Genomic DNA, 72,089 nt, shown 5'->3' with positions numbered 1-72,089 from the left:
ATAGAACATCGTAGGTTAAAAATTTGCGACTTTTCCAATGTGTCTATTGACGCCATTTAAATATTTAAGCAGTTCAAATATTTTAACAGTCGAGTATATGTCAATATGTTCCAGAGATTTTCATCTTTTTCATCATTCAGTAACTGTATACCTCAAATGTATGAAGCCAAAAAAATGTCTTCACTGGGAACTCCAGAGCTGAAACATGAAGACTTCAGTTTAGCAGGGACTTAACTCTAATGCTAGTTTTGGTCAATTTTGCCCATATTAACTTTACAGAAACAGTTTAACTTAGTGTAAAACAGTTGTGCTACACGACGACATGTCTTCTTAACTACGGAATGATGCATTGAAATAGAGACTGTGCAATACATTCACAGAATTTTGGAAATTCTTTGACATATAAAATACCCTGTCATTTTGAAAATAAAAATTCTATATATAATGGTGTCGACCTGAAGTTGTATGACAAGTTTACTTTAACTTACAAAAAGTTTAACATAGTATAGACTTACAAACAAAAGGTCACCACACATTATTTGTGATGGACACAAAGACCTGAAAAAACAGGTCCTACCTATATTGTTTTATTCTTCCAACCCTTTATACTATTTTTTTCATATATTGTTTTTTTTTCTTTCCATAAAGTTGATTGACGTGTTCATCATACTCCGGGTTTAAAAGTATCTTTCGTTAGAAATATACAAGACATCGTTAATTTCCATGAAACTGCTTCATGACCAGCGGCAAATATTACAGTCATAATGCAAAAGATAGTAGTTACAAGTATGTGGTGCAAAACATTGCTCTAGTGAAATAACAATTCCAGTTAATAGATTCTTGTTTACCAAACCAATGATCGGTGTAGAACACGTCTGAAATAAACAATGACGGATTTATCGATTTGAAGTGTTTAATGCCACTTTTCATCAGTATTAACTATTGCATGCGAACAGTAATTTTTATTATTGGAAAATACAAAAAAATTGAGAGAGAAAACAAATATTTGTAGCATGAATCAAGTGAATAGTTCATTCATACATATATTTTGTCGCTGGGATGCTGTCTTATTGAGGAAAACTCACATCTCTTTTAACGTCAAACTTGCACATGTCTTTTGGTTATATTTGTCGCTAGGTTGCGGCTCATTGACGTTTGCACCACACTTGTTTTTGATGGACATTGACAATTTTCAAACATGCAGTTCAAGCTAGTGTTATTTCGTATCTGATAAAAGATGAAGAGAAGATAAAAGGACCTTATACAAAAAAGAAGAAATGGTCTTATTTAAAAAATGAAAAAAAATGACTTGTTTTGTCGCTCGTATTTCGGTTGTCTATAAATATAGTTCCTGTCATGTTTGTGAATGTAAACTATAAGTACTGTGTCTTTTAGGGGGACATCAATGGCTTAAAATGATTAGTTATACTATTTCTTTTATAGGGAAGATTACCCTCAATTTTAAACAGGAGTTTTTTTTTCAGATGGCATTGTGTATTTAAGTGTCAGATTTGTATGGATGGCAAATCTGTCTATTTAACAAATGGAATAGAACATCGTAGGTTAAAAATTTGCGACTTTTCCAATGTGTCTATTGACGCCATTTAAATATTTAAGCAGTTCAAATATCTTAACAGTCGAGTATATGTCAATATGTTCCAGAGATTTTCATCTTTTTCATCATTCAGTAACTGTATACCTCAAATGTATGAAGCCAAAAAAATGTCTTCACTGGGAACTCCAGAGCTGAAACATGAAGACTTCAGTTTAGCAGGGACTTAACTCTAATGCTAGTTTTGGTCAATTTTGCCCATATTAACTTTACAGAAACAGTAAGGGTGAAACAGTTGTGCTACACGACGACATGTCTTCTTAACTACGGAATGATGCATTGAAATAGAGACTGTGCGATACATTCACAGAATTTTGGAAATTCTTTGACATATAAAATACCCTGTCATTTTGAAAATAAAAATTCTATATATAATGGTGTCGACCTGAAGTTGTATGACAAGTTTACTTTAACTTACAAAAAGTTTAACATAGTATAGACTTATAAACAAAAGGTCACTACACATTATTTGTGATGGACACAAAGACCTGAAAAAACAGGTCCTACCTATATTGTTTTATTCTTCCAACCCTTTATACTATTTTTTTCATATATTGTTTTTTTTTTCTTTCCATAAAGTTGATTGACGTGTTCATCATACTCCGGGTTTAAAAGTATCTTTCGTTAGAAATATACAAGACATCGTTAATTTCCATGAAACTGCTTCATGACCAGCGGCAAATATTACAGTCATAATATCAAAAAGATAGTAGTAACAAGTATGTGGTGCAAAACATTGCTCTAGTGAAATAACAATTCCAGTTAATAGATTCTTGTTTACCAAACCAATGATCGGTGTAGAACACGTCTGAAATAAACAATGATGGATTTATCGATTTGAAGTGTTTAATGCCACTTTTCATCAGTATTAACTATTGCATGCGAACAGTAATTTTTATTATTGGAAAATACCAACAAATTGAGAGAGAAAACAAATATTTGTAGCATGAGTCAAGTGAATAGTTCATTCATACATATATTTTGTTGCTGGGATGCTGTCTTATTGAGGGAAACTCACATCTCTTTTAACGTCAAACTTGCACATGTCTTTTGGTTATATTTGTCGCTAGGTTGCGGCTCATTGACGTTTACACCACACTTGTTTTTGATGGACATTGACAATTTTCAAACATGCAGTTCAAGCTAGTGTTATTTCGTATCTGATAAAAGATGAAGAGAAGATAAAAGGACCTTATACAAAAAAGAAGAAATGGTCTTATTTAAAAAATGAAAAAAAATGACTTGTTTTGTCGCTCGTATTTCGGTTGTCTATAAATATAGTTCCTGTCATGTTTGTGAATGTAAACTATAAGTACTGTGTCTTTTAGGGGGACATCAATGGCTTAAAATGATTAGTTATACTATTTCTTTTATAGGGAAGATTACCCTCAATTTTAAACAGGAGTTTTTTTTCAGATGGCATTGTGTATTTAAGTGTCAGATTTGTATGGATGGCAAATCTGTCTATTTAACAAATGAAATAGAACATCGTAGGTTAAAAATTTGCGACTTTTCCAATGTGTCTATTGACGCCATTTAAATATTTAAGCAGTTCAAATATTTTAACAGTTGAGTATATATCAATATGTTCCAGAGATTTTCATCTTTTTCATCATTCAGTAACTGTATACCTCAAATGTATGAAGCCAAAAAAATGTCTTCACTGGGAACTCCAGAGCTGAAACATGAAGACTTCAGTTTAGCAGGGACTTAACTCTAATGCTAGTTTTGGTCAATTTTTCCCATATTAACTTTACAGAAACAGTTAGTGTAAAACAGTTGTGCTACACGACGGCTTGTCTTTTTAACTACGGAATGATGCATTGAAATAGAGACTGCGCGATACATTCACAGAATTTTGGAAATTCTTTGACATATAAAATACCCTGTCATTTTGAAAATAAAAATTCTATATATAATGGTGTCGACCTGAAGTTGTATGACAAGTTTACTTTAACTTACAAAAAGTTTAACATAGTATAAACTTACAAACAAAAGGTCACCACACATTATTTGTGATGGACACAAAGACCTGAAAAAACAGGTCCTACCTATATTGTTTTATTCTTCCAACCCTTTATACTATTTTTTTCATATATTGTTTTCTTTTTCTTTCCATAAAGTTGATTGACGTGTTCATCATACTCCGGGTTTAAAAGTATCTTTCGTTAGAAATATACAAGACATCGTTAATTTCCATGAAACTGCTTCATGACCAGCGGCAAATATTACAGTCATAATGCAAAAGATAGTAGTAACAAGTAAACGTCAAACTTGCACATGTCTTTTGGTTATATTTGTCGCTAGGTTGCGGCTCATTGACGTTTACACCACACTTGTTTTTGATGGACATTGTCAATTTTCAAACATGCAGTTCAAGCTAGTGTTATTTTGTATCTGATAAAAGATGAAGAGATGATAAAAGGACCTTATACAAAAAAAAAGAAATGGTCTTATTTAAAAAAATGAAAAAAAGAATGACTTGTTTTGTCGCTCGTATTTCGGTTGTCTATAAATATAGTTCCTGTCATGTTTATGAATGTAAACTATAAGTACTGTGTCTTTTAGGGGGACATCAATGGCTTAAAATGATTAGTTATACAATTTCTTTTATTATCATCATTTTTAAACATTGGTTTTTTTTTCCAGATGACATTGTGGATTTAAGTGTCAGATTTGTATGGATGGCAAATCTGTTTATTTAACAAATGAAATAGAACATCGTAGGTTAATCATTTGCGATATTTACAACGTATCTATTGACTCCATTTAAATATTTAAGCAGTTCAAATATGTTAACAGTCGAGTATATGTCAATATGCTCCAGAGATTTTCATCTTTTTCATCATTTAGTAACTGTATACCTCAGATGTATGAAGCCAAAAGAATGTCTTCACTGGGGACTCCAGAGCTGAAAATCAGTTTAACAGGGACTTAACTCTAATACTAGTTTTTGGTAATTTTTGCCCGTAGGGACTTTACAGAGGCAGTAAGTGTGAAACAATTGTGCTACACGACGACATGTCTTCTTAACTACAGAATGATGAATTGAAATAGAGACTGCGCGATACATTCACAAAATTTTGGAAATTCTTCGACATATAAAACACCCTTTCAATTTGAAAATAAAAATTCTATATATAATGGTGTCGACCTAAAGTTGTATGACGAGTTTACTTTATGTTAAAAAAGTTAAACTGAGTATAAACTTATAAATAAAAGGTCACCACACATTAATTGTGATGGACACAAAGACCTTAAAAAGCAGGCCCTACCTATATTGTGTTTTTCTTGCCACCCTTTATACTTCTTTTTCATGTACTGTTTTTTTCTTTACAGAAAGTTGATTGACGTGTTCATCATACTCCGGGTTTAAAAGTATCTTTCGTTAGAGGTATAGAAGAAATCATTAATTTCAATGAAACTGCTTCATGACCAGCGGCAAATATTACAGTCATAGTGCAAACCACATAGTAACAAGTGTGTGATGAAAAACATTGCTCTAGTGAAATAACAATTGCAGGTAATAGATTCTTGTTTACCACTGGTACGATTTTCTAGTGACCTGACACGATATATATTGGTTTAGTAAATTCCAGACAGCAAAGTAATACGATATGTATGTAGTCATTGAATGCAATATGGGGTGAGAGCAAAGCTAGAATTTCATATGGAATTAACTGATTTCATATTTATCGTGTCAGTTTTAGGAAATTAATACACTGTGAACATGGTGAAACAAATTGATCTTATTGTCTTTCTTAATATGTGATATTTTATACTAGGGGCGTAACAAAGTGATCATGTCTTCAATATTAAATATCATGTTACTTCCTTTGGTTTATAAAAAAAATAAATGCCAACAACAACAACTTGTTAGCTTTTATGTGTTTTCTGCATTTATTCAACAGCGGTACGGTATATTTGGAAACATGGTCGATCAACATTACATACCTAATTTGTTATCGTCCTGAATATGCATGCTACTTGACGTTATGTATTGAAAAATGGGTCCAATTAAATATGTCATACATTTGCACAAGTGAAAAAAGTAAATCTAATTAAAATCAAATCCTTGAATTGCTCCCGTTCTGGTATGATGCGCGACGGGAGCAGTTCAGAGATTTGATTTTAATTAGATTGAATAAATGTAAAATCTGTAAAAAAAAGATGTTTTTTAAAAATAGACAAGAGCATTGTTTTTAATAACCTTTCTAAATCTTTGGTGAGGCTTGAATTAGTAAATGTGTCTTTTTAGTTTTATATTAGAATTCTTTGATATTTCTCTAAGTTGAATTGGTTCTGGCATGAATCATTAAATTTACGTTTCAGGTTTGTACTGAGTGCTGCTGTCCGTTTAAAAAGATAAAAACAAAGATAGATCCAGCATTGTTAACTTTTTTCTTACAAACTATCGAAATTCTGGTGTTAGCATGCCAAAAATACCATGTTCCTGGCTTCTATAAACATGATAAATTTAAAATGTTTAAGTGACAATTATTTTTTGTAAGTTCCAAATTTAAAATTCAAAACAAATGAAAAAGATCGGAGATAAAAAAAAATGATTTAAAAAAACTATATTTATGATTTAAATTACCTGAAACTATAAAAAGCTATTATTAGTGCATGCGCATTAAATTGAAAAGTACACATTCAGGAAGTAATGATAACCTATTTTATATAGTGACCGTTCTGTAACAAGCGAATTGAAGTGAAATACAAGCCTATGGTAAGCTCTTCTTGTATTGTTTTGTTTTAACAGAACGTAAAGCGGAAAGTATACTATATATATACAATGTATATTTAATAAAACATGTCTAAATTTAAATTTAGATAAGAAATAGTGTACTCCATTTATCATGTGATCGTCTGTTCTTTTCCAACCCTAGGGTTCACTATGATCAAAAAGGCGTCTCCCATCCGGCAGTTCTACCAATACAAAGATAGTCATCCGTTTGACTACGCAGGATGTTTAAATTCACAGTCACTTAATTGCTTTTATAATTATGACGTTTAACGGCAGAAACTTCTTGAAACATGTGTAACTTTCTACAAATCAGCAGTAATCTGTATATCAATGGTCAGTTGCAAAAACAAAAGACATGTCCTTACCCAACGACTCATAATTGGCTGTCTGAATTATCGCCATTTTAAAGACGTACATAATGTCTATTCGTTCTTACTCGGAATAGTATTGCCATCGGATTCAGAGTAAACAGAAAGAAATTTCTTTGATATGATTATTAATCGTTGATCCAAACATCTTTGGAGAAGAATTTGGATGGATACATTTTATATTTTTGATTCACGACGGAAGGAATAGTGCTTACACACGTACAAGAAAAAGAGTGGGTACTCACACATATACATGAAAAAGAGTGGGTACTCACACATATACATGCATGAGAATCGACGCTTGCACTTATACACGAATGAGAGTTAGTAAACACATATGCATGAAAAAGAGTGGGTACTCACACATATACATGAATGAGATTTAGTTCTCACACATATACATGACAAAGAATGGGTACTCACACAAATACGTGCATGAGAATGGACGCTTGCACATATGCATGAATGAGAGTTAGTGCCCACATACATATGAATGAGAGTTAGTGCACACATACATATGAATGATGTGGTGCTCACACATCGAATGAATGAGAATTGGTGCTCTCACATATACATGAATAAGAATTAGTGATCAAACCAATCATGACTAAAAGTTGGTGATCACACATCTAATGAATTGGAATTGGTGCTCACTCATATGCTTAAATGATAATTGGTGCTCACACATTTATAATTAATGAGAATTGGTGCTCACACATATACATGAATGAGAGTTTGTGCTCACACATATACATGAATGAGAGTTTTCGCTCACACAAATGCATGAATGAGAATTGGTGCTCACACATATACTAAGAATTGCATTTTTATCTTGAAAAGGTACCATTTAATTGTTTCTCTGATGACTATTTCAAATTCAAATTTCAGGATGAAAGAAAAAAATCTTCACCACGAACAGAAAACATGTCGTCAGAACCGTCAGAACCGCAATCTAAACCAAGGGAGACATTCATGATGAAGATCAGTGATTTAGAAATATTTCTCAAATTTCATGCTGATACACATAACACAGTTTTGAATTTCCAGAATATTACTCCAGAAAACTTCGACTTAAAGAAACAAACGCAATGTGAAAAAATATTCTCAAACAAATTTCGGAATGCTCTACAAAAAGTTGCCGAAGAAAGTAAAATGAAAGATGAGCTTCATTCGTTTGTTACGAAAATCCGAAAGAAAATAAGAACACGTGACATGCATACTGTCAGTACAAAAAAATGGCGCCCATGGCTAAGGATACAAGAAGACGAAGCGACCGCCGAAAAAAAGATTAAAGATGACAATGCTTGCACAGACGACACCAGTGTTTTATTGTTGTACTCACGAACCTCTACATCAGATATTAATGATAAAAGTCGTCTTGAAGAAATGAACCGGTCTAAGGAAAAAATACCTAGATCTTCAGATACAGCGTCAGGTTTAAGCGACGACTCGCGTGTTTGGCTAACTGTTCCATTGAACGCTGTTCGCCAAAACAGATTAGACGTCTTAGATTTGTGCATTAATACAGGAATAGATATAGGAATATTTCGCGACATTCGTGGTTTATCACTTTTACACGAAGCCTTATTGGGTGCCACAGACAATGAGATGATAGAAAAGCTATTAACGCATATCAATAAGAGTTCTTTATCTGACAGCAATTTTCCTCCAATGAAAGTGCTTTTGTCCAATGAAAAGTTATCTTGTAAGCAAAAAATAGAACTAATGAGAAAACTCATTTCGTATGGTGTGCCACTGCTTTATGACAATTCTACTGAGGGAAGTGCCGTTCAAAATGTCATCTCTGCGATGAGTAGTGTTCGTGACGAGTCAATGATTGAAGACTGGAAATTATTGTTAGATGAAATTTTGTCACTCGGAGTTAGCATAAATAGTACAGACTGGTTTAAACACACGGCTCTGTTGGTTGCCATCAACAGCATTCCACCTCATGGGTTTGAAGACATGCATGATGAAGAAAATTCAGTTCAAAATTTGAAAGTAATACGAAAGCACAAAATGAAAATAGTCGAATATTTGCTAGAAAATGGAGCTAATCCTGATATAACCGATGCATCCGGTAGAACATGCCTACACAATGCGGCTCTGTCTCAGAACGTGGATGTGGTCGACTTGTTAATCAAACATGGCGCATGCGTTAATTCCTTAAATCATTTAGGAATGACTCCTATTTACTGTATGTGTACTCAGGGTGATTGGACTGAGGAGGAGGATGATGTCAATGACATACTGTTCCCTATTCTACGCTTACTGATAAAATCTGGTTGTGACGTCAACACCCAGGGAAAAGATCTGTCAAGCGTCCTTCATTTTTCAGCAGCAAAACTGAACTATGTCATTTGCAACTTTTTATTAGAATCGGGAGCCGATGTAGCAGTCTGTGATCATTTAAGGCGTACGCCATTACATCTTTCAGTTCGAAATAATGACACGTCTGTAATAGATTTACTTCTTCAATATAGCGCCAATTTAAATGCAAGGGACATCCATAATGATTCCCCGTTACACCACGCATGTTTGTTTGAAAACACATTAGCTGTTCAAGTCCTTCTAGACAAGGGTGCTGATGTATCAATAGTAGGGGATTTAGGGATCCAGCCTATTCATATTGCCGCTGAAAATGGTAACTTTTCCATGATTAAATTATTTATCGAGAGTAATGCAGATTTCAATGTCAAAGATAATGTTGGCGCTACTCCACTACATTATGCAGCGGCAGACGGAAATCCCGATTCTATTCCATGTCTGCTCGATAATGGAGCCGATAAAATGATCGCCGACAACATGGGGAGAAAGCCTCTTGATCTTGCAAAAAAAATGGGACAGTTCAAAGCATCATCCTTACTAGCTGAAAACGAGTCTGATGTTAAATTTGGTAGCTTCCCAGAAGGATTATTTCCGAACAGACCTCTTGTTAAAATGTCGGATGTAGACGAATATTTCAATAACCTTGTAAGTAAACTACAAGCTATACGAAATAGTGAACGAGACATAGGAGAAACTATTCTAAATACTCCAGGACTCGGCAAAGTCGATTTTGCTAAGGGAGAGAATGCAGACATTTTTAAGCTCATCCAACAATTTATAGACAAGGTACTAGTAAGAGTCGGTGAATTAGATCCATTATTTAAAGGTTGCTTGCTAAATGCGGGAAGTACATTAGAAGGCGTTAAGATAGGATATCCGGATGAATTCGATTTTTTAGTCCATCTTGAACATTTCAGTTCTATTGTAGAGAGAATTGAAACATCGTGAAGTCACCACTGCCAAAAGAGTATGATACGTTTTGTGAGTGTTCGAGTAATTATCTAAACGCGGGTTGTATCCTGAGGCGCTTCAACCACCTTCTAAGAATGGCTAAGTATGATGTTCTTCAAGAACATGTTGAACATATATATACTGGATATATGATTCTACGGGATAGTGAAACCGTCATGAGTACTCTTCCCATTCCACTCGGTAATCTTGTTGCTTTGTCCGTAACATGGAGAGGTAGAGAGTTTAAGTTTTTGGACATATCCATTGATGTCAATCCTGTAGTGTTCACAACAAATTGGCCACGTGATGTAGTTAATGGCTGTCCCTTGATGCAAAATCTCACAGACAAAGGAATGTACTTGATTCCTAAAATGTGTGAAGCAGTTTCTAGTTGGCCAGGAGAACTGAGTTCCGAAAGCACTGATTTATGGCGGTTTTCGTTTGCGCATATAGAGTCTGAAATTATTCAGTCACTTCCGCCGGAAGGTAGGGATTGTTATATGTTGTGTAAGACCTTCCGAATGGAACCTCTTTGCTGTAGTGTCGAACTTGAAAGAAAGGGTATAAATGACCCGGAGTCTGCATTCTTATCCCGTTTTAACCAAAATGTTTCTTCATCCGACGACAACCCGAATGTGGATGATGAAGACGATGATAATGAAGATGAAGATGACGATGACGATGATGATGATGATGACGACGATGATGATGGTGATGATCAAATGAAGCAAAATTTTGAAACCGCAATGAAAAATAATGAGCTGGATCTAAATGAAATGATGGACTATGAAGAAGAATTTGGGAAAGATGACATGACAGCAGAAAAGTTAGTTCCTTCATACTATATCAAGACAATTTTTCTGAAAGAGGTTGAACTCCTTTATAAGGAAAATAAGAAACTTTCGAAAAAAGATCTAAAAACAATGCCCAGGAAAGTGTATGACAAAATGCTAACTGCCATAGAAACTGAATATCTATCAACATTGTTTGTTCCAAAGCAGAATATTTACCACTCAGCAAAACATTATGAAAACGAAGATGGCGCTGTGGAATTGAGACATAAGTTCTGTGAAAACATAGTCAAACTCCTAGACAACCTTGATTTTAAGGCCTATTAAATATTGAACTTACATTGTGACAAACATAAATAGAATGAAGTTAAGGGAATAACTTTTAAAATGTTTTGGTCAAAATGTGTTTTAATGTTTCTGTGGCAGATTTGGATGAAAACATGAATGAAATAAAATTATACAGAGCATTTTATTTGGTATTACAACAAAACAAATGTTTATATACTTTGTAACTAGATTGCTGTTAATAATTTGTTGTCGAGGTAATATACTACATACATGACAGAGGGAGATATGCACCAAAAAGCAACAGAAATCTAAAGTCAAAGTTGAATATAGATGATTATGCTATGGTTTTTATGTCCTTTGTGGTACATGTATAAGAACTTCGGTTCGTATGCATTTTTGACTTTCATTTTATTTTTGGCTTTAACCCTTTATGAGGATAGTTAATCATTGTATCTATAGCCTCGTTAGTGGAGAATAAAACAGGTTAAATACAATTTCAAATGAAGATCATTAAGTTTATAAAAATCGTTGGTTTTATAGCTAACAAATCTATTCTTGGGGTAGAAAATCGGTAGTGTTTCGAAAAATTCGAAGTGTTTGGTATAAAAAATACATTTAGAATATCTTTGAGTTTAAGATCAACCATGGGTAATTGAGATCGATCAATTTTAGACATCGCATTTGAAAATTGTCCTCATGTCTTTAGAATGAACTTACAATTGTACTATCAAGTTAGGTGTCGTATGATTGACAAATACGAAAGAACGGTGAGAACTCTGGCAAGTAATTGTACGGGCAAATTCAATGAGCAAAACAATACCGTAAAGACTAGTAGGCTTTATAGGCTCTGACATTGCCTAATGAACTGATTTATACTGCATTATACGGAAACAGTTATTGCAGACATCTTCATAACCTGGATTCGACTACTTGCCTTGGGCATGGATTTAGATTACGATCGAGTTAAACATGTTTATGAGGTAACCTCCCAAATGTATTTGAATAGTAGTGTTGCACTTACGAACAAACAGAGACAGTTGGGAATGGCTAAACTAATTAATATTTAAAAAATATTAAAAGACGCAAAAGAGAGACAAAAGATAACGAATGAACACTAACAACGCCATGCCTAAACAAGAAAAGGCCTTTATAAGAGGGGCGAAAGATACCAGACTGAGGTACATTCAAACTAATAAAACGAAAATAAACTGACAAAGCTATGGCTAAAAAGGAAAAAAACGAACAATAGTACACAAAGAGAAACATAGAAAAATAAAGACTAAGCAACACTGGGTGATCTTAGGTACTCCGAAGGTACGCAAATCCTGCTCCACATGCGGAACCCGTCGTGTTGCTTATATTAGTACAAACCCAGTAAAGTATATATTTGACTATTCTTGAATATGCCTTTTTGTGTTTCCTTGATACATATGACACTTCTCTGTACCCATACATCCCGTCGTTGTTTTATTTTGTTGTTGTAGATATTTGTATTCCTGTTTTTCATTTTTGCTTATGTGATTTCCTTGCTTACCTTTTCGTAACACCTGAAATCACCGCCAGTTATTGGTAGAATTCTTGCTAAGGCTGAAGTTTTCTATGTTGAGTTTTATGTATACTATTGCTTGTCAATTGTTCTTATTCATCTTCTTTCGCCATGGCGTTGTCCGTTTATTTCTGACATATAAGTTTGAATGAGCCTCTGGTATCTTTCGCACCTGTTCTACAGGCAAACAAAAGATTTCAAACCTTATAAAAGAATACATTAGCAAAACTGGATGAATTTTAATTCTAGTTTGTGCCCTTCCAAAGAATTTAAAGGAATCATATGGTATTAAGTTGTAAACATATCCGAGATTAGCCAACATACAGGACAAATAAAAAACTATTTAAAAAGAGGAAATAACTAATATATATTATTCTCTTCATATATTATAGCATTTTAAATAACTCTTTTATATAAGTACTATAAATAACACTGAAACCTATGGCTCTTTAAATTAAAGAGCAAGGACAAAATAAAACAGATTCTAAAGTAGAGCAACATTTCAAAATCTCTTAATATACTTTTACCTTTTAAATTCCTTCTGATTAAATACTTTCAATAGTTCTACAAATTATAAGTCATTTACTTCAAAACACTATGCTTTAGATATAATTAACTTGAAGTAGACTTTGCTTAATATGAAATAAACTTTGTGCAACTTGAAGTACATAATGTGCATAACTTAAAGTAGAATATGTGTAACTTGAAGAAGACTATGTGTAACAATTGCAGTAGACGATGTGTAACTTGAAGTAGAGTATGCGTAACTTGCAGTAGACTATGTGCAACTTAAAGTAGACTATGTGCAACTCATAGACTGTATAACTTAAAATAGACTGTGAGTGAATTACCAAACATGACTCTACAAAGAACAATAGGTACTTCATGGAGTCTTATGATAGGTATGTATATAATCTATTTTCATGGGGCAACACTCCCCATTGACTCCCTTTGTAGACTAACAACTTGTCTAACTAAATCAGAAGTGTCACTTTGACTCACTAGGCGGTCAAATGTAAAAGGAACGCTTTCACATTGCTCCTAAAATGATACTGTATGTTGAAGTATTCAGTAAAGCAAGCTATCACTACGTTTGCAGTGGTAATTTTTCCCCACATATACTACACGGAAATGTATAAAAGAGGGACGAAAGATAGCAGAGATATAGTCAAACTCATAGATCGAAAATAAACTGACAACGCATTGGCTAAAATAACTAGAGGCTCTAAAGAGCCTGTGTCGCTCACCTTGGTCTATGTGATTATTAAACAAAGGAAGCAGATGGATTCATGACAATTGTGTTTTGGTGATGGTGATGTGTTTGTACATCTTACTTTACTAAACAGTCCTGCTGCTTACAAGTATCTCTATCTATTTAAAAAGAGGAAATAACTAATATATATTATGAATCATATATACGATCCGTACATTTATTGAACTTTGCCTAGTAGTTTCAGTGGAAAATATTAATAAAAATTTACAAATTTTATGAAAATTGTTAAAAATTGACTATAAAGGACAATAACTCCTTAGGGGGTCAATTGACCATTTCGGTGGTGTTGACTTATTTGTAAATCTTACTTTGCTTAACATTATTGCTGTTTACAGTTTATCTCTATCTAAAATGATATTCAAGATAATAACCAAAAACAGCAAAATTTGCTTAAAATTACCGATTCAGGGGCAGTAACCCAACAACGGGATTTCCGATTCAACTGAAAATTTCAGGGCAGATAGATCTCTTGACCTGATAAACAATTTCACTTCCTGTCAGATTTGCTCTAAATGCTTTGGTTTTTGAGTTATAAGCCAAAAACTGCATTTTACCCCTGTTCTATTTTTAGCTGTGGCGGCCATCTTGATTTGATGGCCGGGTCACCGGACACATTTTTAAAACTAAATACCCCAATGATGATTGTGGCCAATTTTGGATTAATTTGGCCTAGTAGTTTTAGAGGAGAAGATTTTTGTAAAAGATAACTAAGATTTACGAAAAATGATTAAAAATTGACTATAAAGGGCAATAACTCCTAAAGGGGTCAACTGACCATTTCAGTCACGTTGACTTATTTGTAAATCTTACTTTGCTGACCATTATTGCTGTTTACAGTTTATCTCTATTTATATTATTATTCAAGATAATAACCAAAAACAGCAAAATTTCCTTAAAATTACCAATTCAAAGGCAGCAACCCAATAATGGGTTGTCCGATTCATCTGAAAATTTCCGGGGCAGATAGATCTTGACCTGATAAACAATTTCACTCCCTGTCAGATTTGCTCTAAATGCTTTGGTTTTTTAAGTTATAAGCCAAAAACTGCATTTTACCCCTATGTCCTATTTTTTGCCATGGCTGCCATCTTGGTTGGTTGGCCGGGTCACCGGACACATTTTTTAAACTTGATACCCCAATGATGATTGTGACCAAGTTTGGTTTAATTTAGCCTAGTAGTTTCAGCGGAGAATATTTTTGTAAAAGTTAACGACGACGCCGGACGCAATGTGATGGGTAAGGTCAATTGGCCCTTTGGGCCAGGTGAGCTAAAAATACAAACAGACAAATAATAGTACAGAAGACACAACAAAGTAAACTAAAAACTAAGCAAGACGAAGCTCCCCAAAAACTGGGGGTGATCTCAGGTGCTCGGGAAGGGTAAGCAGATCCTGCTCCACATGTGGCACCCATGTATACCTTATATTTCAAGAATTAATACTGCTTCAATACTTGGTTCATGGTATTGAGACAGAAATTCTGATATTCAATTAAGAAAAAAAGACTTTTCTTATTGCCTTTTCTCTCAGGTTGAGTATTTAAATGACTAAATAACAACATTTCTTGTTTGACTGATCCAAAGACAGTACTTTTTACAATGCATCGACATTACATGTATAAAATATTTTTTGTCTTAGACATTCAGTGCTCCTTTAAGAGCAGGGAAACGGCAAACACCAATTTTCTTATTTTTTATTTGAACTGGTCTGAGATAGAACCCATCACTTCCTGCACTTGAGGGTGAGAAAACGTTATCCACTGTAGCAGTTAATATTTATTAAAAATAAAGTTGACTAAAATAGTCTTTTAAATCAACTCAATTATTTTCAAAGGTTTAATTCTTGTATACATGTATTTTCTGCACATATCTAAAATATATAAATAAAAACACATTTTAATTTACAAATTGAAAGCACCTTACAATAAATATCACAAATATCACCCATTTATACAATACTGAGGGCCACAATATGTGATGTGGCCAGTTATGGTCATGATGTAACTCTTAGCAATCTTTTACTCAAATGTACAACATCTGGACAACACAAAATCTTAAATATTTATAAAAATCAACAAACAATATCATAAGGCATAGTTTTTAACACAAGTTTTTGTGTAATTTACATTGTGGAGAAAAAAAGAGGAATAAAAATCATGATTTTTTTTTTCTTTAAATGCAAATCAGAATGAGTTCTTATATATAATAATAAGATACATGTTATGACAAACTACATGATATTGATGTGTGATATTCCTTCTTCTCTAAATCTTACCCACTTTATCCTTTTCCTAATACCAGTAAATAATTTTTATTTAATCAACATGTGATTTCTGTGATCTCACTTCCTCATTGGTCAAAATTTGATTATGACATCAGGTTTTCTTGCCTTTCTCTGAAATTGTGATGTCATGAAAACAAGAGTCTCTCAAGAGCCTGAATCGCTCACCTTAATTCTTTTGGTTAAATCTCTCATCAATGATTATTTTGGCTTTTCAATTTATTTAAATGTGTTTTGGATCGTCCTATTTTCTTCAAAAGCCAAAAAAAAATAATCATTTTCTCCTATGTTCTATTTTAGCCATAGGAGCTATGTTTCTTGACATACAAGGAAATAAAATATAAAATTTATACTAGATACTCTGAAACTCATTTAGCCTAAGTTTGGCTGAAATTGATACAGCAGTTTCAAAGGAGAAGATTTTTTAGAGTAAGTCAACATGATGAACAAATTGTGAAAAAAGTCTTTAATGGGCAATAACTCCTTAAGGGGTCAATTGACAATTTTGGTCAAATTGACTTAATTGAAGATCTTACTTTGCTGAACATTATTGCTGTTTACAGTTTATTTCTATCTATAATTATATTCAAGATAATAAACAAAAACAGCAAAATTTCCTTAAAATTATCAATTCAGGGGCAGCAACCCAACAACAGGTTGTCTGATTCATCTGAAACTTTCAGGGCAGATAGATCTTGACCTGATAAACAATATTACCCAACGTCAGATTTGCTCTAAATGCTTTGGTTTTTGAGTTATAAGCCAAAAACTGCATTTGACCCCTATGTTCTATTTTTAGCAATGGCGACCATGTTTGTTGATAGATCATAAATTCGGATACAATTTACAAACTAGATACCCTAAGGAACATTCAGTTAAAGTTTGGAAGTATTTGGCCCAGTAGTTTCAGAGGAGAAGATTTTTGTAAAAGATTACTAAGATTTACGAAAAATGGTTAAAAATTGACTATAAAGAGCTATAACTCCTAAAGGGGTCAACTGACCATTTCCGTCATGTTGACTTATTTGTAAATCTTACTTTGCTGAACATTATTGCTCTTTACAGTTTATCTCTATCTATAATAATATTCAAGATAATAACCAAAAACAGCAAAATTTCTTTAAAATTACCAATTCAGGGGCAGTAACCCAACAACAGGTTGTCTGATTCATCTGAAAATTTCAGGGCAGATAGATCTTGACCTGATAAACAATATTATCTCTGTCAGATTTGCTCTAAATGCTTTGGTTTTTGAGTTATAAGCCAAAAACTGCATTTGACCCCTATGTTCTATTTTTAGCAATGGCGACCATGTTTGTTGATAGATCACAGCTTCTGATACAATTTACAAACTACATACCCTAAGGAACATTCAGTTAAAGTTTGGAAGTATTTGGCCCAGTAGTTTCAGAGGAGAAGATTTTTGTAAAAGATTACTAAGATTTACGAAAAATGGTTAAAAATTGACTATAAAGGGCAATAACTCCTAAAGGGGTCAACTGACCATTTCCGTCATGTTGACTTATTTGTAAATCTTACTTTGCTGAACATTATTCCTGTTTACAGTTTATCTCTATCTATAATAATATTCAAGATAATAACCAAAAACAGCAAAATTTCCTTAAAATTACCAATTCAGGGGCAGCAACCCAACAACGGGTTGTCTGATTCATCTGAAAATTTCAGGGCAGATAGATCTTGACCTGATAAACAATATTACCCCATGTCAGATTTGCTCTAAATGCTTTTGGTTTTTGAGTTATAAGCCAAAAACTGCATTTGACCCCTATGTTTTATTTTTAGCAATGGTGACCATGTTTGTTGATAGATCAAAACTTCGGATACAATTTATAAATAAGATACCCTAAGAAACATTCAGTTAAAGTTTGAAAGTATTTGGCCCAGTAGTTTCAGAGGAGAAGATTCTTGAAATAGTTTACGACGACAGACCACGACGACGACAGACGACGGACGAGGACGGACGCCAATTGATGGCATAAGCTCACTTGTCCCTTCGGGACAGGTGAGCTAAAAAGGTGACCATACCTGATTAAGTCACATATTAAGAATGTTGGCAGATCATTCCAATCAAAGGATCAAGTTTGTCTGCATGACGTCTAACTATTATTAGAGAAACTGATTACACCACCATATATCATGCAATACGATATTTATACGAGCCTTGTGCTTAAAATTAGAAATTTAACTATCTCCACTGGATAAATATTGTATCACACTTGATGCAGTGATCTTTATTTTATACATCTCTGTTTACATAACTTTGCTTTTAGCCTTTAGACTCTTTATCACATTCAATCAAAGAAAAACATTGAATTGCAATGTACATTGTACAAGAAAAAAATTAGGTTTATAGAAAATATCAAAACAAATCTGACAAGTCTTTTATAAAAATTAAAAATCTATTTTGATGAGTTAAAGTTTTTCAGAAACAATAAATTATGAATAAAAAATGTTTATAAGCTATAATATTCATATTTTCCTCATATACATTGATATAAATTCTTTTCTATTATTATCTTATTTAAAAAAATAATATTTAGACTAATTGAATTCTACTTAAAGTACTTTTACAAATACAATTTGATAAATTAGCAATGTTTAATGACAATTATTGTTTTCTGTGAAAGAATACATTATAATTTACAACCTTTAAACTCTGAAAATAATAAAATTAAATATTCAACTTTTGTTGCCACTTTCTAGACTACTGTGAATTCATTCATTTTCTTAGGATACAATTTCTATGGATTGAGACATGTTCAGAAAAAAATTGTATTTTCATTGATTTTTGATTTATAGATTTTACTAAAATATATGAAAGATCATGTTAGCCTACACAATAAAATATTAAGTGTACCTTTGTTGAAAATTTCAAATGTTAACCCACAAAATTCATAGAAATTAGTTCCCCATGAATAATAATGAATTCAGTTTTATAAATGACTATTGACTTAATTATAGATAACAATCACTATTTCAATGAATAATGCCCCAAAAAATATACAACAAAAATTTAAATAGTGAAAGCTTGGTCCTTCACAGGCTTACAATGAACAAAATATCTCATTTTCATTCGTCTTTCTTTCATTTCATTTATCCCCAATTAAAAATGCAGTCCTGCCAAAAAAACACTGAAAAATCTGTTTGTAAGCTATGCACAATGCAGTTCACATACAAAACAATAAAATAGCAGGATACATCATTGCCAATATACACAAACACAAAGTATTGAAAATGATGATCCACATTTATCCTCGCCACTAGAGTGGATTTGGTGGATATGAAGTAAAATCCACACAAGCCTTGTGTGTTAATACAATTTTCATGGACTGAAAAATGGTTTTTGGGTCCTAAATGCTCCGCAACTTTATTCATAATTTGGCCTATTAATTTTTTTTGGTTTAAAGCGTCATTGATAAGTCTTTTAAAGACAAAACACAATATGTTTCTATCCTACATAATTTTTAGGATGTATTGATAACAGGCTATTATTTGAACTTTGGAATTATTTTTAATTATGGAATTTGCTTGATTTCTTGTTATTGAAATTTTTAATAAATTCCATGTTTATTCTGTACTGAAATGTTCTGTGCTGCGCACAACACTTTCTATTACAAAGAAAATAGTATATTTTCAATAGGATGTACTGTGCCACGTACAACACTATCTAACCAAAATACATTGTATGGAAAGTGTTATTAACCCCTCAAAAGATTATAATACCAAATAAACATAGAATTTATAAAAAAGTTTAAACACAAGAAATTATGCAAATTCCATAATTGAAAATAATTCCAAGTTCAAATAATAGCCTGTTTGATATAAAATTAAGGAGATGTTTTATGAATGCCTTACAAAGACAAATATCATATTTTTTAGTTAATCATTAACCCTAGTTTTAATATGCATAAATAGTTGCAATGTTGTGAAGCCTTAACATATATTTCGCATATATGAGGGTAGTAATGCCATTTATCGTCAGTCTTCAAATGGTCATTTTCGACTACCGTTAGCTTCAAATTGGTTAAGATTTTACAGTGAAAATCAAAATATCCTTCTTGTGATTGGTCAGAGGTCTCAAATAATTATTGTTATTGTTACTTTTCATGTTTTTGGAAAAAAAAAAATTTGATTTGTCAAAATTAGCCCATATTTTTATCAACTAAAAAAGTTGTACATTTTAATCGTCATGCACTACAAATTACCCTTAACGTCAATAAGAATAAATTTTTACTGTTATTCTTCATGAAGGTACCCCCTTACAACTCTCATATATTCTCTAGAGCTATCAAGGAATCATTTGATTCAAGATAGATTTTACAAAAATATTCATTTTCTAAAATTACACATGTGTCAAATATCTATTCATGTTATTCAAATGAAATTCATTGGTCCTATAATAATAGTAATACATGATAATAAAATCAAGTTCTTTCACTCATTCATTCTATTCACGAATACAAATATAAACATGATATCTATTCATCAATTAACTTTCCTCATCTCAATGTATGTGATCCATTAAATATGTACTGATAATTTGTCCAAAGCTAATGATTGACAAAATGATTGATAAAAAGACTAGTTCCTCCTTCTTCCCGCCATAATGGAACATCGTAATGAAGTACTAACCACTTAGTGGCCGACAACTAATAATATCACATGTTAAAAGATCTAGATGGGCACAAAATGTATTCATAATCACATTTCTATGGTGGACAGAGGTCAATGGGCATAAAACGTTGTGTTGACCGTCAATAGAAATAAATCTGGGTCCCATGACCAATACTCGTTACTCTCGTAAAAGTCCAAAAATGAATACTGTGATTCTCTCTCTTCTATATATTGCTGTAGTAGCTGCAAAATGAACAGAAAATAAAATAGAAAGATTGCTATCTTATTTAGGGACGACATCAAAAGATCAATGAAGGATAAAAAACTTAATTCAAATAGGTTTTTTTTTGGGGGGGGGGGGGGGGGGGGGGGGGCAAAATTGCTGAAAGCTTTGTTTAATTGACATCGCTTTTATATATATAATCTTATTGGTCAATCAATTTTTCCCAAATTAAGTTAAGAGGGGGGTAGGGACCTGGGGGGTCAGTGAAAAAACTATATGAATTAAGTTTTTTTATCCTACATTGAACTTTTGATGTCCTCCCTTAATGCCTTACACATCATTTAAAATAGAAATGATATTGTGTTCTCGATTTAAATGTCCATAGTAGCTATCTACATCACCAAGTACTGCAAGGTTTGATCTTTTGTTATGCTGTGCAAGAAGAATTTTGTATTGAAAGGGAGATAACTCCTATATTTTTCAGATACTTATGATTTTGCTTGGTATACAAACTTTGATTAAATCATGTCAACACTGAGGACAAGAAAAAAAGTGTTCTAAATATAATTTCTGTTTTAGAACCCATTCTGGTTTTGTCAGATCAATACACACCATCAATTAATTGGTGGGATTAAATTTCATTGACCCATGTTATAAAAACCAGACATGCCAGAACAGCATTTAAAAGTAACTATAGACTCTAAAGAACCTGTGTCGCTCACCTTGGTCTATGTGAATATTAAACAAAGGACACATATGGATTCATGACAAAATTGTGTTTTGGTGATGGTGATGTGCTTGTAGATCTTACTTTTCTAAACATTCTTGCTGCTTACAATTATCTGTATCTATAATGAACTTGGCCCAGTAGTTTCAGTGGAAAATGTTAGTGAAAATATATATATAAATTTTATGAAAATTATTAAAAATTGACTATGAAGGACAATAACTCCTTGAGGGGGTCAATTGACCATTTTGGGCATGTTGACTTATTTTTAGGTCTTACTTTGCTGTACATTATTGTTGTTTACAGTTTATCTCTATCTATAATAATATTCAAGATAATAACAAAAAAAACAGCAAAATATCCTTAAAATTATCAATCCAGGGGCAGCAACCCATCAACCAGTTATCTGATTCATCTGAAAATTTCAGGGCAGATAGATCTTGGCCTGATCAACAATTTCACCTCCTGTCAGATTTGCTCTAAATGCTTTGATTTTTGAGTTATAAGCCAAAAACTGCATTTTACCCCTATGTTCTATTTTTATCCATGGCGGCGATCTTGGTTGGTTGGCCGGGTCACTGGAGACATTTTTTGAAACTAGATACCCCAATAATGATTGTGGCCAAGTTTGGTTAAATTTGACCCAGTACTTTCAGAGAAGATTTTTGTAAAAGTTAACGACGACGGACGACGACGACGGACGACGACGAACGCCAAGTGATGAGAAAAGCTCACATGGCCCTTCAGACCAGGTGAGCTAAAAAGTGCTTTCAGATTTTTGTAACACACGCAAGATCTGTATCTTAATCAGAATGTATTATCTTTCATCTTTCTTTGTGATACAATGCTGTATCAAGCTACTCTAGCCTCTTAGATAATTTATTCAGTTCAGTTGTCTTAAGAATTATTTATACAATCACATCAGTTTATATCATGTTTATAAGCAAACGTCATTGAAATGGCCAGGGAAATAAAAAAAAAAAAAACTAGCTATGGTCTCATAAATCTGAGGAAATCATACTTTTGTGGCCAATTAAGTGAGGTTAACCCTTTCATCCCCAATAATCTTTTAGGCAATGCCTGTTCCTCTAATGTAATTGGACTATATAAAGAGAGATAACTCTATATTATGTTTGAACAATAACTGGTTTGCTGTTGGGGTTATCTATCCTCTTCCTGTTAATGGTATCCTATGTAACATGTGCTTATAGTTATTAAAGTATTTAAACTTATTGATGTCCTTCTAAGTGTCTGACGGTTTTTTTAAACAAAAGAGAATCTACAAGGCCAAAATTAAAAATATGTTTGTTTCCCCTCCCCCACCCAGGTCAAAAATAAGCCTCCGGGTCAAAAAATTATTTTCCACAAAAAAAATCAAAATTATTTTTTTCCTGAAAATAATTTGTTTCCATTTTTGGAAAGTGCTTGAAAGCAAAAGGATTGATAATCTAAATAAATACACTCAAATTGAGCACAAACAACTGATAAGTGGCCTGGACTGGACAAGCCAAACCATTCATGTGACCATGCTATGACAATCACATCCAGTTACAAAAAAAAAAAAAAAAAGAACCTGCCTTCCTGGTCTGTTTACAAAGGGTAGACCCGGGGAGGGGAAACAGATGTTCTTTTAAATGTGGCCCAATTAAGGAATATTTCTTTTTCTTTGTTCTAACCTCATATGATCTAAGTGATGTACCAATCTGAAGAAAGAACATGGCAAAACAAAATGTCATTCCACATACTGCAAATAGTCGTAGTAAAATAAAATCATCTCGTAAAATTCTGAAAAAAAATCATAAATTGTCATTTCACATACATGTAACATTTATAAATATTAAACGTGTTAAATGGTAGTCCATTTATTTCAATAGGTAAAGTGTTATCAGTTATTAGTTAAGTTAAAAATGTCCTGAAAGTAAAACAAATTTTGAAAATATCATCTAATTAAACATTAACCTTAAGTCCTTTTACTACTACCATAAATCTGCCATAAATGGACATTTATGACGAAATTTGTATACATACGTCAAATTTCTAACATTAGGCCAACTAAAAATTAATATGTAGAATTTTGTCCCACTTGCATGACTTGAAAAACATTTTTGAACTTCTAGTTTTCTTTCTTTTGAAATTCTTCTGTAGTGTGTTTTTCATATATTTGTTCATGATGTTAAATTGTTATGGTGCAGGTGTGGATCCAGCCATTCATAAAAAAAAACAAGGATAAAAGGGGAGGGTGTGCTCCAAGAATGTAGGACAGAAAGCATGGAAAGTCACAGGACAAAAAGTCACAGGCAAAAGTCACGGACAAAAAGTCACAGGACAAAAAGTCACAATTCATTTTTTCTGATTATTTTCTTTGAATAAAAAACACTCATTTCTACAAAAAAAATAGATATAAACAAATCACCAAAGTTTCATGGACATTGGTGAAAGCCTTTTTGAGTTATTGTCCGAAGTGTCGAAAATCCCCCTTTTTTTTTATGAATAATTCGATATAAAGCCCCATAAATCCAAAACTTAAAATCTGAAATTTATAAAAATTGAAAGGGAGCTTACATCAATAGATATAAACAATTCACCGAAGTTTTATGGACATTGGTGAAAGTCTTTTTGAGTTATTGTCCGAAGTGTTGAAAATCCCCCTTTTTTTATGAATATTTAAAGCCCCATAAATCCAAAACTTAAAATCTGAAATTTATAAAAATTGAAAGGGAGCTTACATCAATAGATATAAACAATTCACCAAAGTTTCATGGACAGTGGTGAAAGCCTTTTTGAGTTATTGTCTGAAGTGTTGAAAATCCCCCCTTTTTTATGAATAAAGCCCCATAAATCCAAAACTTAAAATCTGAAATTAAAAAAAAACAAAAGGGAGCTTACGTCAATACATACATGACATATAAACAATTCACTTAAGTTTCATGGAAATTGGTGAAAGTGACTGTGTTTTTGAGTTATTGTCCGAAGTGTGGACGACGGACGGATGGACAACGGTATACCATAATACGTCCCGTCTAAAAGACGGGCGTATAAAAAGTAAATATTTCTGTGACTTTTTGTCCTATCAAATCTGTGACTTTATGTCCTGTGACTTGTAGGATGTAGGACAGAAAGTCACAGGACAAAAAGTCACAGACAAAAAGTCACAGGACAAAAGTCACAATTCAGTTTAGAGATTATTTTTCTTTGAACAAGAAAACACTAAATTTGAAAATATCTTTTTGTATTTTTATTAAAGTTTAATATATAAAGCAAGTTTGTAATTAAAATTTATTCAATAAATATTAATAATGATTAAATAATTGTTATGAAAACAATGTCAAAGTGGCATGGTACTAAAATGACTTCATTTTGCGAATAAATACATCCTTTGCATGTTTAAAATTTAATACAATTTTATTTATCAAGGTTTATGAGCAATTTCCTTAACTTAAAAATGAATATAGGTTATAAAAAGTAAATATTTCAAAATATATTAAAACAATTGTCAAAAAATTATTTGTGGCTTTTTGTCCTATCACATTTGTGACTATGTCCTGTGACTTTTTGTCCTGTGACTTTCTGTCTGTTTACCGTTTAATGTCACCTGGTTGCTTTTGGTTTGCACGTCTACCTGACAATATATTGTTATGTAACATTACAACCCAAGTCAGAGTTCACCTGTTCGTCAAGTGATGGGATTTTGAAGGTATAGAATATTTATCTATATCAATTGTTGCGAATTTTTTTCTTGGGACGTTAATATTTTATTGTTCTAAAAGGAATGTATAAATATATTTCTAAAGAAAGATATATTATACAGAAAACAGGAAAACATCTTTAAAAAAAAAGAAGAGAAAAAAAATATTATAAATTTTATTGTTAACTATTTAATAGTTAAAGCATGTAAAGTATAGTCCGTCAAAATAAAATGTTCCCGTGTCACATTTAAAATATTTCTTTTTTTTCTCAAGAAATATTGAAATCAATCATATCGAAATATCACCAAAGAAAATCAAAGAAACATCCAAGATTCTACATGAAAAATTAAATTTAATCAAGGAAAATTCTTACTATACAAATCCTTGATTTGATGCAACATTTCCATATACATGTACATGTACATCATCAGTCATTTTGAAAAATCCTGAAATATTCACTTTTTTAAATCAATTTTAGACAGAAATTGACCAGAAATTAAAGTTTTAACTTTTAAATAGTATTTTTTGCCAGATACATATTTGAATATATATTAATCGATATGCAAAGTTTTATTTTTATTAATGGAATTTCTTTATTTGTTGCAAAAGAAGACATGGGTATCTGTATATTTAGCATTGAGTCAATGGAGAAATAACGAGTAAAAGTTAATGTTTTACGATTCTCAATTGACAGACTTTAATCAAAAATGAAACTGTTAGGACCAACATAATACATTCATGACATTATAAGATAGAAATATGATTGAATATCAAGGATTAATTTGCAAAAGTTAAAAAACGGGTCAGGTTAAAATGGTTAAGGAGAAAATTAAACTTAATCGAAACACCTATGCATTTTATACATGTTATATGGGCGTTTTTCAATAGAAACGTATTTTCTTGTCCCAGCCACTTTAAAACTAGAGGCTCTAAAGAGCCTGTGTCGCTCACCTTGGTCTATGTGAGTATTAAACAATGGACACAGATGGATTCATGACAAAATTGTGTTTTGGTGATGGTGATGTGTTTGTAGATCTTACTTTACTAAACATTCTTGCTGCTTACAATTATCTCTATTTATAACAGTACTTTCTGTGGAAAATGTTATTGAAAATCTTCAAATTTTAAGAAAATTGTTAAAAATTGACTATGAAGGGTCATACAGTACTGTTCAAAAATATCGATTCGATAACTTTTTTCTCCGATTTCCGTGTTTCTCGGAATCACACCGAGTACCGCGGATTTCACTCCTAAAATCCTCCAAAGATTCTCTCCCAACACCGCGTGGCTGTTAATTGGTTTATTGCCCATCGGATGTACTTCAAATTAACGACGCGTGACAACATAATTGGATTACCCAGATAATTTACCTTTGAACATTTAATCGATCTTGGTTGCACAGGTGTGCTTTAAAATCACGGTATTATAAATTGAACAAATGTTTTCCTTTCTTTGACAGATAAAGATGTGACAATATCATTTAGAATAAGATAATTATTATCTTTTATATTTGTGTCTTATGCCGTTATCTTTAAAATAGAACGTACACACGAAAAAGTACGAAGAAAATTGTTATTTTGTGTTTCTATTACAGTCCGGTCAGGTCATACATTGTGTTCTTTCAGCAAGGACGATTTTGCCACAATTAGTTTCTTTTATAACTTATTCAATAAGCAATATCAGCGCATTAATTGTTCATTATTAAAAATTCAACTGGCTAATAAAATCATGGTTTTTTTTTCGGTAACCCGATTCATCGGATCATCAAGTAAACTTAATTTATTGAGCAATGTAAAATATTATGTTTCACCACCTCGGTACATTTATACAGACTTGAATAATTCAAATTACGAACAGAAACTGTTAAATGACAACTCTGTTGACAAAGAAAATAATTTCAAGTGATATTGATAGTGCTCGTCATTTTCGCATTTTACGGAACGGTTTTCAAATTGACGAAAGTATTTATATCAATTTCGTCATTTGAATTTGGAAAGTGAAAAATATTTTCACATTAATTATATTATAAATGTACTATAATTCTACCGGTGTTTGACAAGTTTATGACGCTCAATCATTTTACGTTTACAAAAGATGTTAAAAGTTGTGATGATAAGTAATCCGCTTATCGCTATCCGATAGGTCACTAATCCTTTAATTATTAATAAAATTTATCAAACCTCATAATTGCCCATCATAATATTCTATTTCAGTTAAATCAGTCATCATTTTATTTTCAAAATTTCCCAACCGCCTACAATTGGCATTTCTTTATCGTATTATCATGATTATTGTCGTTTGAATACAATCAGTCACCCCGGACAATTTCCATCATAATTTCAATTAGTACATCACCATCTGTAAATCTATATTATTGACCATGGACATATAACTAATGTACTTTCTTTTTTGAAAGATAAAACATTAAAATTCAAATAGTTAAAAATGTGTTCACGTTTATTCGGATAAGAATTATATTTTCCCGATAAATCAAATGTAAAAGGACCTTCTGGAGCCTCAATACGATTGCACAAAAATGTCGTTCTGCAACTTTAGAAACCTTGAATGGACTTTCCCACGGTCGGCCAGAAAGGTCACCTGAGATTACTAGTACGCGATATTTTTTCCCGCCCTTTAAAAAACTCGTGCTGTGGATAACATTGATGTTAACTATTTTTAGCATTTAACATTGTACATTAAGGTTAAGATATTTTTAGATGGGCTAACAAAAAATACGAAAATATTTTGACTTTAGTTTTTATTACCACAAATGAAATTTAATTAGTATAAAAGACATTTAAAATTATACACCTGTTTGACACTTAAACTGGTACAGTAGACCGGAAATATAACTCTTTATTACTTCAACCTTTACCTGTCAGGTAATCCAATTACCCATTCAGTCTTGTGCCGGTATAGATCAAAGTAGGATAAGGGCAATTAATTCCTCGGTGTAGAGAGTGAGCTCGTTATCACAATAAACATTTACCTGATTTTGGGAGAGATTACTCCCAAATTCCTCCCAACATTTTGGGAGGAATATCGGAGTTTGTCGGAGTGGCTCCGACATTTTCCTCGGTGTAGGGTGTGGGAGAGTTGGTACTCTTGAACTGTACTGTAACTCCTTAGGGGGTCAATTGACTATTTTGGTCATACTGACTTATTTTTAGTTCTTACTTTGCTGTACATTATTGCTGTTTACAGTTTATCTCTATCTATAATAATATTCAAGATAATAACAAAAAAAACAGTAAAATTTCCTCAAAATTACCAATTCAGGAGCAGCAACCCAACAAAGGAATGTCCGATTCATCTGAAAATTTCAGGGCAGATATATCTTGACCTGATGAACAATTTTACCCCCATGTCAGATTTGCTCTAAATGCTTTGGTTTTTGAGTTATAAGCCAAAAACTGCATTTTACCCCTATGTTCTATTTTTAGCCATGGCGGCCATCTTAGTTGGTTGGGCGGGTCAGCGGACACACTTTTAAACTAGATACCCAAATGATGATTATGGCCAAGTTTGGTTAAATTTGGCCCAGTAGTTTCAGAGGAGAAGATTTTTCTAAAAGATTACTAAGATTTATGAAAAATGGTTAAAAATTGACTATAAAGGGCAATAACTCCTAAAGTGGTCAACTGACCATTTTGGTCATGTTGACTTATTTGTAGATCTTACTTTGGTGAACAGTATTGCTGTTTACAGTTTATTTCTATCTATAATAATATTCAAGATAATAACCAAAAACAGCAAAATTTCCTTAAAATTACCATTTCAGGGGCAGCAACCCAACAACGGAATGTCCGATTCATCTGAAAATTTCACGGCAGATAGATCTTGACCTGATGAACAATTTTACCTATGTCAGATTTGCTCTAAATGCTTTGGTTTTTGAGTTATAAGCCAAAAACTGCATTTTACCCCTATGTTCTATTTTTAGCCATGGCGGCCATCTTGGTTGGTTGGGCGGTTCACCGGACACATTTTTTAAACTAGATACCCCAATGATGATTATGGCCAAGTTTGGTTAAATTTGGCCCAGTAGTTTCAGAGGAGAAGATTTTTCTAAAAGATTACTAAGATTTACGAAAAATGGTTAAAAATTGACTATAAAGGGCAATAACTTCTAAAGTGGTCAACTGACCATTTTGGTCATGTTGACTTATTTGTAGATCTTACTTTGCTGAACATTATTGCTGTTTACAGTTTATCTCTATCTATAATAATATTCAAGATAATAACCAAAAACAGCAAAATTTCCTTAAAATTACCATTTCAGGGGCAGCAACCCAACAACGAAATGTCCGATTCATCTGAAAATTGCAGGGCGGACAGATCTTGACCCGATGAACAATATTACCCCGTCAGATTTGCTCTAAATGCTTTGGTTTTTGAGTTATAAGCCAAAAACTGCATTTTACCCCTATGTTCTATTTTTAGCCATGGCGGCCATCTTGGTTGGTTGGCCGGGTCACCGGACACATTTTTTAAACTAAATACCCCAATGATGATTGTGGCCAAGTTTGGTTAAATTTGGCCCAGTAGTTTCAGAGGAGAAGATTTTTCTAAAAGATTACTAAGATTTACGAAAAATGGTTAAAAATTGACTATAAAGGGCAATAACTCCTAAAGTGGTCAACTGACCATTTTGGTCATGTTGACTTATTTGTAGATCTTACTTTGCTGAACATTATTGCTGTTTACAGTTTATCTCTATCTATAATAATATTCAAGATAATAACCAAAAACAGCAAAGTTTCCTTAAAATTACCATTTCAGGGGCAGCAACCCAACAACGAAATGTCCGATTCATCTGAAAATTTCAGGGCAGACAGATCTTGACCCGATGAACAATATTACCCCATGTCAGATTTGCTCTAAATGCTTTGGTTTTTGAGTTATAAGCCAAAAACTGCATTTTACCCCTATGTTCTATTTTTAGCCATGGCGGCCATCTTGGTTGGTTGGCCGGGTCACCGGACACATTTTTTAAACTAGATACCCCAATGATGATTGTGGCCAAGTTTGGTTAAATTTGGCCCAGTAGTTTCAGAGGAGAAGATTTTTGTAAAAGTTAACGACGCCAGACGACGACGGACGACAGACGACAGACGACAGACGCCGGACGCCGGACGCCAAGTGCTGATAAAAGCTCACTTGGCCCTTTGGGCCAGGTGAGCTAAAAAAAAGGAAATCAACAAGATCCGCAAAATTATAGACCTATCACTATTCTTAGCTGTTTTGGAAAACTTTTTACGTCCATCCTAAATGAACGATTAACGAAATATTTCGAGAACTTTTCAATAATACATAACAATCAAAGTGGCTTTAGGAAAAAATATTCAACAACAGATAACATATTTATATTACAAAGCCTCTTCGACCTAGCTAGATCGCAAAAGAAAAAGTTATTTTGTGTTTATATTGATTTTGCCAAAGCGTTCGACACAGTTTGGAGAAACGGCCTATGGTTTAAGATGGCATTGAATCACATTGATGGAAAAATGCATACAGTAATACATAGTATGTACAATAATATAAAATCAAGAGTTATATACAATAATCAAAAATCTGATTTTTTCCCATGTAACACTGGAGTTAGACAAGGGGAAAATCTTTCCCCTCTATTATTCTCTTTATATATCAATGACCTCACTGATTTTTTGCTATCACATAATGTGAAAGGTTTGTCATCAATATCGAACTCCCTAGAAACTAGCCTCAATATCTATTTAAAGCTGTTCATTTTATTATATGCCGATGATACTGTTCTAATGTCAGAAACAAAGGAAGACCTTCAAATGCAATTAAATTGCTTCAGTGAATATTGTGATACTTGGAAACTTAAAGTAAATACATCTAAGACTAAAGTTTTAATTTTCTCTAAAGGAAGACAGCCTAATAATATTAATTTCATTTATGAAGAAAATGAAATTGAAATAGTGAAAGAATTTAACTACCTTGGACTATTGTTAACAAGATCCGGATCCTTCAATAAAGCAAAGAAAAGACTATCAGAAAAAGCAACAAAAGCTATGTACAACGTTATTAAACTAGAGGCTCTAAAGAGCCTGTGTCGCTCACCTTGGTCTAGGTGAATATTAAAGGAAGCAGATGGATTCATGACAAAATTGTGTTTTGGTGATGGTGATGTGTTTGTACATCTTACTTTACTGAACATTCTTGCTGCTTAAAATTATCTCTATCTATAATGAACTTGGCCCATTAGTTTCAGTGGAAAATGTTAGTAAAAATTTACAAATTTTATGAAAATTGTTAAAAATTGACTATAAAGAACAATAACTCCTAAGGGGGTCAATTGACCATTTCGGTCATGTTGACTTATTTGTAAATCTTACTTTGCTGAACATTATTGTTGTTTACAGTTTATCTCTATCAATAATAATATTCAAGATAATAACCAAAAACAGCAAAATTTCCTTAAAACTAACAATTCAGGGTCAGCAACCCAACAACGGGATGTCCGATTCATCTAAAAATTTCAGAGCAGATAAATGTTGACCTGATAAACAATTTTACCCCTGTCAGATTTGCTCTAAATGCTTTGGGTTTTGAGTTATAAGCCAAAAACTGCATTTTACCCCATGTTCTATTTTTAGCCATGGCGGCCATTTTGTTTGGATGGCCGGGTCACCGGACACATTTTTCAAACTACTAACCCAAAAGATGATTGTGGCCAAGTTTGGATTAATTTGGCCAAGTAGTTTCAGAGGAAAAGATTTTTGTAAAAGATTAGTAAGATTTACGAAAAATGGTTAAAAATTGACTATAAAGGGCAATAACTCCTAAAGGGGTCAACTGACCATTTTGCTCATGTTGACTTATTTGTAAATCTTACTTTGCTGAACATTATTGATGTTTATAGTTTATCTCTATCTATAATAATATTCAAGATAATAACCAAAAACATCAAAATTTCCTTAAAATTACTAATTCAGGGCCAGCAACCCCACAACGGGTTGTCCAATTCATCTGAAAATTTCAGGGCAGATAGATCTTGAACTGATAAACAATTTTACCTCTGTCAGATTTGCTCTAAATGCTTTGGTTTTTGAGTTATAAGCCAAAAACTGCATTTTACCCCATGTTCTATTTTTAGCCATGGCGGCCATCTTGTTTGGATGGCCGGGTCACCGGACACATTTTTCAAACTACTAACCCTAAAGATGATTGTGGCCAAGTTTGGATTAATTTGGCCCCGTAGTTTCAGAGGAGAAGATTTTTGTAAAATATTACTAAGATTTACGAAAAATGGTTAAAAATTGACTATAAAGGGCAATAACTCCTAAAGGGGTCAACTGACCATTTCAGTCATGTTGACTTATTTGTAAATCTTACTTTGCTGAACATTATTGCTGTTTACTGTTTATCTCTATCTATAATAATATTCAAGATAATAACCAAAAACAGCAAAATTTCCTTAAAATTACTAATTCAGGGGCAGTAACCCAACAACGGGTTATCCGATTCATCTGAAAATTTCAGGGCAGATAGATCTTCACCTGTTTAACAATTCTACCCCATGTCAGATTTGCTCTAAATGCTTTGGTTTTTGAGTTATGAGCCAAAAACTGCATTTTACCCCTATGTTCTATTTTTAGCCATGGCGGCCATATTGGATTGTTGGCCGGGTCACCGGACACATTTTTTAAACTAGATACCCCAATGATGATTGTGGCCAAGTTTGGTTTAATTTGGCCCAGTAGTTTCAGAGAAGAAGATTTTTGTAAAAGTTAACGACGACGACGACGGACGACGACGGACGCCGGACGCCAAGTGATGAGAAAAGCTCACTTGGCCTTTTAGGCCAGGTGAGCTAAAAATATGTTTGATCTTTGCAAGTAATTTTTTGTGCAGTCAGTACATTGAATAAGATTTAACATTTTTAAGCAAAGAAACAGTTTATTTTTATAGGGATTGATAAGATATTGACTCCTGAATGGTCCAAAACAACCAAAATGGCATGTCCCTAGACCACCTGTTCAACATTCATACTCTAAAATATCGTAAAAAAATGAAGAAATAAATGTTATTTTTACTTTACATAAGTTCTTTAATAGTTCAAAAGTATGTTCAGACCCAACATATTTTAATAAACAGCTTTCAATATAGGATTTTTAATTTCAGAAGGTGTGTCCCTCACAAAATGTCCACTACGAACAAAGTTATTAAAATTGCTAATAAACAGTTTTATAAAATCAGTGTAATTTATGTTTGCAAGAGATATAAACATTAGGGTATTACAAAAGAAATGATGCTTTTATAACGGCAATTAAATTGTTGGTAAGAAAAATTGAGCACATCAAATGGACCAGAGTAATACTGTATTTTTGTTAATGTCCACTACGAAACGGGTCAAATCTCCTTCAGTATCTGGTTTTAAAATTATGAAAAAAAAATCAGTGTACAGCTTAATAAATGCTTTGATGAATACAATCAGTCTTGTTACTATTGCAATATAGGGATTGTGGGAAAAAAAATAAAACATGCGAATATGTCCCCTACGAAACAAGTATGGGAGAAAAACGTTTCGTAATGGACACTTCCACTACCATGCAATCTTTTTTTAATCTTTTTTCAATTATATATGTGCAAAACAAATAACAAGGGTTAGTTTCATGTAATTTTTATTGGGCCATTTTTATTATGTTTTTATTAACATATAATAGGGTTGATGTCAACTAAGAAACTTTTTGTCCACTACGAAACGGTTTTGTCCACTACGTAACGCATCAAAATGTCCACTACGTAACATGAGTTGTACCTTCATACATTTGTCATATGTGAAGTACTGTCTAATCTTTAACGATAAAAATGGTTTTTCAATTCAGAAAAAAATGAGATTTTTCTAGTATTTTATTTAAAGTAAACAAACTGGAATTTCTCTAGGAAACATTTAAAATTGCAAAAAATATGTGTGTTTAGTAGAAGTTTCGTAGGGGACAAAAGTCCCCTACGAAACTACACAAATTATGAAAATAATATCATTTTAAAGAATATTTAAGATTGCACTTTTTGTTTACAAACAGGTCTATAATAGAGGTATTCAAAATAACTCTTGAAATCAAATTTTAGACAAGTTGATTTCCATTTATTTTAGGTCTGAAAGTTCTGCTTTTATTTAAAAACGCCCATATGGGGCAGTAAAATACAAAATGGCTTTAAACTCTTTTTAAAAATAGCCCTAGGGGGCCCAGGCCCCCCTTTCGTTGGAAAAATTTGGTTGATTACATAGGGAATCATTGAAGCATGACTGGAGAGGGCCCCCCCTTAGGTCAGTCAGCGGGCCCCCTTTAGGAAAAGTTCTGGATCCACCTGACTGTCACTGATATCTTTCAAATTATTTATCCTATAGATAGTGTTATAATATTTCTCAAACATGTAAAAGGGTCTCCAAATTAATGTCATTAGGGTGTAAAATCAACAGTATATTCCTATTTATCATTTTCATATAAATTTACTCAACAACTTCAAAGTTGTTCTGTTCAGTGTGTTGGTTCCTGGTTAAAACGTCAAATGACGTCATGAAGACATTTCGCGGGAAATATATCACATGACTTTAAAAATGGACGTGGATACTATTGATACTGGTACTGTTCTGCTGACAGGTATAAATTGCTTCTTCAAAAAACATTAATACATAAATAAGTGTCACATATGATCTGGATGTCAGAGGGCAGTGCAAGTGTTTGACTTTTCGAAGGGAAGCAGCAATTTGAATCTGTCTGCATGATGTTTATAGCGAGATAAGCTCACCGCCAATCCTTTTTTAACAATGACCAAATTCCGAATCCGTTTCTTGTCTCTGCATCCGACTCTTTTTCGTCCTCACTGCTGGCCACATCGTCCATAATTTCTTTTCAACTTCAATTATCGCCCTTTGAAAACAATATTCTCTGGCTTTTTCCCAATGGAGATTGAAAGTTTACGTTGTCCCCCGAAGGTGATTTAAGGTCATGAACTCCTCTGTGGTTCATTTCAGACACAACATGTCGGGAGATCACAGGCAATTTTCCACGGTCCTGGGAAAGGAACAGAATGGAGTTATACAGCCTATTCTTACTGGTAAACATGCACACATATGCTGCAATTTTCAGATTTGACATTTTTTTGATATTTTTGTTTTTGTTATGACAACCTTTATTTAGATCAATAACTGCTAAATTATGTCAATTTCCATTTTCACTTCTGTTTTAATTTTATAGTTTCACTTTCGATTTTGTAGGAAATAAAAGCAATTCTTAAATTTATTTAACATTTTGCAAATAAGCATAATCATTTTAATTTATTTGAGGTACATGCATACCAAACATTTGCTTGTCATGATATTTATATTGACATTATGTTCAACATGTTCAACAATGCCAAAAAACAATAAACCTTGATTTCAGGTTGTGATAATTTTCAAAAAATTAGTTGGAAATTAGAAGTATTTTCTTAAAATGAAAACAAGAAGTATTTTCTTAAAGTGTGTTTTCTGGACGTGCTGGATAGTCACAAAAGTTTTTGATAATGAGTTGATTTTTAAAAATTTCTGATTTACAGAAATGGTTGTTGTGAAACAATTTTTTTTCTATAACACTGTGACACACTTTTTTTTATAATGTGTCATCAATATATTTATTATCCTTCACCTTGTTATCTAATATAATACTAATAGCCATAGCTCTAGGGTTAAATGTCACTCAACTGGTCAAGTTTTATGAGAAACTTCCTAACCTGTTAGCAGCAGTATCTTTCCTGATAATTTAACTTCAATATATTTCAGCTTTGAGATTATATTTAATAATTAAACTGATTAAGTTGATCATGATGATTGACAGGATGTTTATTGTGTATACCATGTATACTCTACATAGAAATTAAATGCATTTTAAGGAAGAAAACATGTCGCGATCGAGTCATATGAAAGCATAGAAGCATCAATTTTTTAATTTTGAAGTTTTTGGTCTCACCAGGCATGGAATGAATAGGCCCATCAATGCATTTGAATGAGGACATACAGATGGACACCCCCCTTTGTCCTGGGTTGGGAACCCCCTTTTTAAAATGACAGGATCAGCACATGGAATTAAACCTCAATATTTTGCACTTGATGTTCATGAGCAGCTTAGCAGTGTTTGTTCAAAAGTGAAAGTTAAACATGTTCAATGATCATGATGATCTTGATGATGTTGAGATTTTAAATATATTTTTGGCTGCTAATTTGTCAAACAGCTATTATCATGATCATGTTCACATTCATATGAGGAAAAGACATGAAAGATATATAGGAATGAATTAACATTCATGATTAACATGATTAATACTTTGACCTACTACCATTATTACACATTTGACATACAATGTACATGTATAACATGTATAACAAGGACGTTCAGTAAGACAAGTAAAGTGGTTATGAAAGGTGGTTTTAAGTTCAACCATGTTGAAATTACATGAATTAAGTTACTGCAGGGGAGTGTAGGTATTAATTGAGATTTGAATAAGAGGAAGAAATGTACAAATGATGTATAATCATGAAAATATTTGGGGAAAAACTAGTGGAAAAGTGGATGGGGTCTGTGATAGGAATATAACTTTAGCTTGTAATCTACATTTTTAAGTATGATTTTTCAGGACTCTTTCAGGATTGAAATTTAATGATGGAACAAACTTTGCCAGTGCCAAAATTTTGTCACATAGATGGCCTTGAAAGTAAGCATATCTATGTGGTAATGTTCTCCCAGATACCTAGTATCAGTGTGCTTACCTTGGTTACGCTTGCTGCTACACTATTGATTTTCTACAAAATACTTACATTTTGTACCTATTTTTTCACACAATTTGCTGGTCTCGCTATAGTCCTTTCATATAGTACTTTATCCATGTTCACTATATTAGTTTACATATATATACATGTATATATATATATGTATAATGGCACTCTTTCTGCACATACACCAACATAATAGTACTATAATTACTCTTAGGGGGCCATAGGTTTTAACCCTCAATGACCCTATTATACCATGTGTATACACTGTTTAGTGTTATAGTTACAAAATGTATGTGATATGTGAAGATCAACATCTGTGCCCCTATCAACTGAACATGACCAATTACACATTTTGAACTCTCCTTTTAAAAGTTGAAGCCTAGTGCCCTTCATCCTGAGCAACCTCATCACATCACAGAATAAATCTAGTTATACATGTTATAGGTATCATATGCATGAACATATTAAAATACCTAATAGATTTTTGCTTCAATTATTCTTGTTTTGAAATATTTGCCACTGGACATTCAGCAGATGACGGACAACAGTCAATGAGGAACATTGGTGAAGATTATCCACACTTACCATGCTTACATATGGCATTCATTGTTTATACATACACATTACATAATTGACTGTTGTCTGCTGAATGTCCATGTGAAAATATTTCAAAAAGAAAAACAATTGAGTTCCTTGCATTTGCAGATCATGTGATAATATGATGCAAGATTTTAAGTATCAGACCAACCCATCTCTGACATGGAGGAACCCCTCCCATTTTTCTCTTATAAGCCAGGGACACTGGTCATGCTGATAGGTCTGTCTCAGGGGGCCACTTCAACACTTCATGAAAATGGTGTGGCGCTGGGGTTTTGTTACCATGGTTACCCCACCCTTTTCATATAATTTAGATTTTAAAAATGTATACCTTTTCATATATATTGCGTAGGTAAAAATGTAACCTTTTCGCCATATTGTTTGGTTTGGGTTTCTTGTGGTGTACAATCTGACAATATAAGAATGGAATACCATAGTGTCAAAAAAGAGAAATTAGTTGATACAGGGATGATTCCACTATATAGTTTAGGGCCCATCAACGGCCCTTAAATCCGCCAGCGGCTTCAAAAAAATGTTTGTCAATATTAATTCCCAATTCAGGAAAATAAAACAAAAATCGGTATTTCCGGAAAAGTTTCCGTCATCGATTACGGCAACTATAATTTTTCATAGTTTGTCGTCAAAACATAGTAAAATTCGGATAAAAATGCTGACTATGATCGCATTTTATTAACAACGATTTAGTTATGTCAACATGAGGTAAATGAGCGGCCGGATTCAATTGAAGTTAAAATGTTATGAGAGTATGTGGTCTCGTAAAAGTAGATCGCTCAGTAGGTTGATCAAAAATATGCTTTTTGTCAAAATGGGTGTCAAAACAGACCTTGGCAAAGAGCAAATTTATTATAACATTGATGAATGAATTTGAATGGTAAAAGCAGATCGCCCAGTAGAGCCGGTTATGTTAATTAAAACTTGTCTTGTAAAAGAAATTATTTTATATTTAGCTCTTTTTTCAGCAAAAGACAAAAGTTTCAGCGTTTTTGAAAATAATGTTGATGATAGACCATTCATGAAATTAGACCCCCTCCCCCCCTGAAATACGATGTCATCATTATGGAACTGTTTCAAAAGATATGAAAATGATCCAAATAATTTTAAAGTTCACTGGTTCAATTGCTTTAAATAACTTATCAATTAAGCATATATATATATACTTTTGTAATTGCTTTACTTAATTCAACAATTGGCCAGTTCTATTTGAAATACATTTAAAAAATTTTCACTGGTTAATATGGCAAGCCGTTTTGCTATTTAATCTAACTTCAAGATATCTCATAAACTTTATAAGATATCTTATATAATAGTTCATTAGATATTTGATATAGTTTGAAAGACATCTTATAAAATTTATAAGATATCTTATATAGTTCACGAGATATCTGAAATAATTTATGAGATGTCTTATACATGTAGTTTATAAGATATCTCATATAATTTTCTTAATATGATATCCAATGAACTATATAAGATATCTTATACAAAACATATTTATAAGATATTTCATATACTTTAAGATATCTTAAATATTATGAGATAATTTGAAATTCGAAAAAATAGCTAAATGGCCTGCCATAGGTTTATGTTAGCTGGTACTTGTGGTATATATGTTTTTTGTAATAGGCCTTGTTTACCAAAGTTAAGATGATAGTGCATCATATGCAATGATATTCATGTAATACAACTTCCCTGGTCTGAATCCAATAATTTTTTTAATCAGTGTACAGAAGAAATTAACTTAATATTCATTTTCCGTTTTTACAGGAAAATGATATATTATTTCGTCTTATATTGTATGCATAAAAAATTCCCAATTGGGATAAAAATTCCCAATTTGATATTCAAGGGACCCATTTGTAAACACCTGGAATCATCCCTGTGATAAAAACACAGTCGGGAATACCAAGAAAGATGACAGATGAAAAAGTTATGCATGTTATGGGAACTTTATTGACCTAGAATCATATATTTCTGATAGCTTTAATTTATTTCCTATACCTATTAACATATTTACAAGCTTGAAAATGTTACCTATTCCTGCGGCACATCCTATCACTTGTATATATAGGAAGTCCCCACCCCCACGACCCCCCCCCCCCCCCCCCCTTGAGAGGTCTGTGACTAATAAATAAACAATTAATTAAAGGAGTCGGGTATTTTAACTTCAGAAGTAAATTCAAACTAAATTAACAAATGATTTACTTAGTTCATTTTTATTTTCCTACAAGTGTTTAACAAATGTTTAATAGTAAATCTTTTATTGACAGTTGGTCAACAAGACCTAATTTCATTTGTATTGAGCACATAAATCATATAGATAATAACTATCTACATATAACATAGATATATAAAATATGATAAACTTTGATTCATTTCACAAATGTATGAGTGGTACAATACCCAATTGCCCCACATGTATATTATATATATATATGTCAATTTTATAAAATCATGTACTTGTTGCTTGCTATCAGTTAGGGTCATAACTTGACTGTGTTAATTTACGATTTTTTTTTAACAGAATTTTAAAAGAAAAAAACATAAATAAAACAATTTAAAATAGAAAATAAATGGACACAATGAATAAAGAATATATATATAGAGAACGGTGGTCTAAAAAAAATGTAAAAAAAGAAACAAAGGACCCCTACCAAGTCCTACATAGCAGTTATACTGTAACCATGTATTTATATTGTTAATGTTTTTGATTTTATACATAAATTGATTCCGAGAGAATGCACTTATCAAGACTTACAAGAGGTGCTATAATACACCTAGGATCCATAGAAATATAGTATTGATTTATCAATTCTTTGTTAGAACTTCTCTAAAACTGTTCACAATATGCTGCTTACTCTGTGATTTTATCAATACATGTAATTAATGCATTACACAATAATGTTTATACCGTACTCAAGATTTAACAAACCAGATATCATCTGTGTCATGTAACATGTTAAAAGAAAAAAGATGTGTGTTTCCTATTATTGTACCCACCCTATAATGGCCTATTTTTCAAGCTAAAAAATAGCCCACCGCTGCACCCTAAAGTTTTTTTTATGTCATTTTTCATTAAGCACTGTTAAACATTTGTTAAAGTTAAAATGTCCGTCTTTATTAGACTCAATGTAAAAAAAAAAGTAAAATAAAAAAAAAACCTACCAACTTACCCTATTTTTTTCTCATTTTCTAAGCTATTTTCCATATTCACATGTCTTGCTTTAATTAAGTCTCATCTCATGCAAGTTAAACATGTACTACATGTACATGTACTTAGATCTTTGTAAACAAAGCTTGGACAGAGGGTCTGTATTCTAATCATAAGGAAATGAAAGGCAAAAAACTAATCATGATAATATGTGTGTTTCTTCTACTTCGAGATGAGACTTAATTAAAGCAATACATGTGAATATGGAAAATAGCTTAGAAAATGAGGGCAAGGTCAAAGGCCAAACCTGAAAGGTCAAGACAATGTTCTCAATTTTGTCTTATACTTATAATAGTTATTTTTGCATTTTCTCAGACACTTTTAAAGATTTGTTTAACAAATTGTGCAAAATGTTTGCTTTATTGTGATGAAGATATATGATAACTTGGTATGAAATAATCTAATGACATCTTACAAAAATGTCTTATAGGAGTTATTGTCAATCAAAAGAGAAATAAGTAAAACTGGAAGAAGTCATCAGTGGCAGATCCAGCCATTTTAAAAAGGGGGGGGTTCCCAACCCAGAGTTAAGGGGGTGTTCCAACTATATGCTCCCATTCAAATGCATTGATTGTCCAAAAATAAGGGGGGGTTCCAACCCCTGGAACCCCCCCTGGATCCGCCACTGAGTCATACAGCACAAACAACATTTTCAAAAAGACCTAAAAAGTGAAAAAGTACATGTATATTTAAACAAAACGCATTTGACTAACAGGTCGAACAACTGCTGTTCTTTAACCCTGTACATGATATATATGTAACTCAGTAAAAGTGACATTTTCTAAACCCAAAGTTGCAAATTATCTCCTTATTTCAAACAGTCAGTCAGGGGTACCACTTATTCAAGTAATTTTTATTTACTTGAAGAAGTAAAAAAAAATATACACATATAAGTAAATGTGTAGGATACTTATACAAGTGAATTTTATTTACTTGTATAGGTAAAACAAAAATTGTCTGATTTATGTCCCTTAGACATTCAGAATTTTTTACTTGTACATAAGTAAAACATGTAAAAAAGTTATCCTTTCATCTTTTCTTGAATTTTAAAGATTTCTTTGCTCTAATAGAATTTTAAATTGTGAACCCAGATTCAGATGTCTTTACCCCTCATTTAAGTGTAATTTTACAGGCCATTCATTAGGAGGCGATACCCGGTACTTCTACCCTCCTATGCTATTGACAAGTAACGCCTAAATGTAGAAATTTTTATGTAAGATATTCATGGAATAAATTGAAAAGTACCACCTAGAAACGTGGAAAGTACCAGTCAACATGAAAGATAATGAAACCCCTGATTTAGGGACAATGAAAATCCTATTTGTCTGTTATCTTCATATCACTGCTCATTTACAACCCCAAAGGAGCAATTTTTGAAGGCCTTGCACAAATATACAAGATCTTTGCTCAATCAGTTTCTTTGTTGAATGAATGAGATGAAACATTGAACTTCAATAAAAAAAAAAAAAATGAGCAAACCTGGGAAAAATCATTAAAGGCATGATTTTACATCTCAAAACTTGAGGATTTTTGAGAAAATTAAGGGGAGATTATTCAAACATTATTTATTTACTTATATGTATATATTTTTTACTTCTTCAAGTAAATGAAATTAACTTGTACAAGTACTCACTCACTGTACCCCTTACTGACAGTATTGAAACCCTTATTATATTCTTTTATTCAGAAAATAATGTCATGTTTTTGGTTGAATTTCCATTGTTAAAGTTGTTGTTCTCCATTGTTCTCCAATCACAACAATTATCCAGAATATATATTTCTGAAATCCAAATCAGCAAATTCAAGGAATAATAACAGAAAAGTGAACATGGTGAACAAACCAAGTCACTTTCCAGGTATATGAAATAAAGGCTCAAGATGATGAACAGCCACATAAGTGCTGATACTTTGCTTTTTTTGTTTTTGCTGTGTATATATATCCTGATTTTGTGTCATGGATGGACACCTCACAGGGGCGGATCCAGCCATTTTAAAAAGGCGGGGGGGGTTCCTAACCCAGGACAAAGGGGGGGTTCCAACTACATGTCCCCATTCAAATGCATTGATCGTCAAAAAAAAATTTGCGCCTGCCTCATATTCTTTCATCATATATATAATATATATCATTGTATACAAATGGTATACATGGTATATGGCTTGATAAGTTTGAAAAATTTAGTTTAGATTTAAAAAGTTTTTGAAGGCTAAGACATAATCAATCATTTATTTTTTCAGATCTTTACCAGATCACCATGGCGTATGCCTACTGGAAGAGTGGAAAGATGAACGATGTGGCTGTGTTTGATTTGTACTTTAGACGTAATCCATTTAAAGGAGAGTTCACTGTGTTTGCTGGTTTGGAGGAATGTGTCAAATTTATTCAGAATTTCAAGTTTACAGAAAGTGGTGAGAATTTTTATTGTTGCTAGGCAATATTGGTATTATTTTTTTACCATTAAACAGTGTTAAAAAAGAATGTGTATTTTGAATGTTATATTTCTGCCATTAAATTTTTAAAGTCTTCATAGTTCACTCATAGCCACAGCATGCACAGTGGCTGTTGCTAGGTATGCTTTGCAAACTACATTTGTTGCAATAATTTATAATTCATTCGTCTTACAACAATGAACAATGTAAAAATTTTGCGATTTGTAATTCGAATTTGAATACTCAATCTAATTGATTTGACACTAAAATCATGTTATCATTTTTTGGTTGCTGGTGGATACATAGCTGTCACAGTTTGATCATACTACAATTTATTCTGTTTCTAATCTAAGTTCTCTATGAAGTTTAAGAACAGTTTACCATACTGTTTATAGTCTTCACTGTGTTGGCCACAGGCCCACCAGCCAAGGTTGTAAAATTAATACTGGGCATGTAAGAATTTCTACTATCAGCCAAAAAAACTGTACAAAACTATTATTGGGCTTGTGGCTGCAAAATTATATCTTGATCACTATATATATATTTTTTTGCAGATATAAAGTACCTGAAATCAGTGATGCCAACTTCTGTAGAAGAAGAATTTTTTGAATATTTGAAAGAATTGAACACGAAAACTGTAACATTATTTGCTATCGAGGAGGGGACAGTCGTGTTCCCTAAAATTCCACTATTGACAGTGAAAGGGCCACTACCTGTCGTACAGTTGATGGAGACCCCATTGTTGAATTTAGTTAATTATGCCAGGTCAGTCTTTCAAATTTTTTCAGGAATTTAAAAAAAAAGTGGGGGGAGGATCAGATCATGCAGATAGGACACATAATTTTCAATTCTCAAAATAAATAAAAAATTGTCAAATAACACATACTTTTTAAATTCTTTAACCTTAACTAGAAATAGGTAAAAATATAATAACATGACTTACATGACTAAGATGGATTTTTACATGTCATTAGTCAAATAAACATAATAAAGGCAAGTATTAATTATAAGTATTTAATATATAATTTTCATAAATTAATTAGGTAATAAAATCAAGGTCACAACAAACTAAAACTGAGGGAATACATGTACTGTTAATATCTTCTGCTATGCATGAATCTCCCACCATGTGATCTACACTCAAAGAAAGTCAGTGAATGTCTGAGCCATGGGTAATGAAAAAACGAATAACAATCCACACAGAAAACCAAGTATTGATGGAATCCAGCTTACCAAAAAATAAGGATGAACTTTGATAAGTTATGGCTGGAGTTAAAGCTAAGACTTTTTAAACACCAACAAAAAATAGTAAAAGTTGTGTGTCTTATCTTTGGACAATATATAGCGATTTGTAAACAAAAACATGTATTGTAATCCTAATACATAATAATTATGTTACAGATCAGCTAGCTGATCAGATTAGCTGATCTGTAACAATAACATCTTCATGCCTTATATAACATGTACTGTAGTACGCCGCTAGATTAAAACTGACGTGGAAAGGTAACACATGGCCAGCGAAAGCTCTTTTTTTGAGAGCCCAGGTGGTTGTGTGGTCTAGCGGGACGGCTGCAGTGCAGGCGATTTGGTGTCACGATATCACAGTAGCATGGGTTCGAATCCCGGCGAGGGAAGAACCAAAAATTTGCGAAAGCAAATTTACAGATCTAACATTGTTGGGTTGATGTTTAGACGAGTTGTATATACATTATGTACACAGCCATGTATCACCATCATTGATGGCGATCCGATGGATACATCTGTTGTAGAGTTGTCACTGACTCAGACGTACTTATATATATATATATATACATGTATGTAAAATTATGAATTGAGTTGTTCATAAAATGATTGATTGTTTAATTACAGTTTAGTGGCAACAAATGGCATGAGGTTTCGTATTGCTGCTGGGTCAGAGAGTATATTATTAGAGTTTGGATTACGGAGAGCCCAGGGACCTGATGGTGCTTTATCAGCCTCTAGATATTGTTATTTAGGAGGTACTATTAACTGTATATTCAAATTGTGGTAGACCAATGATGTATTGAATTTAAGATTTTATTCGCCATCTAGATATTATTGTTTATGAAAAATGGATATTCAAACTCATACATTGTAAGTAAAAAAACAATGCCTTGACAAAAAAGACAAAAAAACAGTATACAAAACACAACCAAGAAAACTAGACAGAGCAACACAAACTCAACCAAAAACCTCAGGGGCTCCTGAAGGATAAGCAGATCAGGCTCTTCATGTGGCACCCATCGTGTTGCTTATTTATATTATGAGTGAAAAGACAACAGGATTGTGGTTAGAACAATTGGACCATATGCGATGTCATATGGGAAACGGATATATTCCTTTTTCTTAATAACCAACTGATGATTGCATCTGTTTAACTTTTGAAAGTGATGATTTCAATTTCACCACGTTAAAACCTTGGTCTAATATATAGTGTCCTTGTAGCTCTGTTATGAGATGATGTAGCAGATTCTATAATCAATATTTATCAGTAAATAAAGAATAACAACAACACAATGATGTATCAATATTTATTGACAACTTAACCTTCCCTTTACACTTCTTTATTGAAAGAAATTAAATTTTATGTCTTTTCTATAAAAATCTAGTTCCGTGTTCGCCAGAAATACAAAGATAAAGGTAAAAATCATTAAAACGTACAGATCTAACCACATCTATTAAGTTTTATCACTCGGTAGAGATAATTAACTGATTGTTAATTAGAATACTTTAACTAAAAGATCTAATTAATTATTGATTGGTGTATTGATTTGGGGAATATTAACAATATTAACAATTGTGAGAAGTATTGTGATGAACAAATTTGTTTTTGAATTAAAACTATTTCTATTGAATGTAATGAGTTATGATGTAATTGAATTGAAAAATTAATAAGGGGGTCTCATTGGGGGGTAATTTCTGATCTTGGATCCCGCTTACTGTTTTGTCAGATTCCCGTATCCCGCTTACACTATGTACGTAAGCAATTCTCAATTCTTTTGTAATTTCCTCTGTCCCGCTAGACTTCATTTCCTAATTTCACGACACATTAATTTTACTGTCACGCTTACAAAAAAATCGGCAATCACGCATCATGCTTAGACCCAAATGAGACCCACTTGTGAGTTTTTCAATTCGATTACATCATAACTCATTACATTCAATAAAAATAGTTTTAATTCTGTCATTTACAGAAGAAAATTTGTTATGCTAAATTCTAAAAGATCTGACCTTGCAGTCATATTTCAAGGACACTTAACTTAATGATCCTTAAAACTAAGACTCAGAAATTCACCAATCAAAAACTAGATTTCAGTTTCAACACAAATTTCATTCTTGGAGTACTGCATATAAAGTCAAGATTTTTTACCAAGAACCCTTGCCTTATTTCTATATGTTGTGTTTCCAAGATATTATGATTGGTCATAGAGATATGTTTTCCCAATTGGTTATATGGCCTCTAGTTCTGACAAATACACAGTGATCTTGACAGCTTCATTAGATCTTTATATAAAGCTTCACATGAAGACTTTGATAATTTTTATCTGGTATACAGATGTCTTATGGTCTTAGGTTTTTGTCTGGCATATTAAAATATCATTTACTTTAGATAATTGGACTCAAGTTTATATTTGGTATTTAAATACATTTCATTTTAGTGTTTATGTGTTGCAATAAGTAGTATTTGTCTCTCATCTATAAGCAGGGATATGCTTATGTGAGTTTAAGTTTTGCACACAATCAGAAAAATCTCTTCCGAAGGAACTGTGAGCTTTAGCCATCACTTGCATACCTGCCAACTTTCACGATTTAGGCGTGTATTACTCGATTTTGACCCTTTGTCACGATTGCACGATCGTGATCGTGAAAAACCCTCTAAAACACGATTTTGTGAAAATCTACACGAAAAATATGATGGTTCCCGATTTTGAACTGTGTCCAAGGAAGACATTCGTGTTCAGCCAATCAAATTCTATGTTTCTCATGATCAAATTAATCAGCCAATCAAAAACGTTTTCTCTCAAGATAATTCTAACATCCTAGATTTTGAACTTGTGTTAATTTCCTCTGTTTTTTAAAATCGTGAACATGGCAAATGGTTTTTCACTTGCAAGGAGGTTCTTACACAGAATAAGAATAAAAGCATGGCTGATTGACAAACTTCAATGATGCAGTACTACCACAAAGATAATAAATAGTAGTTTATTCACTAATTTATCATGTTTATAGATATTACTCTTGCTGTAACAAATGATATGTATTTAATTAAAATACCAAATCATTTAATGTACTATTCTTTATTTTTCACATGAACAAAACAAAAAAACCCACATGAGGAATCCCTTAAATGAGGGACTTCCCTTAGTCAAGGGGGCATTTTACTGCTGTGAAAAATAAACATGAAAAATGTAGATTTTTATTTAACTTAAAAATGGGAAATTCTGACATTATATTTAGAACTACTTTTCTAAATGTAGGGTCCAATTATTTTGAAAAATAAAGAAGATATACATGATACATTAGGCCAAGAACATACCAAAATTCTTGGACATGTGATGACCATATTATACCAGATAGATCATAAGATGTATAATTCTTTGGGAAAAGTTTCTTCAAATAATATAAAAATCAGAATATGTGTTCATTTTTACTTTAAAAGTGTTTTTTAATGTCCTTAAATTGAGGGGATACCCCTAGGTGTTGTTCCCAACCTGATAAAGGTCTTTCTTTGTGCATAATTTTAAATTGGAAAAGTCAACAATTATTTAATATCCTTACACATGAAATTAATTCCTGGTCTTGCAGATACATGTTCATCTTTTCTACTGATATATAATAACTAAAATCATGCAAAGAAACTTTAGAAAAGGCATGTAAGCTCATATTACAAATATGACACTTTTCTAGACCACAAAACAGCACACACAAAACATAGATGCCAACCATTACGATTTTTGCGTAGTTTTTCCGATTTTGCGATTAAAAACTACGCTGTTACGGTCAAAGTCGAATAGTTACGGATTACCAATCATTGCCGATCAATTTTGTAAAACGCGGATTTGTATCATTACTTTTCCGTCCTGGTCCGGTATTTAGAAAACGCCAATGTAATGCTTCCGGTTCCTCGGGAGTTATCAACCTATTGTTGAGTAACTAACTGACTTCCGAAGAGGCAAACTTGCATTTTATGAAGGAGCTTTCCCCCTTTCTCTACTTCTCCTTGACAAAACGAAAATGTACGAGTCGAGAACATCTGAACAATTAATGAATGGAATACATACTACAGACAACATGTTTAACGACAAATTTTAGGGCACATCACTTTGCAACCACTCATCAGTAATTTTTATTGGTAAATGCACATTTATAAATGATTACTGAAAACTTATCAAAAATACGGAAAATTTGATAGTTTGTTACTGATTGTGTAAAAAGGGGGTTGGCATCTATGCACAAAATAGTCGTCGCAAAGAATTGTAACCTTTGAAATTGTTGTCGCACACTAAAACCCCCATGGGCACTTTCAAAACTTGGCAGGAATGCACTTGGCGTCTGTCGTCGTTGTTGTCCGTCTGGTGTAAACTATTCCAAACATCTTCTCCTCTGAAACTACTGAACCAATTCCAACCAAACTTAAGTTGGATGATCCTTAGGGTATCTAGAATACAGTTTGTGTTTTATTTTCTGTTTAGTCAAAAAACATGGCCGTCATGGCTAAAAATAGAACATAGGGGTAAAATGCAGTTTTTGGCTTATATCTCAAAAACCAAAGCATTTAGAGCAAAACTGACATGGGATAACAGTGTTCAAGGTCAAGTTCTATCAGACCTGAGAAGATCAATCTTATAACTCATTGTTGGGTTGCTGCCACTAAATTGGTATTTTAAGGAAATCTTGCAGTTTTTGGTTATCATCTTGAGTATTATTAATGATAAAGATAAACTGTAAACAACAAAAATTTTCAGCAAAGTAACATCTCAAAAATTAAAATTACACTTTGTTTGATTTCATCAAAAATTTAATTCTCAAGGTTCTTTGATATGCTGAATCTAACCAAAACAACAAACTACGATGAAATTGGACACTGAAACTCTTAAACGAAAGATAAATGCCAAAAAATCAAGGTGAGCGATTCAGGCTCTTGAGAGCCTCTTGTTTAATTTATGCATGTATTATTTATTTTGCAGGTTTTGATGGAACCAGTAATGTATTTTTCTATTTTGTAGGTTTTGACGGAACCAGTAATGTATTGGCAGGTAAACTTTACGGCATTCCAGTAAGAGGTACACATGCTCATGCCTTCATCACATCATTTTCTGGCTTATCAGAGTTACATAATCGGGTAAATTAAATATTTCTTGTTTCATGGAAAATCTGTCATTTGGTATGAGTGCTTGTTCGTTGTGGTGGCTTTAAAAGAGGTTATTATTATTGCGAAAAGTGCTACAGAATTGTAAACGCAATAATTCAAACTTGCATTTTGAAATATTTATATAAATTAAACAGGATTTTTCTCAAAATCGTAAAAATTAAAATCACATTTAAGTCTAAAATGACAAAATCGCTATTTTTGAATTAACAGTATTCTTATTTTGTGTTCAAATGTCTTAAAAGTAGTGAAATTTAGTGTAAAAAAAATTGTCATAAAAATGCATGGTGTTTCTGGTTATTTTGTGTTTGTCATATCACAATTCTATTGTTTACTATGAAATTAATCTGTTACCTTATTATTGCAGCAACTGGTTAGGAAAGGTACTGATGAGATGGTTGATTTCATTCCACTTTGTCAAAAATGGCTGAAACAGTTAGCTCCTGTATTAGGTTAGTTATAAAGTCAAATGTAAACTCTAAAAGGGGGGCGGGATGGTAGGACCTGTATCAGGTGTTTTTAAGCTAGGGATTTCAGAATTGGTCCTTTTGGGATCCGGGAATTTTTTTTTTGAATTTCGGGATGTCAGAATTTAAATTTCTATAAATTCGGGACCTCAGGGTTCCATGTTTTTAAGCCAGGGATTTCGGGATCAAAACCCCTCCAACCAGGATTTGTTTTGAGCTATTCCGTAAAAATTAAATGTGGGCGAATGGGATTGAAAATTGTATTGATAAAATAAAATAGTGACAAAGTTATGAAACTAGGATGTTCTCTCATATCAATACATCAACAGTGTAAGAAAATCACAGAAATATGTAAGAAAATCACAGAAATATGTAACAAATTAAAGTGGGTAGAGCTAAAGGTAAAAAATATGTTTTTTTTACTTTATTAGGCAGTGCTTTTCTATCCTTTTAACATGTTTAAATAATAATCTTTATTTGTCATTTAAGTAACATTATACTTGTGACATAAACAAAAGGAACAACAACAATAAAATAACTGAGTTGAACACACACATATCTATATATATACAAGTAAAACTAACTAAGAGTCCCCTGTCCTCAGCTCTAAAGACTGCTTTATAAAGGAATTAATAGTAATGGATTTTATAAACCATTTCATTGCAGGATTTTTAGATGACCAAGTATCAAAAAGTGAGCTGGCAGCCTTCATAGCCTATGCTACTGCATTCCCTGATGGTTTCTTAGCACTTATAGATACATATGATGTTGTAAGGTGAGATATTTAGAGTTTACCGTAGAAAGGCTTGTATAGTTTGCACTGGTACATATCCCACACCCCCTTCTCCCCACGAAATTTTAGGTAAAAAAACTTTTTGTAACTGTTAGAAAAGGTCAAATGAATCTCTGGTAATTTCAATTTCTGTGTGGTTGTTTGCGATATTTTCTTGGAAAAACCTGTTTTCCATCATTAAACAGAAGCTGAAACTGCTTGTAAATGATTCGAGAGTGCTTCATGATTGTTTAATTCACTTTAAAAACAATTTAGAAACTTGTGTATGTTTAAACAGGAAGTTTAAAAAGCATGTGTAAAAGAAGAAATTAACCGGTGAGAGTAGAAATCCGTACATAGCAGATATCACTATAATATGACTTTGAAAGTAAAACAGTTCCATCCTTTTGTCAAACAGTCTTTAATATATCGATCACATTAATGTTTGAAGGGTCTTAAACTAATACAAACCATATTAGTCAGTATGAAACACCAAAACAGAACATACAATAACCGATTACTTTTTGTAGTTTACAAATTCTAAGCTGGTTTACGGTTGTCTTTTTCACTATGTTTGTATCGTTTCAATCAAGCAGATACCAGTTTATTTCAACCAATGCATTGAAAACAAACAAGAAATTTTTAATGAAAGGTTGAGTTTTTATATTTATCAGTATTAATTTGATATTGAATAGAAATAACTTATTAATATGGATGAGTTAAAATTATTAGCAGGGATGATTCCAGGTGTTTTCAAATGGGTCCCTTGAATATCAAATTGGGATTTTTTATCCCAATTGGGATTTTTTTATGCATACAATCTAAGACGAAATAATATAATTTTCCTGTAAATATGGAAAATGAATATTAAGTTAATTTCATCTGTACACTGATTGAAGAAATTATTGGATTCAGACCAGGGAAGTTGTAATACATGAATATCATTGCATATGATGCATTATCATCTTAACTTTGGTAAACAAGGCCTATTACAAAAACATATATACCAAAAGTACCAGATAACATAAACCTATGGCAAGCCGTTTAGCTATTTATTCGATTTCAAATTATCCCACAATATATAAGATATCTTATAACTGTAATATATACTAGAACACACCCGCGAAATCGCGGGCATTCAGAGCGTAGTTGAAAGTTTGTAAAGTGTTGTTGGAAGAATTATGTAAAAAATTTCAGCAAAAGTATCATAAGTCAAAGGTTATTGGGGACAGGAAAATGTGTTTTTTTTTATCCCTCCTCCTTTATTTCCAAAATTCCCAATTTTGGTTTTCTATCAATTTCAATATGAACATAATACATTTAGTGGGGAATTTCAGCAAAAGTATCATAAGTCATAGGTTATTGGCAACAGGAAAATGTTTTTTTTATATCCCTCCTCCTTTAATTATTTTCAAAATTCCCAATTTTTGGTTTTCTATCAATTTCAATATGAACATAATACATTGAGTATGTTCTGAACATTTAAGTAAGGAGCCTGTAATTCAGTGGTTGTCGTTTGTTTATGTGTTACATATTTGTTTTTCGTAAATTTTTTGTACATGAATAAGGCCGCTAGTTTTCTGGTTTGGATTGTGTTATCTTGTCAGTTCGGGGCCTTTTAAAGCTGAGTATGCTGTATGGGCTTTGCTCGTTGTTGAAGGTCGTACGTTAACCTATAGTTGTTAATTTCTGTGTCATTTTGGTCTCTCGTGGAGAGTTGTCTCAACATGGCTATCATACCACATCTTCTTTTTTTGTAATCAATGAATTTTGTAAAAGATTTAATAACTGGAGAATTTCAGAAAAGGTATCAAAAGTTCACTTGAATAATTTTAGGGCTTATCTGTATATTATGAACATTCATTACTATATAAATATAGTGTATTTACTTTCAATTTTAAATTTACTAATCGATCCATGGTGGTCATTGATGTAGTATACAGACCCTCTCTATTTAATAAACTATGTGACCCCCGTGGATACCATGGTGGTCATTGATATAGTATACAGACCCTCTCTTTTTAATAAACTATGTGACCACCGTGGATAGTAAACTTGAAAATGATAGCAGATAGAATTCTTAAAATACAGTATACAGAAAAACGCAAACCGGAAGTCTAATCAGACTTAAAATTTCGTCCAATGATGGGACAATATCCGGATGCCTTTTTTCTCGTTATTCTCCCAAATTAACTCAATCTGAATAATCATATGAATGGATGACAAATGCGACTATGCACTGTACCCATAGGACACAGAGGCCTGTTGATTAATTTGTTGTGGAAAGAAAAGAAGCGACACCAAAAATGAGGTCTTCTCGTTTAATAGTATAGAAGACTAGAACACACCCGTGATATCACGGGTACGTGACTGAATTATAGTATATAACTATGCGCAAGCCTTATTTTAGTATTAGTATTGTCATCTGATAAAGTCATGCCGATTATAAGATACACAGTTTTTCTCTGCTTTCAAGTCTTTCTGTTTGAACCCGTCGAACTGAAACAATAATATTAATTATTTGGAAAACCAAAGGTCCTGAAATGGAGTATTTTTTAATCAACAGCATTGTCCTATATAAGTTATAAATACAGTTGAATTCTATGCTTCGCTGTTTTACGTCATGCCCACTAACAAATTGAAAACTGTACCTATACGCCTTATTTTTAGTCCAGATTTTTAGCATTCGTATTGTTATCTTAGAAAGTCTTACTAATTAAAATACTACAATAGGTAACAATTTGACAATTTAGTAGTGTCAACCCTGTGGTTATGACCCGTGTATATAGCATATTAATCCTGAAAACAACGTTTGGTGGTGCACCTGTCAGATGCGGAACGTACAGATAAGGTAATAGGTAACAGGTGAATATACTATTGGTATCGGTAGCGGACTCGACCCGGAACTTCTTAATTATTGGCAATATTAATTAAATGGAAAACAAAAGGGCCTGGAGTGGTGTAATTTTTAATCTACACCTTTGTACTATATTAGTTATATATAAAGTTGAATTCTGTGATTCGTCGTTTTTACGTGATGACGGCTAACAAATTGGACCTCGTAATTTTAGTATTATAGATATCTCATATAATATATAAGATTTATTAAAGATATCTTAAAGTATATGAAATATCTTATAAATATGTTTTGTATAAGATATATGTTATATAATTTATTGGATATCATATTAAAGGGGCACTAGCTACGAGATATATAAAAAATCTAAAGTTTTTTTTTCTTTTTCTGTTCAATCAATAATGAAAGTGAAATAGTAAAATAACAATTCACTTTTTGCAGCCAAAAAGGTTCAATTTTGTCAAATTACGCTAAAAAAACATTGATAATTAGTAATACACTTGCAAGTGAATGAGTCGACCTCTTTAAATCCGTATTCATGTGAACTTCAATTTAACCCCTAGCTAGAGATTGACAACGCATGCATTGTACGTGTACTGGTTATTTAAAGAAAAAGAATGTCAACAATGAAAGTGAAACTACGGTAAATCATTTGATTACGAATTCGATGCACATAAAATCATTCTTATACGGTTAAAAACAATGAGAAACATCTATTTTTAATCTATGACATAAAATCAAACAGACCTATAAAAATCCAATTGCACGTGTTGGTTTAATCTATTCATATCTTTATTTATGTTTACATCGCTTATATGGTCATCTGAGGTCAAATCGATAGTTAATTAGATGGGGTCTGGACTAAAATACACACGAAACGAACCTATATATTATCTACCCCATGCTCTGTAAATTGTTTATTTTAGACTTTTGATAGTTTGGATAAATGTTTTACATTGTTATAAATCAAATATGAGAATTTGAGTCAAATCGGTGACCATGAATTTAACAGCTAGTGCCCCTTTAAGAAAATTATTTGAAATATCTTATAATGTATATACGATATCTCTAATAATATTTCTTATAATATATAAGATATCATAAATAATATTTTTTATAAGATATCTTTTATGAAAAAGATATCTTATATAATATAGAAGATATCTAATATCGATTTTAAAATATATATCTTACATATACTTTATATAACTAAAGATATCTTACAAATATACTTTATATAAGATATCTTACAAATTTACTTTATATAAGATTTTTGATAAACAAAATTATATGAGATACCTTATAAACTATAAGATATCTCATAAATTATTTAAGATATCTCGTGAACTATATATGATATTTTATAATCTTTATAAGATATCTTTCAAACTATATCAAATATCTAATGAACTATTATATAAGATATCTTATAAAGTTTATGAGATATCTTGAAGTTAGATTAAATAGCAAAACGGCTTGCCATATCAACCAGTGAAAAAAAATCATCCATTCGGTATTTTTTCAACAGATCATCTTTATAACTTACCTTGATTTAAATGTAAATCAAATAGAACTACAGACCAACTGTCGAATTAAGAAAAGCAATTACAAAAGTAAATATATATACTTAATTGATAAGATATTTAAAGCAATTGAACCAGTGAACTTTAAAATTATTTGAATTATTTTCATATCTTTTGAAACAGTTCCATAATGATGACATCGTATTTCAGGGATGGGGGGGGGGGGGGGGGGGGTTCTCATTTCATGAATGGTCTATCATCAACATTATTCTCAAAAACGCTCAACCTTTTGTCTTATGCGGAAAAAAGAGCAAAATATAAAATAATTTCTTTTACAAAACATTTAAAATTTTTTAATCATATTACATAACCGGCTCTGCTGGGCGATCTGCTTTTACCATCAAAATTCATTCATCAATGTTATATCAAAATTTGAATTTGCTCTTTGCCGAGGTCTGTTGTGACACCCATTTTGACAAAAAAGCATATTTTTGATCAACCTGCTGAGCGATCTACATTTACGAGACCAAATACTCCCATAACATTTTAACTTCAATTGAATCCGGCCGCTAAAATTGTTTACCTCATGTTGACATAATGAAATCGTTGTTAATAAAATGCGATCACAGTCAGCATTCTTATTCGGATTTTACTACGTTTTGACGACAAACTATGAAAAATTATTGTTGCCGTAATCGGTGACGGAAACTTTTCCGGAAATACCGATTTTTGTTTTATTTTCCTTTTTTTTATTGGGAATTTATATTTAAAATTTTTTTGGGGGGGCCGCTGGCCGATTTAAGGGCCGTTAAGCGGCCCTAAACTATAAAGTGGAATCATCCCTGATTAGTTTGAAAAAATGATAAGAGCGCCCTCTACAATATCAATAAAAAAGATGGCGGAACGTAAACAAACCACCTCGCCCTCGAAATTGAAATTTTTTTCCATTATTTCTTGCTTATTGTACTCTATAGTCCCCACCCCGTCTGGAAGGTCCATTTTTGGAGAATAAAACTGCGGACTATACAAGCCTTTCTATGGTAGGAATAAATTTTTGTTTTTTCATTAATATTGAATTTAATTTTCTGTATCATTTTGGTCTCTTGTGGAGATATGTCTCATTGGCAATCATACCACATCTTCGTTTTTTATAACTATGGTAATAAATCATCACCTATACCAAGCTTTAAAATTCTATGTTTGTATTTCGTCTCCTCAAAACTTGTAAGTGACAATCAAAATTGTTTTGAAAAGAACTTTATATTGAAGTCGAGCAATCAGTAATATTAAAGTTGAATTTGTGCACATATACCTCCAAAATAGTGACTCTCATATTGTGTCAATAAAAACTTTTTTATTGTTAACATTTCTGATTTTATAATTACAGAACTGGTCTACCAAGTTTTTGTACAGTTGCTATGGCTCTACATGAGTGTGGGTACCAGCCTCGAGGTATACGACTAGACAGTGGTGATTTAGCTTACCTTTCAAACCTGGTCAGACAGTCTTTTGAAAAAGTGGCCAGAAGGTAATAAAATGATGGTTGAGTTGTCTCCCTTGAATACCATAATTTTGTTTGAGTTATCTCCCTTGAATACCATAATTGTGTTAGCTTCAATAGACTGAACATTTATTCTCACATGTTTCAAATGAAAAATCAAGATACAGCTGATTTTAATTGTCTTCAATCAAACATTAATTTAAAGGACATAATTTTTTAAACACAACAATTGAGTTGCTACATAGGAAATAAAACAACATCAGCTATGGAGGAATGCAGATAACTTTACAAGAAAGTTAATCCTTTTTTACACATAGAAAGTAGCCATACCAATGAATGAAAACAATACATTTTCTTTATACATTAAATGATAGAAACAGGGTAAGCCTCACAGATTTTTTTTATAATATTCATAAACAATTGTTAAATGATAAAAAAAAAATCTTGCTTAAAGAATAGTTTATTGATATACGGCATGTAGGGTAAGCCCTTTATATATATTTTTTAGTTTTAAAATGCCTTGGTTTTCACAGTTAACCATTGTAGCCAGTATAATATCAGACCTATATATATTTTCAGTTTTAACGTGCCTTGGTTCTCATCATTAACCATTGTAGCAAGTAATTATATCCGTCCTATGTATATTTTTCAGTTATAACGTGCCTTGGTTTTCATCTTTAACCATTGTAGCCAGTTCAATATCAGCCTTATATATATTTTTCAGTTTTAACGTGCCTTGGTTTTCATCATTGACCATTGTAGCTAGTAATGATATTAATGAAGACACCATACATTCCTTAAATCAACAGGTAAGTACTGGATTCATTATTTTCGTGGGTACTGACTTTTGTGGATGAAGGCAAACTGGTATGTTCATGGACATTCAATTTGGTGGTTTTGCTGAAGTCTTCATACAAGCTTTTACAACACATTGATCTGATTAATTTCATAGTTCACCTATAAACATGAAATCCATGAAAATTGGTATCAGATGAACAATAATGAATCCCCAGTACTGTTAATTTATTTCTCTAATTCTTCATCAATTTATCCCTTTCTGCACCCATTGTATAAAAAAATTGAATCAACGTGTGGTTCAGGCCAAAAAAAAAAATAGGTGTGTTTCCGGTCGCCCGACCGACCCTAATTTTTTGGCGCCGACCCTAACTTTTTTTTCCCGGAAAAAAAAAAAAAAAAAAAAAAATCCGGATTTTTTTCGGTTTTTTTCGGAAACGGTTTTTGTTTAGTATAGCCTTTGAATGGCATCTTTTAAACGTTTGATTTCAAATAAAATTTTAATACAGTAAGCATTTGTGTGATACAGATTGAAGTCAAACAACGGCATGGCTTCTGCTATGGCCATCTATAACAGTTTTTATTGACAAAGGTCTAAGTCATAGTGAAAATTATACATTTATTTTCAGAGCATAAACATTGTTTTGCACATTAAAGATTTATACAATTGATTGTTGATACATGTTAATTTTGCAATTGTGATATAAAATTTGTTTTTTTTATATCATTCAATGACTATTTGCATTCTACAAAATGCAATATTTGCCTCACATTATTTGAATGTTTCGGTTGTTTCGATGTTTATAATTTGTTCAGAATTTTATAGGAATAAAATTGACAGTATAACAAGTTTACAATGTTTTAGCATTTACTTCTGACAGTCTTTTCTAATACAAGAGGGAAGCCAAACGTTCAATTTAGGATTAAATTTAATTTTAATATCTGATATAATTATTTGCTCAACCATAGCCCCAAAACTCAATTTGTAATTGATTTTCTTTTAAACAGCTAGTATATAATCAAAATTTCAAAGATTTTCACCCATCCCTCTATCATGTTATTAATATTTGGTATTTGTAGAAAAGCTGGCATCAGTTCTGTGAACTAAATTGTCTGAAAGAAACTGATTATAAAACAGGTCTTTGCTGAGACAGACTTTGATGGGCTTTCTGTGTAAGACTATAGCCTGACCCGTACAGATGGCATATCAGTTCTGAAAAGTTTGAAAATTTTATAAGCTGGAAGTCCTGGCCAAGTCTTCTGCAACTTTTTAACATGGACTATTCATATCTTGTATACTTTATACAATGAACTGATGAAAATAACCTGAAAGAATAACAAACTGATTATAAAAATACACAAAAAACAACCGAAGGAGGCCAGTAAAAAAAAAAAAAAAAAAAAAAAAAAAAAAAAAATACCTACCTACCGACCCTAATTTTTTGAGGCATGCAACAGGAAACACACCTATTTTTTTTTTTGGCCTCACTTGATCTCAGTTCTTCATTGGTTAAAATCCGATTATGACGTCGAGTTTTCTTGATTTCCTCTGAATTTCCTATTGTGACGGCATGAAAAAAGGCGACCATGTCTGATGACGTCACATAGAAAGAACACATCTTTTTGCAGATCATTCGGAAAGAAGGAATAAGTTTGCTTGGATATTGTTTGAAAATCATTAGAGAAACAGATTCTACCACCAAATCTTGTGTAATACGATATTTATCCACTCTCGACAGTTAAATTTTAACTGTCTCCAGTGGATAAATATCATATCACACTCGATGCAGTGGTAGAATATATATTTATTTTCATGCATACCAATATTCTTGTTTTGAGAGGATATTTGATTTTGGAGGCTGTTTGATTTATTAGTTTTGTAAAAGACTGCACTCAAGCCAGTAGAAAACTGGGTTCTTTAACATTTAAATTTGTGTTTAACCTGTTACTCATGAAATCCACGACAATTGGATGAATAACTATGAATTCATTACTTGTCAAGAAGTTAAGGAAAAGATATGAACGTTTTTAGAGAGTCACAGTCTTAACGATAAACTTTTGAATCTACAAGCCCAAAGCTCAAAATTCGAAAATTTTAGATGAATTCTGTTGACTTGTGAAAAAGAATTTTACAAGCCACCATGCAATTCTGAAAGCTATTGCTGTAGGACTTGCTGTTAAGCATGAAGACTGGAGTCAGTTGCAAAAAGTTATCAAACCTCACCTTTCAGTATCAGTCAGAATTTGTAAACCTTCTTTTTCTATAAGTTGACCCACTCTGCAAAACCAACTTCTTTGTTCGTTTGTTCAAGTTCTTTCAAAAAGTAAATTTATATATTAACACACTCTCACATGAATTAGTTAGTTTTCTTAAATGTTTTTCAAAATCAAATAACTTCCATCTTTTTATTAAAGTGTGTTTAGGTCTGATTTATAAAGGAAAAGTGGTCTTAATTGATCTATTCAAATGCATTGTATGAAAGTTACATATATACTCTAGATATAGTGTGTTTGTATGTATTCCATATGTTTTGATATACATATGTTGTGTACAAGTTGTAAGTTTGTACAAATTATAAATTGTATAGGGTTTTTATACAAGTTATATGTTTTTTGACACATACCTTTTTGCACCAGGTGATAAAATTTTATCTTCTAAAATTAATCAGCCTAATGTCTTAAATTAAAATCTGTATACTTCAACTTTTCTTTTAATGCTAATCTCCTTGTCTATAAACTGATATTTCGGACACCTGAATGGTTCAGTGGCGGATCCAGAAATTTTCATAAGTGGGGGCCCACTGACTGACCTTAGAGGGGGCCCGCTCCAGTCACGCTTCAGTGATTCCCTATATAAGCAACCAAATTTTTTCCCAAAAAGGGGGGACCCGCCCCCCCCCCCCTCTAATTTAATTTTTTTTTATGATTCTCCTAATACAAAAATCATATCCATAAAAAGTCTTGTTGTGTTCTTTTGATTCTTTTTGTATCAATGCTCAATACAAGACTGTATCATGTAGTTGTGGAAATATGACAGAAATGTATCATCCATTTGTGTTCAGTGGTTCATAAAACACTTACAACATGTACATTACAATTTATACACAACATATATAATATAAATTCAGAAATTATTATGAGGTTTATTATAATGTGAATAATAATGCGACTGAGTGAGTATCTCATTAATAAAAACCTGTATTCTGATATCTGATACATATATTTGTATGCAGAGATTCTGGTATTGCAATATTTAATTAAACTGGCATTTTTCTCAACTCTTCAAAAAATGATAAAATAAATGCAAGCAATAATTTCTGAATTTATATTTGAATTATCTCCCTTTAAATGCTAAAATCATTGCAGTTCTGTCCTCAATAACTGGCTTGTTAGAGAAAATTATAATGTTATAAATGAAGTTAGAATAAACGAATTTCATTAAGTTTAATGAATATTTTAAAACAAAATGATAGAAAAGAATGCATTAATCGAAAAAATATATATATTCCCTCTAAATGCATTACAAAATGTATATTCCTAATTCTTAAAGGTACAATGTAATATGGTACTGAAGCAACATTTCGGTATTTTTGTTATGAAAAAAATAAGATATATACATCTGCAAATTTAACTTGACCAATGAAATAGTTTGTTTCACCTGGTTATTTTTTCTTCAGGGACACAGTATAAACAGTTTTGGGATTGGTACACATCTGGTAACATGTCAGAAACAACCAGCACTAGGTGGTGTATATAAAGTAAGTATTGACAAGGTTATCAGAAAACATGTCTATTTCGGAGTTTAGTATGACGTCCATTATCACTGAACTAGTATAATTTTGTTTAGGGGCCAGCTGAAGCTCAACTCGCAGTGCGTGAGTTTCTCGCTGCATTGAAGATCCACTGGTGGCCTTCCACTGGTGTCTGCTCTTTGGTTGGGTTGTTGATTTTTGACACATTCCCCATTTCCATTTTCAATTTTTTACTATATAACTAAACCATTTAAAAGGCATGTATATTAAATTGAAATCTTTATTATGAGCTCAATATAGAAATAAGGAAGTGTGGTATATATGATTGCCAATGAGACATCTATCCACCAAAGTTCAAATAAAGTGCATGTAAGCAATAAATGGCAACCGTATGGCCTTCAACAATGAGAAAAACTATCATATAGTCTGCTATAAAAGTCCCCAACATGATAAATATAAAATAATTCATTTGAGAAAAATAACGGCTTATTTATAACAAAACATTTAATGAAAAACAAAAATTAAAGATCTGAACCAACAACAACCACTTTTAAAGAGGCTGTCCAAGTAAATATCAGGCAAATCCTATGATATGGGTGGCACAACATATTTTTTTCCCATTGAATTTTTGGTTCCAATGCAATGTTTATATCATACAAAGGATATATATGTCAAAGATATTTTTGAATCAATAGTGGATGGCTCAGAAAATGATTTTAAAGTTCACTAACAACGCAACAAAATTTTGTACAAAATGAAGAGTTATCTCCCCTTTTCAATGAATTTTCAGTGCTTTCTATGTATTTTTTTCTCTTTATTTGTTACAGTTAATAAAAAAACAAAATTTAACTTTGAGAAAGAATGAATTTGTGATATGAAATAGATGAAAAAATGTTGAAAACAAAATATGTCATGTGCCATCCACTGCCTGGTTATTCCATGGACACCCTCTTAACAACAAGCTCCTGACTTGGGATAGGCACATAAGGAATATGGCATTGTTAAACAAGTTTGTGAGCCATCACAATTTTATTCTTGAGATTGGTTTATTTCTACAGTTAGTTGAAGTTAATGGTAAACCACGAATAAAACTGAGTGAAGATGTAGAAAAGGTCACTATACCAGGCAGGAAGATAGCGTACCGACTCTTCGGCCACGATGGTGAGTATAAAATATGTATTTCAAAGTTTATTCAGAATTGTAGCCTCAAATATGAAAATGAACAGGTTGCAGAAGACATCATTAAACAAAATGGACGATGGCAAAACATTTCAGTCAAAATTTAGTAATTTGAAAAAAATCCTGGACATTTTGAAAACCCTACAGAATAAAGAATGGAATATGATTTTTTTTTTTCATTCCTTTTTCATCTTTAAAAGGGGCCTCCATGGCTGAGTGGTTTAAGTAGTTACTACTGTGATTACTAGCCAGACAACACTGAGGTTGTGAGTTGGAACCCTGCTCATGCAGGTGCAATCGACTCCAATCTTAATTGACTAGGATTGTCAGTTTTCCTATCAAAGCTTTTGGTTTTCTCCAAGCTCTTCAGCTCCCTCCAACAATAAAAACTGACTGCCAAGAAATAACCTAAAAGGGGTGCTTAAAAATGGTGTTAAAACACAAAAATCAAAACAATCTCTTAAACTTCAAAACTATTTCTACTTTCAGGAAATGCCTTGGTAGACCTGATGTTGAAACCAGATGATGAGCCACCTAAAAGTAATGAGCGAGTTCTTTGTAGACATCCTTTCATAGTAAGTGTTGATATCATTTACAGCCGATAGCATTCATTGTGTAGGTAAAGGTAATATCTTCTGTTAGCTTGCTTGCTAGCTGAACCATGAAGTCATTATAAGGTCAGGTATACTTCTCTCTTTTCGAAGTAGCTTAGTTCTACAGACAGATAGATTAGTTACTGTTGGACTAGTCTACTCTTAAAGGAGGGTAGTTTACCTAACCTAATTATTATTTCATGGTTCAGTTTAAAATAGCAAGCAAGCTAAGCAGATATTACCTTTACCTGCATACCTCTTAAAAGTTATATTTAAAATATGAAAAAGTAAAATTATAAAAATACAGAACAAAAGTTGATAAAAGGAAAGTTGGTTATGAAATTGCAAAATCAAAAGCTCAAACATATCAAACAAATAAAAACAACTTTCAAATTTCTAACTTTGTACAGGGATATCCATCTGATTTCCTTGTGTAAAAAATGCTGGATTCAACCCTAAGAATTAGGAGTTATCTTCCTTTGTTTAAAATTGTAGATCTAATTCATTTAAATTTTTGGTTCCCACTGTAAAATAAATTGTTTATTGTAAAAACCACTTTTATTAGATAAAACTTTTGTGAAGAATTTTGAAGAAAATGATTAAGAAAATATCAATGAATATCAACTGCTACAAAAGAAAATAGTGATTTGAATCAGTGTGAATTTTTGTATTAAAGCTGAATTGCCAAATGAAGAAATTAAGTATCCACAAAATACAATGTTTCCAAACAGAAGAAAATCTATACAGGTGTAATAGCATTAAATCATATTCAGTTTTATACAAAAAAAAGAGAAAAAAAATTCCCTCAAATTTAATAGTTGATTGGTTAACGTATGTTGATTGTTATTAGCTTATATGCGATGAATGCAATTTGAATTTTTTAGTACTGAAACATAGATATCTATAGATAGAAAGTCTAACAAAGACTTATAGGGGGAAAACAATGGTGGTAACACTCATACAGAAGAATATTATAGCATATGAATAAATGTTTTTAGATACATGTGACATAGAACCTGAAGATTTTATTGAATTTGAGACATTTTTGGGAAAAGATTGATAAGTATGTATATATTGATTAAATTTTTTTATTTTTTTTAGGAGTCCAAAAGGGCTTATGTATGTCCTGCTAAGATAGAGAGATTACATAAAGTGTTTATAGAAAATGGAGAGGTATTACAACTTATACACTTTATATGAACACAGAACAATAACAATATAAATACAAATATGTGATAATATTACCAATGAAACAAACTTCCAGAGTTCATGTGGATGTTAACAATGAGCAAAACCTTTACTAAAATTGAGAATGTGTCAAAGCGACAACAACCCGACCATAAAGCAGACAACAGCCGGAGGCCACCAATGGGTCTTCAATGTAGCAAGAAACACACACACTCTGAAGCGTCCTTCAGGTGATCCCTATATTATACTGTGTAGTAAGCTTAAATAGGACCCGCATTACAAATTCAAAAGTGTTAAATGCTACATATGGAGAAAAAAAATGCAGACAATAACAAGTTTTATGAACCACCAAATGAATAAGCAAAGGTTTTAAAGCAAGTGCATACTCAATTGAGAAGGAGACTTGTTGAGCTTCCTTTTATTAAAAAAAAGTTGTATATATTGATATAGGAAGATGTGGTATGAGTGCCAATGAGACAACTCTCCATTCAAGTATGTATACAAGTAAACCATTATAGGTCAAAGTAAGGCCTTCAAAACAGAGCTTTTGCTCACACCAAACTGCAAGCTGTAAAGGGCCCCAAAAATTACTAGTGTGTTAACCATTCAAACGAGAAAACCAACAGTCTAATCTATATAAAAACAAAAAAACAAGAAACACTTATGAACCACATAAACAGGCAACAACCACTGAACATGAGATTCCTGACTTAGGACAGGTGCAAACAATTGCAGCCAGAATAAACGTTTAAATGGTACCAAACCTTCACCCTTTTCTGAAAAAGTAAAATAACTAGCATTGATTAAAGTATTTTCAATACAAAAAGATGGATAGCTATACCACAATTGTTTTATATAAACAGACTGCTTTGCTCATTGTTAAAGGCTGTACAGTGACCTATAGTTGTTAATTTCTGTGTCATTTTGGTCTCTTGTGGAGAGTTGTCTCATTGACAATCATACCACATCTTCTTTTTATATGCACATACTAAGTTTTAATTTGTTCCTGTATTATTTTTAGGTTAAGCAACCTTTACCTACATTAACAGAACTGAGGTCTAAAGCCTTATGCTCTCTGAAGAGTCTTAGAATTGATCATCGACGAGCCTTAAATCCTACACCTTACAAGGTAAGTCCAAAACAATCATAATCGTGTCATTATCAAGTCTTAAATAATACTTGTGCCTTATATCTTACACCTTACAAAAAGTGTCTTCATCAAGCCTTCAATCATAAATGTTAACATATATACCGTTTACATACATGCATTACTGGGAACAGTTTTGAAAACTGATTACCATGGATTCATTATTATTCGTTGGACACCAATTTTCATGGATTTCGTGGTTACAGGTAAACCACGAAATTAAATGTTCTAAGAATTGCAAATTTTCTTTAGGCTTGTATGCAGACCTCAGCAAAACCACGAAATTAAATATCCACGAACATACAAGTTATCCTTTATCCATGAAAATTGGTACCCACAAAAATTAATGAATCTACAGTATTTAAATTAATTTTGTAAGTCCAAGGAACATAACTGTGTACAAAATCATTAAACTGGAACAAAATGCAAACTTGATCTGCAACTTGTCATGATAAAACTATTTCCTATATTCAAATCAGTTTTCTTCAAGCATGAAGTAAAAAAGTGTGGAAAGCAGACAAGACAGACAGGCAGATGAATGGACTGCAAACCTAAAGTCACCTTTGACTTCGTCAGTAGGAAACTAATAAATACATTTCTAGATATTCTGATTTGTTTACTCAAATTATTGATATATAAAAAAAATAATAGTTGAGGGTTCGATATACATGGATATAATTAGTGAGACTAACCAATAATTGGCAGTGAGAATGTTTGTTTATTTTTGCTTAAGTTATATTTTTTTCTTCTTTTACAGGTGTCGGTCAGTAGTAATCTGTATTCTTTCATGCATGACCTATGGTTAGATAATGCACCAATAGGAGAGCTGTCATAAATCATGTGATCTAGTCAAATTTACACCATATTGAATATTGTGATATCAATCAGAAAAACACATACATTTCCAATCTACCAATGGGATTTTATGTTGTATGCGAGTAGAACATGTTATTTTGATGTTATGTTAGATTGCACCTGATTGAGTATGCTGTACATGAATATTTGCTACTGTCAGTCATTGAATTTACTGCTGCAAATTGTGATTTATAGCAGTTAGCTTTTTAAAACAAACCTTTTCTAGACTGTGATATTTAACCATAGACATAATCATGTCCATGTAGAGATTTATTATTACAATTTCTTTAATTTTTGTGCTCCTTTCACATTTTTTTAGCATTGTGAGAAAAATATTTCTCCTAACTAGTGCATTATCTGCATATGATTGGTCTTAATTTTATTATGACGTTAAATTTTCTTGATTGTTTCTGAATTTCTTATTGTGACGTCCTGAAAAAAGATTGCCATGCCTGATGACTACACATCTAAAGAAACACAAGTTTCTTCAAATTTTGAAAAGCAAGGATAAAAAATCGTTAGGGACACAGATTCCACAATAACTTGTGTATTACAAAAAACTGTAACATTGAAATGAATTTATATAAAAAGGAGTTTTTATCCCCTTTAACAATTGAGAGAAATGTGCAAAAATAAAACAAACTTACAAACTTAAATCTTGTAATTCACATCAAATCTGAATATGAGTTGTCTCCCATTGTTAAGAATCAATAATTCTGTTAACTTTCATATGTGACCATGCTAATGTTTTTTTTTCACAGTTACAATGACACCATTTACACTAGTACTGAAAGATTGTAGTTCAACTTGCATGGTGTAACTCATTCATAAAAAAAAAACTTGAGATTGGTTTTTAAAACACAACCCAGTAACAGGGTTTTTTTTTTAGAGAGAAAATTGAATTCTGGCTGCTTTTCATAAGAATGCCTCTTCTATCTTATCTGTACTTTACACAACTGTTTTTGTTAGAGTTTTATTTTATTAATGTAATTGTTAATCTGTTTTGTACATATTATATTATACCATGAAATTTTAAGTAATATGTATGACATTGGTGAATATATTTTATGTGAATTTCAAGGCATGAGAATTGAAAGAACAGACCAAGTAATTTCTAAATTTTCTGATCCTTCTTGTATGTCATGGAGGTAGACTTCTTTATTATGATTCAAAAAAAGTTTGAGATAAAAAAATTAAGTCAAAATGAGACGGTATTTATAGGTTATCTGTGGTTCAGAAATTAGAAGGAGTTTCTTGCCTAGTCATCTATAAACCCTGTCTTAGTCTAATAACTAAAGATGAAAAATAATAACAAAATAGAAAACTTGAAAAAAATAGATGCAAGAAAGAAAATCAAAAAAAAAAAAGCAAACCCACATTAGTCAACATCTGACCATAAAAATGTTGGTATTTAGATGAATTTCACAAATTACTTTTGCATTATTATTTAAACATTCCATCTAATGGCAATTTTTTATTCTAAATTAATATTACAAAATAAATGATTGATGTGTTTTGGTTCTTTTTTCTTCTTATTTAAGATAGTATTGAATATTTGTATGACTGATGCATTTACTGTTTTATATATCTGAACAGTTTGATATTGGGCCAGTTTATTATTTTTTTATTTATCCATTTGGATTATTTGTGGGATTTTGCCTTGAAATAAATAACTAAATCTCTTACCCATATGAAGATAATATAAAAAAAAATTTACATTCTGTTTTTTGGCTTCTAAAACATGTAAAAGTAAAAGCAATTGTAAATTTTTACCCCAAAATAAAATCATTTCCTTGTAGGAATTATGAATACAACTTTAATATTGCAGCTGCTGACTTCGAAAAAAAATCTAGAAAAAACTATAAAATTTTAATAGTTGCTAGCTTGCACACTTTTTTGTTACAAACTTTCATGTTTTTATTATACATTAACTGGGATTTGCAGAATAAATATAATGAGCAAAAATATACCTACCCCACCCCAAAAAAAACTTCAAAAATAATACAAAAATGTAATTAGAAAGTAAAAACTCAAGCCCCCACTTAACTCAAATTTTGGATCATTTAGAAACATAATATTTTTTCCAGCTTTCACTGTGTCATTTTTACATGAGGGACTTCTGTCGAGATTAATTTTTTTGAAAAAAGCTACATGGGTAAACACACTTTTCAATTCACATATATATGAAAAACACTTTTGTTCTCACTTTTTTTTTTAAAGCAATTAACTAAAACATCACTTAACATTCATAAACCCTCCCCAAGTTCCAGCACTGCTGCAATGTTTAATAACTTTCACTTATGTTAAAAAAAATAGAAAAGTAATATAGTGCCATAAGTTAATTATCAATAAAATTAGTTAAACCTATATATATATATATATATATACACGTAAACACAAAACCATTGACCCGGTGTATAAACCCTAGCCTTAATATATGCACAATACATGTTCTTAAGTTAATAAAAGTGTATTTATTTTATTAAATTTGTTAGAAGATGGAAGTTTTTAACGACTTTGACTGGCTATACCGTCCTTGCACAGTTGGCTAATTTGTAAAAAGTATGACGCATTTATTTATGAAATATTAAAAGCTATGTTATAATGTGGATGATATTTTATTCGTTACTTTACAAAATCCTGAATTTAAAATTAAAATTAAAAATGTCTATTTCATATTGGACATGCATGTTTTGAGAATACACCTCTGTTTTTGTTTGAATGTTAAAATAAAACCTTTTTTTTTCTCTGAAAGCATGATTTATAATTTCTCGCCATGACAGAGAAACAGGTCAGCTTTCCATGAGGGGAAATAAATCTTGTCAAATTCAAGCTTTAAAAAATTGAACTACTGTAAATTTAGAAATATTGCATGTATTTATTATTGCAATTTTGTCATTTTGGTCCAAAAATGCGATTTTATTTTTTTGCGATATTGAGGAAATCCTGTTCAATTCCTATAAAAATAATAAAATCGTAGGTTGGGCATAAAAATAACTCAACATTAAAATACAATAGAACATGCACTGCGATTATGACCCTGTCAATTTTTTGGCAATAATTTCTGAACAAACAGTTAAAAGAATACAGGTTCTATCAAAGTCACATGACATGTGTCTAAAGTCATATCAAAATAAACTGCTGATAATTATATAAATTATGAAATTTATAATTGATTTTATGTATTTTAGTTGTAAATTATGTACTTGTTCATTAGATGATTTTTACAAGACAAAAAGTAATGTATTTTAATATTTGTTGTAAATTAAATAGATTTGATGATTTTGAAAGAAATAAAAGAGAGTGCAATACCTTTTGCATAAAATCTGTTTATCTTTTATCACATATACACCAAGCTTAAAAATACCTTATTAAGTTAAATAAAATTGATAATGGAAACAGAGAATATGTCAAAGGCAACAAATGGGTCTTCAACACAGCAAGAAAATCCCACACCCAGAGGTGGTCCTCAGCTGGCCCCTAAATAAGATTGTGTACTAGTTCATTGAAAATGAATGTCACAATCAACTCCAAAATAGCTATCATCTTATACATACCAGACTGTGCTTCTTATATCTTTATCTCTTTGAAAGAATATACATTACTGATTTTATATTGATGTGTTGATTTCTCGGAACATTTTTATTTTATAGATTTGTTTAGCATAAAGTCCTGGTTGCTTCAACTTGAAACCTAGATCATAATTATTTACATGTTCATATGATATATTAAAAAAGAAGACATAATATGAAAAATGCCAATGACACAACTCTTCACCAGAGACCAAATAACATAGAGTAGAACAATTTTAGGTCACCATACAGCTTTCAGCAATGAGCAAATCTCATCAGCTCTAAAACAGTAAAAAAATTCAAACAAGAAAACTAACAGCCTGATTTATGTACAAAACAATGAAGTAAAAACAAATATGATATACACCAACAAATGACAAACACTGAATTACATTTGAACAGGCATAAACAGGGGCGGGGTTGATGGGGAAAAAAAATCATGGAATAAAATCGTCCAACATGAAGACATGGTAGATACTGTGGTTTTTTTTGGTAATTATAACCCCTTTCAAAACTGGATCCAACCCTGAAAATGAAAGGTGTTGTAAAGTTAATTTAAATGAAGTGAGAATTTGACAAGCGTGAGGCAGAAACATGTAAACACACATTTCTGGATGAAGTGCACAGTGGTATTCAACTTGACCTTGATCATTGGTTTACTGTGGGATCGATTAGCAGACACATGGTAGAGTTGACAAATCAATTGGTGGGTGGTCAAGGTTTGGCCTGGCTGTGGTGGTCATCATTAAGGCATACCTGCCAACCGTCACTATTTGAGGGATTTCCCCCATGGAGGCTCCCAAATGGAAATTTTGAAAGAACAATTTTGTCCACAATTTAAACAAAACAATAAATTTTACAATGGCTATAGGCTTGTAAGAGTGTGAAGAAGCCAAAAAAACACAACATTAAAATATATTTGAAGACCCCCTTGATGGTTTTGTAGGATTATAGGATCCATCTTACACATAAACTCCCCATGGGCATTTTGAAAAGTTGGTAGGTATGAAATTTAAGCTTAAGTAAATCGAAACAATGCATCTTCTATTGTATTTTAATGTTGAATTATATTTACATTCAAATATTATGTACATACATAATCTCACAATTACAGTTCTAGCATTTGTATTTAACCATTAATCTTAAGTTCATCACCTCAATAATACCGCAATTAGCTTCAATTCTCTTGTTTTCTTTATTTGAGATCTAATTAGTCTTTCTTTTTAAATTGCTTGACCTGCTATTTAAATCACAAAATAAAATTTAAAAAATCGGATATAGTCCTTCAATGAAAGAGGTCTGACTAGTCTTTTTTAATCCCCTGAGAAAACATAAAATTTTGTGGGTTATCAAATTATAAATTTCAAACATATTAACATTACATAATTAAATCATTTTCAACTAATTGTTAATGAAAATAACGGGTTTAATTTAACAATGAGGTGCTAATTAAACTTATCTTTTATTAAGTAATTTCAAACTTAGTATACACAAGGAATTGTATATTTCCTTGGTATTAAAGACCAATACTTGGATAAAATAATTACAATATTTCTTAATCCTTAATCTGAGATATTAGAAATTCATTGAAATAAGTTGAAATAATTAAGATATATTTGTAAGTTTGGGTTTAAAAATGAATATAAATGTATATCTGTTCCGGACCATATTAGTATCTGGACCATACGCGTATGGTCGGGGTAATCAACAAGTATACGTTTAAACTCTTCATTAGGTGTGAACCTTCTGGTTGTTACGCCACTTAAATGTCATTAAAAAAACTTATAAAAAAAAACAGTTTCACATACTCAGTTAATATTATTGTAAGTACAATTATAAAAAGATGTCAAAATCAAATGAACATATTGTAAAAGAAATTTTATTGTTTAAAGTAGGTGACATCACCGGCAAGGATCATGATATTTTTTAAAGATCGTGATATTTTTTAAGACATTTTTGATGAGTAAAATATTAGAAGTGTATGTTTCTTTATTTTTTCTATTCTTT

General features: G+C 31.9%; 3 protein-coding genes across 6 annotated transcripts; 2 read left to right on the top strand and 1 right to left on the bottom strand.

Moving 5' to 3' along the window:
- Window positions 1-6,242: 6,242 nt before the first annotated feature.
- On the top strand, window positions 6,243-11,253 carry LOC139498874 (serine/threonine-protein phosphatase 6 regulatory ankyrin repeat subunit B-like). Its single transcript, XM_071287460.1, has 2 exons — window positions 6,243-6,341; window positions 7,616-11,253. Exons 1-2 carry the CDS (start codon window positions 6,339-6,341, stop codon window positions 10,001-10,003), a joined length of 2,391 nt encoding a protein of 796 aa, XP_071143561.1. The 5' UTR covers window positions 6,243-6,338; the 3' UTR covers window positions 10,004-11,253.
- Window positions 11,254-20,102: 8,849 nt separating this feature from the next.
- LOC139498873 (uncharacterized) lies at window positions 20,103-35,388 on the bottom strand. Of its 2 annotated transcripts, none has more exons than XM_071287458.1 (3): window positions 35,236-35,388; window positions 23,446-23,554; window positions 20,103-21,062 (listed from the first exon to the last, which is right to left on the bottom strand). In XM_071287458.1, the coding sequence occupies exons 1-3, from the start codon at window positions 35,328-35,330 to the stop codon at window positions 20,931-20,933; spliced, it is 336 nt and encodes a 111-aa protein (XP_071143559.1). In that variant the 5' UTR covers window positions 35,331-35,388; the 3' UTR covers window positions 20,103-20,930. The 2 variants fall into 2 exon arrangements, with proteins under 2 accessions (XP_071143559.1, XP_071143560.1); XM_071287459.1 differs by lacking the exon at window positions 35,236-35,388 and adding an exon at window positions 34,941-35,022 and having other exon boundaries at window positions 20,791-21,062.
- LOC139498871 (nicotinate phosphoribosyltransferase-like) lies at window positions 34,972-69,839 on the top strand. Of its 3 annotated transcripts, XM_071287457.1 has the most exons (16): window positions 35,439-35,544; window positions 37,099-37,176; window positions 43,299-43,469; window positions 44,045-44,255; window positions 45,360-45,490; window positions 49,739-49,854; window positions 50,249-50,333; window positions 51,015-51,123; window positions 56,888-57,028; window positions 57,726-57,810; window positions 61,474-61,554; window positions 62,607-62,709; window positions 63,217-63,302; window positions 64,422-64,493; window positions 65,530-65,637; window positions 66,413-69,839. In XM_071287457.1, the coding sequence occupies exons 2-16, from the start codon at window positions 37,122-37,124 to the stop codon at window positions 66,488-66,490; spliced, it is 1,632 nt and encodes a 543-aa protein (XP_071143558.1). In that variant the 5' UTR covers window positions 35,439-35,544; window positions 37,099-37,121; the 3' UTR covers window positions 66,491-69,839. The 3 variants fall into 3 exon arrangements, with proteins under 3 accessions (XP_071143557.1, XP_071143556.1, XP_071143558.1); XM_071287456.1 differs by lacking the exons at window positions 35,439-35,544; window positions 37,099-37,176 and adding an exon at window positions 34,972-35,087; XM_071287455.1 differs by lacking the exon at window positions 37,099-37,176 and having other exon boundaries at window positions 35,281-35,544.
- The last annotated feature ends 2,250 nt before the right edge of the window (window positions 69,840-72,089 follow it).

This window comes from Mytilus edulis, chromosome 12 (genome assembly GCF_963676685.1).
Source record: "Mytilus edulis chromosome 12, xbMytEdul2.2, whole genome shotgun sequence".
Classification (NCBI taxonomy): Eukaryota; Metazoa; Mollusca; class Bivalvia; order Mytilida; family Mytilidae; genus Mytilus; species Mytilus edulis.
Note: the sequence above shows the minus strand (reverse complement) of the source record. Positions and strands in the feature narration are given on the sequence as shown.

Excerpts from the sequence above, each read along its gene's own strand:
- LOC139498873 (XM_071287458.1), bottom strand. The coding sequence starts at position 35,330 with ATGGACGATGTGGCCAGCAGTGAGGACGAAAAAGAGTCGGATGCAGAG. Across the intron at positions 23,555-35,235 it reads TTGTTAAAAAAGGATTGGCG|AATTTTACGAGATGATTTTA; the intron begins GTGAGCTTATCT and ends ATTTTTTTTCAG. Across the intron at positions 21,063-23,445 it reads CATCACTTAGATCATATGAG|CTACTACAGCAATATATAGA; the intron begins GTTAGAACAAAG and ends TTCATTTTGCAG.
- LOC139498871 (XM_071287455.1), top strand. The coding sequence starts at position 35,436 with ATGAACTCCTCTGTGGTTCATTTCAGACACAACATGTCGGGAGATCAC. Across the intron at positions 35,545-43,298 it reads TATACAGCCTATTCTTACTG|ATCTTTACCAGATCACCATG; the intron begins GTAAACATGCAC and ends TTATTTTTTCAG. Across the intron at positions 65,638-66,412 it reads TAAATCCTACACCTTACAAG|GTGTCGGTCAGTAGTAATCT; the intron begins GTAAGTCCAAAA and ends CTTCTTTTACAG.